The 57,972-nt window shown below is 43.6% G+C and overlaps 3 protein-coding genes across 3 annotated transcripts; all 3 read left to right on the top strand.

The window, feature by feature from the left end:
• The first annotated feature begins 4,741 nt into the window (after positions 1–4,741).
• On the top strand, positions 4,742–19,645 carry LOC134017791 (butyrophilin subfamily 1 member A1-like). The gene is made up of 10 exons (XM_062457821.1): positions 4,742–4,870; positions 5,103–5,465; positions 5,568–5,849; positions 6,080–6,208; positions 6,492–6,515; positions 7,467–7,487; positions 14,123–14,137; positions 14,897–14,917; positions 15,354–15,374; positions 18,880–19,645. Exons 1-10 carry the CDS (start codon positions 4,789–4,791, stop codon positions 19,416–19,418), a joined length of 1,497 nt encoding a protein of 498 aa, XP_062313805.1. The 5' UTR covers positions 4,742–4,788; the 3' UTR covers positions 19,419–19,645.
• Positions 19,646–30,757: 11,112 nt separating this feature from the next.
• LOC134017039 (protein NLRC3-like) lies at positions 30,758–41,218 on the top strand (the record flags this gene model as incomplete). Its single annotated transcript, XM_062456285.1, has 7 exons — positions 30,758–31,013; positions 31,443–31,577; positions 31,897–32,037; positions 32,253–32,295; positions 32,676–32,728; positions 33,798–35,604; positions 41,053–41,218. Coding segments are annotated over exons 1-7 (2,601 nt in total), but the record flags the coding sequence as incomplete, so codon positions are not given.
• A 2,123-nt stretch (positions 41,219–43,341) lies between these two features.
• Positions 43,342–57,484, top strand: LOC134017795 (ribonuclease inhibitor-like). The gene is made up of 4 exons (XM_062457825.1): positions 43,342–43,683; positions 45,973–46,143; positions 49,823–49,993; positions 57,234–57,484. The coding sequence occupies exons 1-4, from the start codon at positions 43,496–43,498 to the stop codon at positions 57,409–57,411; spliced, it is 708 nt and encodes a 235-aa protein (XP_062313809.1). The 5' UTR covers positions 43,342–43,495; the 3' UTR covers positions 57,412–57,484.
• Positions 57,485–57,972: the final 488 nt, after the last annotated feature.

Below are 57,972 nucleotides of genomic sequence, written 5' to 3'. Positions count from 1 at the left end.
TGAGAGAGTGAAGGATTTTAATGGGTTTAATGGTAATATTTGTGTCAGTAGTTTGTGTCATTTTTCATGGTACTGAAGGTAATTTTGAGTACAAATGTACAGTACAGATCCTTGGTCATTCCTGTTAATCATTGTCTACAGTACAGATGTCTACTGGACTGGGTGTTCTTACAGAACATGTGACGACAGAGAGAGCAGTTTCAGAGAAGGCAGTAAAGATGCTTTAGATAAGATTACACTGTTCATTATGTCTCTTGAGTTAAGGAGTTAGACTTGACTCCAGAGTCAGACTTGGTGATGTGTCCTCAGTATGAACACCTCAACCAGCAGCTCTGACAGTCCCTCCCTTCCTGACTTTCTGACTCTTATTTCATCTACTCATCCGTCTCAAACACATCAGCTCTCCCTCCCATCTCTCTGCATACTACACACACCTGCCTCTCTCTCTCCCTCTGTCTGTCTCTCCATCTCTCTGCATACTACACACACTACACACACCTGCCTCTCTCTGTCTCTGTGTCTCTCACTCCAGTGTTGCATGAGAGTTCTGGTAGGGGTTAATGGTGTGTTATATGTAAAAGTGTCTCTTTGTGCAGGGGTCGGTTTCAGGGGGTTTATGTTAATGTGTAAACATCCTAAACCGTACTTTCTCACACGGTTCTTACTGATATTTATCCAAATCAACATCCAGTACAGGGGGAGATTTGAACCTGCTACCTCTTGAGCTGCAGTCAGGTGCTCTAACCACTGAGCTGCAGCCCTCCCTTCTTTCTCTCTAAAGGGGGAAGGAGACTGAGTTGCAGGAGATTGTAGGGCAGGACAGAGATCAAGTGTATCAAACTCTGGGTAAATTCATCCATAAAAGTATGTCAACGGAGAAAACTGGAAAACTCTGTACACAAAGTTGTTCTCAGATTTATGAACACTGCGTTCGCGACACATATCACATGTTTGGCTTCATAGACACCACTTACAGTAACTAGTGATAATCACATCATCATCATATCACACGTTAGTCTTCATAGACACCACTTACAGTAACTAGTGATAATTACATCATCATCATATCACATGTTAGTCTTCATAGACACCACTTAGCATGTGAACACGCGCTCCCATATTTGACCTGACATGGTTGTTGAAACGCCCACATTTTGTCAGGTTTCTCAATAAACTTTTCAATTAACCCATCGTGAACAATGAATGATTCTAAATAAGAAATGGGTAAGGCATGCAAAAAAACAGTGAAAAAGATCAACTTTACTGAATGTGAAATGGAGATCTTAATAAGTGAAATATGAGGAGCATCTTGTTTGGTGGCCTTAGGCTAGCAGTTAGGCTAGCAGTTATTTGAACATTGATCGAGTAAAACGTTTTTGGATTTACAAAAACAAGATTAATCAACCTATTGTGCCCTTATCGTAACGTGTGCAGTCGATTAGCAGTAATTATATTTGGGAAACCGGTTTTCGCTGCAAATATGTCACCCCACACCTCAGGCATCACACCACTGAGGGTGGATGGTCTTATCACCCCACACCTCAGGCCTCACACCACTGAGGGTGGATGGTCTTATCACCCCACACCTCAGGCCTCACACCACTGAGGGTGGATGGTCTTATCACCCCACACCTCAGGCATCACACCACTGAGGGTGGATGGTCTTATCACCCCACACCTCAGGCATCACACCACTGAGGGTGGATGGTCTTATCACCCCACACCTCAGGCATCACACCACTGAGGGTGGATGGTCTTATCACCCCACACCTCAGGCCTCACACCACTGAGGGTGGATGGTCTTATCACCCCACACCTCAGGCATCACACCACTGAGGGTGGATTATCCCCCACCCGTCTGTCAGCTGAAAAGTCCCAGTTGCAGAGAACTTTTACAGTCGATTTTCTAGACTTTTACTTGACTTTTGACAGGACCCAGCTCACTCAATACAGAGATCCAAAAGAATGTCTCTCGGATATCTGTAACAATTTATCTACCAGTCATCATTGTGGGCCAATAATTCGGCACCATCACTGAACTCCCGATGGCCTAAATCTCCCATGTCGATGTGCTCCAAAGCACTGCACACCGAGGGGTTAGGGTTAAGGTTTGGGTTTTTGCAACAGAAAAAGTGTCAGTGTTTTTACAGGGGAAGGCCTCTATCCTAGCCTGACGTTGTCATACTCATAATTCTAGTCAGAATATGAGTCTGATACCGCTCCGTTGGGCTGTGAGTATGGGGCGTGTTTCAACAGAACCCGGAAAAAAATGCCTTTTCACTCAATTGGATAAACCTACAACCAATCAGAGCAACGTAGTATGTTGTTTGTTGAAAACAAATTCAATCCAAGCGCTCTTTGGTGATGTGGTTGATTACGTTACTGTTGATCATCTGTCCATCATCGTATAAAGCCCGCCCTGACAATTTGATTGGTCCGAACAGCTCTTGTTCGGATATAGTTTTTCCCCAAACGAGCGACCCCAGACCCAACTTCCCGACCACATTTTTTTGTGGGCGGGCTAAGTTTGGCTGGCACCCAGGCTACCTCTATCCATCTTGTAAACTATAAATAAATAGATATGTCTCTTTTTTACATATATATATATACAGAGAGAGAGAGAGAGAGAGAGAGGGAGATGGAGAGAGAGAGATGTCTATATGGTTCAGTCAGGATCATCAACAGAGAGAGAGAAAGTATACCATCATGTAGGTCTCCAGCTCTCCTCCACCTGACTACCTCCACCTGTATCTCCCTCCAGCTCTCCTTATGTCTCACCCGACTAATACTGACTGTATCGCCTATGATTTTACAGAACAGAAGCTGACAGACTGATAGACATCAGACATGAGCAGGAATGATGTGTACAGTTGAGGAGTGAGTGTCTGGTTAGGGTTAGAAAGAAGAGATCTAGTTGTGTTGTTCACCTTATAATCTATGAAGCAAACCAAATTAGTGACACTCCAATAAATAATGCTGTTGTTGTGATGAATTAGAGAGTGCGTGTTTAAAAATGAATCTATTTTACCAGTATAATTGATCCCAGGACACATACCGTTTAAACTGAACCCTGACTCCTTTCCAAAATGTAGCCCTGTACCTCTGAAATGTTCTTTTGCCAACGGACAATTCTGTGGTAGCACTTTCTGACCCCTCTTCAAACCCCTCTTCTTCACTTAACTCAGTTGTTGTCTTCTGTACACACACCGTGTCGTCCAGGGTCAAAGTGACCCCCCCCTTGGCCGAAGCCCCGCTCGGTGGGGCATGTGGGGCAGTGGGGCATGTGGGGCAGTGGGGCATGTGGGGCAGTGGGACAGTGGGACATGTGGGGCAGTGGGGCAGGTGGGGCAGTGGGACATGTGGGGCAGTGGGGCAGTGGGACATGTGGGACATGTGGGGCAGTGGGGCAGTGGGGCAGTGGGGCATGTGGGGCAGGTGGGGCATGTGGGGCAGTGGGACATGTGGGGCAGTGGGGCATGTGGGGCAGTGGGGCGTGTGGGGCAGTGGGACATGTTGGGCAGTGGGACATGTGGGGCAGTGGGACATGTGGGGCAGTGGAGCAGTGGGGCAGTGGGACATGTGGGGCAGTGGGACATGTGGGGCAGTGGGACAGTGGGGCATGTGGGACATGTGGGGCAGTGGGGCAGTGGGACATGTGGGGCAGTGGGACATGTGGGGCAGTGGGGCAGTGGGACATGTGGGACATGTGGGGCAGTGGGACATGTGGGGCAGTGGGGCAGTGGGACATGTGGGGCAGTATACTTGCGAACAGGCTCTGCAGACATCCCTCTTACACCCGCAACAAACGGTAAACGTTTTACAGTCCTTCTTCACCTTCCTCTTACTGGCAGAGACCGGTGAGGCCAGTTCTACCGATGTGGCAGCATCTTTGGGTTTTGTATTTGGTAAAGTTGTCACAACATGGCTGTGGGTGACAACGACCCGAATACATTGCAAGGGTTCCTTCTAGTGGTAACTAGTGATATACCCCCCCCCCCTTCACATTCCCTCCCCTACACATCTACGTTGTTGTATTAGGAAAGGTTGCACTGACACGGCAGGGGGGTCACATGACCCTGAGACAGCGCAAAGGTTAAAAGAAAATGCTTCATTTTATTTTTGTATCAGGTAAAGTTGTCGCAACACGATAGGGGGTCACAATCATCCGAAGGCAGCACAAGGGTTAAACAGTAAACTGTTTGTTACTTTAAAACTAACCTTCATCTGGGTCATCACAGGGATATTTGATTTGTCAACTGAGTGCATATGTCAGATTCACTTGTAAGCAGAGAAAAGCTGTTGCTATCAAACGTTGTCTACTTAATCAACTGAATTAGTGTACCGGTGAAGCAATAGATCAAACAGGCCGGTAGATAGGTTTGTCAAGGGATTTACTGCTCCCTTGTAAAAGTATTTTTAGTATTTTTAAAATAGGGTTAGATGAAATACAGTAGTTTATGTTGATACATGTTGTGGCCAGGACCGGTCCTAGGCATAGGCGACATAGGCAGCCGCCGATAATGGCTGCCTCAGTCGGTTCCTTCCGGTCAAAGTAAATTCCTTGTCTGTGCAAACTTTCATGGCGAGTAAAAACCCATTCTGATTCTGATGAAGAGGGGAGCGGCAAATTCCCAAGTGCTCCCAGTTGTAAGTCTATTTTGATACACTTACAATTAAGGTATTTGGTATTTTATTTTTAAATACTTTTTGATGTATCTTTGCCCATCCCTGGACGTATTGACCATGACAGTTTATGAAAAATATATTTGAGCGAGTGCTCCACTCTGGATGTTGTCCTCAGGAATGATGCTGACCCTGCCTGGCTGTGTGTTCTGGAGGATTCTCCTACTGCTCCACACAGCAGACTGCGGTAAACAAATCACTGTCATGGAGTTGTGTGTTTTACCATCTTGCTATCTGTAAAGTTTTGTCTCTTAGGTACACTATAATGGTCATAGTAATAGTTAACAGTAGGACTGATAGTAACAGTTGAAAGTGATGCAGATCAACTAGATTGCAGGCCTCCATCAGACCAGAGCAAGTTGAGGAGAAAGGATGTTTGTCCTCTGAGATTCACTCTTTATCTGTTCTCTTCTCTTCAGTTACTCATAAGGTCATTACTCCAGTTCATCACATCACTGCTGTGGCTGGTGAAAGTCTAGTTCTGCCGTGCTACGTCGACCCCAGCATCAGTGCTGAGGGCTGGACGGTGGAGTGGTTGAAACTCTCAGCAGACAGATACCAACGCAACGTCCATCTTTACAAAGAGGGCAGAGATGACAATGAAAATCAGAATCCCTCCTTCAGGACCAGAACAGCTCTGTTTAAAGAGGAACTGAAGACAGGCAACACCTCCTTGAAGCTGCTCTGGGTTAGAGGCACTGATGAAGGAACTTACAAATGTTTTGTTGGGTCACCTACCTTGGACTGGTATGATGATTCCAACATTGAAGTCCACGTTAAAGGTGAATTTCGTTTTCAAGTCTATTTTTTTTTACTTGCTATTGTGCCTAAACCAAGGCCATCCTTCTAATAACATGATTGAATCTGTATCTGTGTGTTTGTAGCTGTGGGATCCCACCCAGTGGTCTCCATTGAGGGGCACAGAGGGGCAGGGATGGTTCTGGTGTGTGAAACACATGGCTGGTACCCTGAACCAGAGATGGTGTGGTGGGACAGTAAAGGAGTTCCCCTCTCTGCTGATCCTCCAGAGATGACCAGAGACTCTGAGGGACTCTACACACTCAGACTGAGGGTCACTGTTCAGAAGACACATAGAAACCTATTTAACTGTAGAGTTAAACAGAAATACATGAAGAGAGATGAGACGGCAAGGATTCATGTTCCTGGTGAGTTATTCAGCCTCACATCTTCCTCTGAAAAAGGTTTGGGATTTTCTGGGAACGTGGGAATTTCTACTAGTGAATAAGAGAGGAAGGACAACAACATCACACAAACACCACAACAAAAAGGACAATATTATACACAACCAATATATACATAGTGATAGACAGACATTGCAGCACTAGGTATAAACAATTGTAAAATAATAGCACTGCTTTAAACATGCATGTTTCAGGTGAGCTGTTCTATCAAGATCACTCTTGGATATGGTCCTTGGCTGGGGTGTTGGCTGTGGTGTTTGGCGTCTCTGTCGTGGGATTAGCTGTGGCCATCTGTGTCCTGGTGAAGAGACATAGAGATAAAGGTAAATGATGGATGAATACAAGATTGACAGACATGTTCCATTCAATTATTCTTCATAGTCATGTCATTAGTCAAATCTTGTACAAGTCTTACGTGTAGATGATCCATGAGTGGATTCATGTTCTTTATTTGATCTGATCTCTACAGAGTCATGTTCTATATCTGATCTCTACAGAGTCATGTTCTATATGACTCTACAGAGTCATGTTCTATATCTGACTCTACAGAGTCATGTTCTATATGTGATCAGCTATTGTGTTCTCACCTCTGTGTTTCCTTTGCAGGGAAGCGTTTCAAGGCCCAGGAAGGTAATAACCAGCATTAGTCTGCAGAGGGAAGTGACTTCACTGTCAGGACAGGAGCATGTGTTAACATGTTCTTAAAAGGCTCATGTTTTGAGATGGTCAGTGTATGTTCTTACGAGATAATAATGTACATTTAAAACATTTACATTTATTCATTTAGCAGACGCTTTTATCCAAAGCGACTTCCAAGAGAGAGCTTTACAAAGTGCATAGGTCACTGATCATAACAACGAGATAGCCACAAAACATCGCGAGTAGCCAAAACATGAAGCACACATTGTGAACAACCAAAATAAGTGCCAAAGGGAAGAACCATAAGAGCATGTAGTTAAACAGGTTACAATTAAACAACATGAACTGCTATAAGTGCAAGTGTACCTGTGGAAAAAGCAAGCAACAATAATAAAAAACAATATATCACAGCGAGTACAAAAATTTAAGTCAGTTACCACTAACCACAAGAGCAACAAGTCTCTAAGCAAGAATCATTGTGATCCTTGAGGAAGCTAACATCGGGTCAAGCGAACCATTCCTAAGTTCCGTTGTACTCCCGGAACAAGTGCGTCTTGAGCCTTTTCTTGAAGGTGGAGAGACAGTCAGTGTCTCTGATGGAGGTGGGGAGTTGATTCCACCACTGGGGGGAAAGACAGGAGAAGAGCTTGTGTTGGGACCGGGCGGTCTTGAGCGGTGGGACCACCAGACGGTTGTCTGAACACAAGCTAACTCATTGTAAACTCAGATTATACATAAGTTTCTACTGCAGAGTGGTCTTAAGGTAAGATGTAAAGTGGTGTTAAATTACAACTGTTAACAAAAGACTTCTGATGAACAGTCACTAGAGGGGAGAGTAGGTAATGGTAGGGTGCTGGTTCAGCTGGTCGCTATAGATCCAAGTTCAGATTCTGGTGTTCATATGTCTGATTCTCACTGTCTGTCATCTCACTTCATTTACAGGTGATCTTAAGAAAGACAATGGTAAGTGATATCCAGTTTATCACTATGTTATGATGTTGAAGCACCACTGTCATGGTAGAAGAGCAGTGCAGCGTGGTGGAACTGTCAGCAGGATTCCTGCAGAGTGGATTTAACTGCACTGTCAGGACAGGAGCCTGTTCAGGAATGTCTCCTCTTGTTCAGCTGTTATTAGAACACTGATAAAGACCTTGATATCTTGATGTCATACAGAGTTGAAGAGGTTGTCACATGTACATGGCTGTTACAACGCATGAAGAACAGTGATGTACTGCTGTATCTCTTCATATCAGTATCTCTGGTCTGACCCATAGACTTATATATTAATAGACACAGCTAGATTTCTTCCAAGATGGCGTCCCAATTCATTTCTATGAAAAGTGCTCAGTGGCGCAGTGAGGCAAGCGACAGTGCGAAATGGACCGCGCCATCTTTCCAGGCCGACTCATCCGGTCTTGCGCAGAAGCTTGTTCCTAGCTCCGAAACTCGTGCATGCTTGCAACTAGCTGTACACGTCATACTTTGCGACAACCAGTCGCGAGCTTGTCCAAGTCCAATCAAGAAGCAGATACATGTGAACTTTACGAAAATCAATGCTATTAGTACTGTAGTATTCCTTTCACTTGGTTTTTAGAAATATTACTATTTTAGATGGAACATACGTTCCACATACGACTCAGACTCACCAAATAGCCTATATGTTGTTCTTTTTGCTTCGTGTTTTTGGTTTGACTGCTTAAGTATTGTGTCGGATTAAAGAAACTTGAATATCTGGCTCCGTCGTTGTTCTAGCTCGGCAAAGAAAGCTAAATTAAGCCTATACCTATGTTACTATTATAATGATGATGAGTGTTGCTTACTATTAATAGCTTATTGTTAATGCCATCTTTGTGGTTTTAACTGACATAAAGTTCTAACATATAACGACCATAACAATATTGTGGTTATCAGACATGATTTATTCATCTTCGTCTTTGCTCCAGAATAACATGTCAACAATCTATAATGACACCGTAACATGCCACGATATTATAACTAATTATATTAGCCTATAATTACTTTGTCATGCCATGAGCATATAGCCTGGGTGCCAGCCCAACTTAGCCCCGCCCACAACATTTTTTGGTCGGGAAGTTGGGTCTGGGCTAGCTAGGTTGGGGAAAAAGTATGTCCGAACAAGAGCTGTTCGGACCAATCAAATTGTCAGGGCGGGCTTTATACGATGATGGACAGATGATCAACAGTAACGTAATCAACCACGTCAAAGAGCGCTTGGATTGAATTAGTTTTCAACAAACATGGCTGCCGCTGGAGAGCTGAGATGTGATGCTGAGATTCTGCCATCGAGTCTGTTTTAGAAGACATCGACAGCGCATTAATTTTGAAAGAGGAACAGAGAAACGCGATCAAGGCATTTGTCGATGGAAAATATGTTTTTTCCGTCCTTCCTACGTGATTCGGTTGAAGTTAACATACTACGTTGCTCTGATTGGTTGTAGGTCTATCCAATTGAGCGAATAATTTTTTTTCAGGGTTCGGTTGAAACACGCCCCATATTCACAGCCCAACGGAGCGGTATGAGCATATAGCGTTCATTACAAAATGGTTAAATCTGCTTTAAAATAACGGAAATAAACTCTACCAACAACCGTCATGTATCTGTGCAACCATTTGTAAAGCGTGCTACAATAAAAGGCAGGCAACTGTAGATTATCAAGTCCTTGTTATCATTCAGCTCAGGTAAATCAGCGATTTGCTGATGTTCCCTTTTGTGCTTGTCCCCTGTTCTTATCCGCGAGCACGTTTCCAGGCAACTTTTCTTGACGTAAGCAAATAAATGGGGTGCTAGTTTACCCATTTCGGATTCGTTTCAAACTTAGCAAAAATCTTGAAAAATGATTCTATGAAAAAGCTAGTAGTATGAGCCAGGTTCGAGAATCGAACAAAAATATTGGAGGAGATAGTTTTAGATATGTTGACTGGAATTAAAGGGGTGATTGACTGGGTTTTTGGGGTATTTCACACTGTTCCTTAACCCTTGTGCTGCCTTCGGGTCACATGACCCAAAGGTTCATAACGAACCATCGTTGTGTTTACCCAATTTTACCCAATACAAAAACTAATACAAATAATTTTCTTTTAACCTTCGCAATGTGGGGGGTCTGAGACAGCCCAACGGTTAAAAGAAAATGCTTCACTTTGTTTTTGTATGCGGTAAAGTTGTCGCAATACGACGGTGGGTCACAATGACTGATGGGTCAGAATGACCCAAAGATAAGGGTTAAGGTCTCCGAATAGGGTATGTAACATTGGTTGGGCTGAAAATGGCCCGGGTGCTGTTTTATGCCCCCTGATACATCCAGTGAAATTTTCCCGGGAAAAAACGCTAGGTTTTCTCCTTTTATGGTATGCTCATGAATATATAGATGAGCTGCGCGCTGATTGGTTGGTTTACAACGAGTGAAGCTGCGGAGCAAAGACGCAACACGACCAACACTCACTGAAACATGAAGGTGGAGACTTGAAATCAAAACTTACAAATAAATCTATTGTGTCTACACAACACTGTTTTCAACAGATTGACTAGATATCATTTGAAATGATTACGTTAGCAGACATCCCAACCTGCAGACACTCATTTCCGGGAGGAAATGTACCCCCAGACGCAATCAGGACGCGCGATATGCACCTATCTCTACCAGAAATTACAATTAGACAGTCTCTCGCTGCTCGAAATACAAAATCCCCGATTTCCGGGAGATTGTACAGCATTTGCCGGTGTCAGGGAGCCGCTATTGAAATGTGGTAGACTCCCGGACCTTCCGGGAGACTTGGGATGTCTGCGTTAGTTGTTTCCACTTCTGTTGTCGAAGCAAACAGGATCGCCTTAGGTGGGTAACGTTAGCACTACTGCTTAGCAAACAAACTATTGTGATTCAACTCAGCTTCAGTTACTTAGTTAGCTCTAGCTATCTTGCTGAAAAATAGATCTGGACAAACGTGCATCTTGAATTCTAGATTTACATGACAACACAGGTTATTTATTTGAATGAAACAGTCAGGAACATGAAATAACGTTAGCCCCATTGCAAATAAACTGCTAAATCATCACACATTCTACCTATGCTCTTGCGTTAGCAAGCTAAACTAGTTTACATGCCTACAGTCTAGGTGTTTTCGCTATCTAGCTATTCTTGCATTCCTTGCAAATCAGCGTTAATACAAAGTAGATGAGCTAGAGTCTAGCTAACATTGACTAGACGGGCATGGCTGATGTTTGTTGTAGCGTAGAAGATCCCTGTGCAGTTCGACACTCGACACATTTGCGCGAACCATTTCACCAAGGACTGTTTTGAAAACCTGGGACAATGTAAAGCAGGATTTGCTATGAAGTTGTTGCTGAAGAGGTGCGTTCCGACCTTATGTTCATCACAACCGCAAGCAGTATGATTTTGTCGGTAACAGTTATTTGCAATGCTAACGTATCCTGTATCTAGCACCTGCCTTTCTCCAGTTCTTTCAAATAGATAGCTAATCTAGACAGGCGTTAGCAATAGGCTAGACTGCTATTCGGGCTATTTCTGGCTATTTTTTCGGAAGTTTCCCTTCTAATGCCGACTACAGCTAGTCTAGCTAGCCATTTGCTAAGTAAGGTATGTTGATGTGTTTAGAAACGTATTTAGCATTCTACCTATGCTAGATACAGGAGACGTTAGCATTGCTAATAGGCTAACTGTTAGCGACAAAATCATACTTAGTTTGCGTTTGTGATGAGCATACGGTTGGAACAGCACCTCTGTTTGGCAACAGCGGCTTAGCAAATCCTTCTTTAAATTGTCTAAGGTTTTCATTCAAAACTGTCTTTGGTGAAATGGTTCGAGCAAATGAATAAATGAGTGTCGAACTTCACAGGGATCTTCTTATAGAAAAACATCAGCCATGCCCGTCGAGTGTCTGGTTTCTTGGGAAGATTATTAAAAGTAGGGATGGGACGTATGGCACTGACGCATCGATGCCTGTGTCGCAAAACCAATACGCACAGTTTCGAAAAATTGTTTTGGAGCTTGTATCAAATTACGAAACCACGTGATAGATGACGTTCAATGCTTCAAACGTCACGAACTGGTTCGAAGTTTTGCCGCTCTTCTGAACCAGAGCCATAGAAGGAACGAAGCCACCGCTTCTTGTTAAAGACAAATCTCACATTGCCAGAGAAGCAGCACCAGGCATCGCTCGAGTTTATTCCATCAGTCATTATTATTTAGCCAAATCCGTATTGTAATAATTATAAATCCGTGCACTTGAGTGTTGTTATTTTATTGAAATGAAACGTAACATGATAGGACTAGGTAGGTCTATACAGTGCCCAGAAAACAAATGTTGATGATTCGTCAACATTGTCAACAGTAATAATAATTAATAAAAATAAAGTCCCTCCAGTTCACAATAGGCCTACATATCACAAATGTTAAGAATAAGAAAACATCTGTGTAATCTAGTTTAATTTATATAAAAACCGTATCGTATAAAGTCTGTCCACCCGCATCGACGAGTAACGGCTTTTTCGGTGGTGTAGCTGGTTAAAGCGTTGTACGACAACATATTGATAATGAGAGTCTGGATACCCGAGTTCGCTAGCCTGGCTCTGCCCTCCTACGTACTTCCGCTCAAATGTATTTGCTTCTGTACATAGGTCTGGTCATGAGGTACGTAAGTCAGATTCTCCAGGTTGATTTTCTACCTGTCCAATAAGCGAACAGAGGGAGTGGCTGAGAACGATGACGTTGATGTTGTGCGCTAGTTTGTGTTGTAGTTCCGTAATGGCGGCGGAGAAAGATGCGAGCAAAGCCATTCGGCCCGTTGTGGCAACGCTGCCGAATATCCAACAGCTAAAGCCGGAGCAAGAACAAGTTTGGCTGAGTTTTGTTGGTGGCCATGATGTTGTGGCCCTCCTACCCACGGGGTTCGGGAACAGTTTGATTTTCCAGCTACGGCAGCTAGCTCTGTTACAGTAGTGGTGAAAATTGGCTAAGGCGAACGCTAGCGATTGGTTATGGCAGATCAGAGTGGCTCTGGGCAGATCCAATAGTTTTAAACTTTAACAGAGTACCCGCCTACAAGGAAGTCAACGCTTGTCAATGGAGCGAGGCCAGACTCTCTGTACAAATGAAATGTACGAGAGTCTGGTTAGGACCAGGCTACGAGTTTGCGCCCCAGTGCAGGGAATCTCGGATGATATTCTTTAACTTTTACTGTGAGAAAATGACATAATTCTAACGGCCTACAGATGTATCACAACATTTTAATGTGTGAGCACTAATATCAGATAAAAATGAACACATGTAGCCTTAATTAAAATATTAAATAACGTAGGGTAGTCTACCGTTGGAGACAACCACTACGCCTCATTCAGCCAGTTTAAACGGCTGCTATATGACGCTGTTCATTTTCAATGCGCCGATAGTTCGGCTCTTTGGGCCAGCACAATCCGGAAGAAACCACCAAAGCTTCACAAGGCATCGTTCGCCCATCCCTAATTAAAAGTGTCTGCATTCCCTGTACAGCCTGGAACACTGCATTTACCACCGTAGTCTATTTTCAATATGCTAGAAAAACGTTCTTCTTTGTAATTCTGTGGAAGTACACAGAGAAGCGCAGCAAAATTTGGGGCGTGACCAAGGTACAGACCAGAGCCAAAAATGGTGGCGCCACCGGTGGCTTTTTCAAAACCTAACTCTACCGTTTTACAGCTACATTTTTTTAATTGTGAGATTTGCATAGGAAAGAGGTGTCAATGGACTTTGAGGTTCACTGTATGTCCATTTTACCCACTGAACTGTCGTTATTCAACTGTGACAAGGTAAATTAGGTTCTGCAATCAATGACCCCTTTAATAGAATAAAAACGACCGGACAAGTCCGGTAGCAAATCGGAAATCCTGGTCCTAACCAGACCCTCGTACATTTCATTTGTACAGAGGGTCTGGGATCGCTCCATTGACAAGCGTTAACTTCCTTGAAGGCGGGTACTCTGCTGAAGTTTAAAACTATTGGATCTGCCCAGAGCCACTCTGATCTGCCATAACCAATCGCTAGCGTTCGCCTTAGCTAACTCCTTCACCACGGAGCTAACTGCCGTAGCTGGAAAATCAAACTTTTCCTGAACCCCGTCAGGAGAAGGGCCACCACATCATGACCACCAACAAAACTCAGCAAGGATTGTTCTTGCTCCGGCTTTAACTTATGGATATTCGTCAGCGTTGCCACAACCGCAGAATAGCTTCGCTCGCATCTTTCTCCGCCGCCATTACTGAACTACAACTCAAACAAGTGCACAACATCAACGTCATCATTCTCAACCACTCCCTCTGTTCGCTGATTGGACCTACAAAAAATGTGTTTCTGAAAACCGACTGATGCACTGAAATCCCAGACCTAGTACAGAAGCAAAATCCAAATTGAGCGGAAGTACGTAGGAGGGCAGAGCCAGGCTGGCCTGTTACATACTTGAGGAGTGAGTTTCACCACACACCGGCTACAGTAGCGTGCTGGTTCAGCTGGTCGCTATAGATCCAAGTTCTTGTTCAGGTTCTGGTGTTCATATGTCTGATTCTCACTGTCATCTCAATTCATTTACAGGTCGGCTCATAAAGGGTAAGTGATATCCAGTTTATCACTATGTTATGATGTTGAAGCACCACTGTCATGGTAGAAGAGCAGTGCAGCGTGGTGGAACTGTCAGCAGGATTCCTGCAGAGTGGATTTAACTGCACTGTCAGGACAGGAGCCTGTTCAGGAATGTCTCCTCTTGTTCAGCTGTTATTAGAACACTGATAAAGACCTTGATATCTTGATGTCATACAGAGTTGAAGAGGTTGTCACATGTACATGGTTGTTACAAAGCATGAAGAACAGTGATGTACTGCTGTATCTCTCCATATCAGTATCTGTGGTCTGAACACAAAGGGGACAAAAGCCTTATTTACAATGTCCAGTCTTTCCATTCATATCTCTGTGCTGTGCTGCCCCCTAGTGTTCACACTGGTAGTTCTTGACTGAGGACTAGGGTCAGGACTGTTTAGTGTCGTCATCAGAGGGAGAGTAGGTAGTGGCAGGGTGCCCTTGCAGCTGGTCACTATAGATCCAAGTTCTTTATTTAGACATTTAGCAGACGCTCTTATCCAGAGCGACTTACAGTAAGTACAGGGACATTCTCCCCGAGGCAAGTAGGGTGAAGTGCCTTGCCCAAGGACACAACGTCATTTGGCACGGCCGGGAATCGAACTAGCAACCTTCTGAATACTAGCCCGATTCCCTAACCGCTCAGCCACCTGACTGCCCATTTCAAGTTCTTGTTCAGATTCTGGTGTTCATATGTCTGATGTTCTGCCTCTGATCTCACTTCATTTACAGAAATGCTTTATTTTAAGATTGGTAAGTAATATCCTGTTTATCACTACGATGATGTTGAAGCACAACTGTCATGGTAGAACAGCTGTGCAGTGTGGTGGAACTGTCAGAAGGATTCCTGCAGAGTGGATTTATCTGCACTGTCAGGACAGGTGCATGTGTAGAAAGGTTAACATGTTCTTAAAAGGGTCATGTTTTGAGATGGTCAGTGTTTGTTCTCATGAGATAATAATGTACATTTAAAACACCATCTGACTCATTGTAAACTCAGATTATACATCAGTTTCTACTGCAGAGTGTTAAATTACAACTGTTAACAAAAGACTTCTGATGAACAGTCACTAGAGGGGAGAGTAGGTAATGGTAGGGTGCTGGTTCAGCTGGTCGCTATAGATCCAAGTTCAGATTCTGGTGTTCATATGTCTGATTCTCACTGTCTGTCATCTCACTTCATTTACAGGTGATCTTAAGAAAGACAATGGTAAGTGATATCCAGTTTATCACTATGTGATGATGTTGAAGCACCACTGTCATGGTAGAAGAGCAGTGCAGCGTGGTGGAACTGTCAGCAGGATTCCTGCAGAGTGGATTTAACTGCACTGTCAGGACAGGAGCCTGTTCAGGAATGTCTCTTCTTGTTCAGCTGTTATTAGAACACTGATAAAGACCTTGATATCTTGATGTCATACAGAGTTGAAGAGGTTGTCACATGTACATGGCTGTTACAATGCATGAAGAACAGTGATGTACTGCTGTATCTCTTCATATCTGTATTTCTGGTCTGACCCATAGACTTATATAGACAAGAAACGACATTACATTAACTCAAAAACACATTACATTAACTCAAAACGGAAATGGTAGGTACAACACTTTGTCGCTGAATGGATGCAGTAACTAACAAGAAATTGATCGACAGAAGTACAAAATGCATTAGCCTGACAGTTACGTGCACCAGGACATTTTTTTGGCTATCGAAGCATGTAGCAAGTGTTTTTTAGTTAATGTAATGTCGTTTCCCATTTGGGGGAGCGTGTCCTTGTATTGGGGGGAGGTGAGCAAGTCGTCCTATTTGAGGGGAGTTGACTCGTATTTGGGGGGAGTGTTTTCATTTGGGGGATGCACTCATGTTAGTGGGTGTGATTTGCACTTCAGGGCCACCGTAGCTTTACCATTTGAATTGCAGATTGCATTGCCACTTCACACATTGAATTGCATTTCCATTTGAATAAAGAGTCGAAAAAACCTTGTCAATATTAAATGCAATGCAATAAGGGTTAATCAATTTTTTTATTCATAATAATACAAACTGAATTGCGGATTGCATTGTCATTTGCACATTGAATTGCCATTTGAAAAATGCATTACCATTTGAATAAAGAGTCTAAACTTCCATAAGAAAGACATCTTTGCACTCGATCAAATTCCATAACCCTCTTTTCACGACTTTTCCGAAATAATTAATCATCCAGTTATAAAATCACATTAGGAAAACTTCATTTCAAAGAGTTTTGCTCCTATTTTTTTGTTAAATTGGTACTTCGCAGGTCAGCTATTTCTTTCTGTCTTTCAAGGATCGCTCGATCCTCTATTAACTCAGCAGATGTCGCAGAGACTCGTAGGCGAGTGCCTATTTGTTTTCTGTAATTCTTCAAAATCTAAATAAGATTAAGTAGGCTATAGTATACATAAGATTAAGTATATTCATAGCATAGGTATAGCCTACTTTATATTTAGCCTAATTACCTACCAAATGACAATAATTCTATTGTGCATTTTGGTTTCATATTAGGCTATAGCCTAGCGTAGCACGCAGCTTTGCATGTCTTCGTGTTGGCCCTATCAGCGTAAATATTCATCAGGCTTATGAATTGAAACCATTCAGACTCTGCGTTTCTAGTGTGTTTTGCAAACGTGCTGAATAATTTAGCAAAAAGTAGGCTCTGTCCTTTACAATGAACAGATTTTCGTCCGCATTGAAACCGGAAGGTATCCTGAAACAACCGGAAAGTTGTCTTCCCTCCCCCCTTGTCTTTGTCTCTCTCCTACCTTCTCTCTCCCCCCACCCACGAGTAGGCAGGACGAGTTTCTGCGAGACTTGCTGAAAGAAAAGAGAATCGCAACCTTGAAAGACAAATCGCTGATCACGAAGCAGCCATTTAACTGAAATAGCAATGACAAAATTGAAACTTGAAACTTGAAACTAGCTTTTACCAATGTAATTTCAATACTGGATTGATTATTGATTAAATATTTAGGAAAAACCATGAATGGATCGTCCTATGCACCTGACAATAAAAAACTTGAAAACTTGAAACTCCTAGAAGTCGATCTGTGCGAAAACTTCCAGGGGCACTGAAAATAATCTCCTCTCCCACCTTCTCTCTCTCTCCCCCACCTCTCTCTCTTCTAAATGAATAAATTACAAATGAAAATGACTCATTTTAATGTGTTAATTCTAGATGGACTGGCATGATATCAGTACAACAGTGCTAAAGAACAACTGATGAGTGCATGTGTATGAGTGTTTCATGGGGTAGCACAAGTGATGAGTGCATGTGTATGAGTGTTTCATGGGGTAGCACAAGTGATGAGTGCATGTGTATGAGTGTTTCATGGGGTAGCACAAGTGATGACTGCATGTGTATGAGTGTTTCATGGGGTAGCACAAGTGATGAGTGCATGTGTATGAGTGTTTCATGGGGTAGCACAAGTGATGAGTGCATGTGTATGAGTGTTTCATGGGGTAGCACAAGTGATGAGTGCATGTGTATGAGTGTTTCATGGGGTAGCACAAGTGATGAGTGCATGTGTATGAGTGTTTCATGGGGTAGCACAAGTGATGAGTGCATGTGTATGAGTGTTTCATGGGGTAGCACAAGTGATGAGTGCATGTGTATGAGTGTTTCATGGGGTAGCACAAGTGATGAGTGCATGTGTATGAGTGTTTCATGGGGTAGCACAAGTGATGAGTGCATGTGTATGAGTGTTTCATGGGGTAGCACAAGTGATGAGTGCATGTGTATGAGTGTTTCATGGGGTAGCACAAGTGATGAGTGCATGTGTATGAGTGTTTCATGGGGTAGCACAAGTGATGAGTGCATGTGTATGAGTGTTTCATGGGGTAGCACAAGTGATGAGTGCATGTGTATGAGTGTTTCATGGGGTAGCACAAGTGATGAGTGCATGTGTATGAGTGTTTCATGGGGTAGCACAAGTGATGAGTGGATGTGGAGGAGGAAGTTTTTCAGGAGTTTCGCCCTAGACGGCCTCTCATACAGATCCTCCTTTTCTCTAATCTCTTCCTCCCTGCTCCTCCCTCTCCTCCCCTCCCCTCTTCCCCTCCTCCCTCTCCTCTGCTCTCCTCCACCCGACTGCCCCTCTTCTCTTTTCCTCACCACCTTTCACCCCCTCCTTACCTTTGCTCTCCTCTCCCTTTCCCAGTGTCTGCTCTAAGCTCCAGTCGCTGATTATGTGTGTGGAAGTGTGTGTTTTCCCTCTCCTCCCTCCCTTCTCATCTCTTCTCCATTCTCCTCCTTTCTTCTCTTCTCTCCTCCTCCTCCCTCCCCCTCTCCTTTCTAATCTCCTTCCCTTATCTCCTCCCTTTCCCTTGCCTCCTCCATTCCTCTCCTGTACTCCATTCCTCCCCTCCGCTCCTCCCTCCCTTCTCATCTCCCCTCCTTCTTTCGTCTCTCCATCTCTCTTCTCCTCCCCCTCCCCTGCCTCCTCCATCCCCCAACATGTGAAGGGAACAGGAGGAGGATAGAAAGATGGAGTGATGGGGGCATATCAGGGGTAAGGAGATGAGGGATGATGGAGGGAGAACAGAATGAGAGAGAATGAAAGGAAGAGAGGGAGAGTGGAAGAGAGGAATGGAGGGAGGGACAGAGTAGAGAGGTTGGAACAGAGAGAGAGAGAGAGAGGGAGGCATTCTAATGTGAATGATGATGATCAGTAATATATTGTGTCTTGGTCTCCCCCATCAGATGCCTGTAAGCTCACACTGGACCCAAACACAGCACACAGAAACCTCTCTCTGTCTGAGGAGAACAGAAAGGTGACATGGAGGAGAGAGAAGCAGCCGTATCCTGATCACTCAGAGAGATTTGAGGACTGGTCACAGGTGCTGTGTAGAGAGGGTCTGTCTGGGCGCTGTTACTGGGAGGCAGAGTGGAGTGGAGGAGGGGTTTATATAGCAGTGACATATAAAGGAATCAGTAGGAGAGGAGAGGGTTATGACTGTAAGCTTGGATACAATAACAAGTCCTGGAGTCTGTACTGTGATGATGACAGTTACTCTGCCAGGCACAATAAGAAGAGCACTGACATACCTGCCCCCCCCTCCAGCTCCCACAGAGTAGGAGTGCATCTGGACTGGCCGGCCGGCACTCTGTCCTTCTACACAGTCTCCTTTGACACACTGACCCACCTGCACACATTCCACAGCACATTCACTGAGCCCCTCTATCCTGGGTTCTGGGTTTATGACTTTGACTCCTCAGTGTCCCTGTGTCAGATAGAATAGCCCACACACACTCTCACACACTGTGCTCACATAGATGTCATTGAAGATTGAACTGATGGAATTGATATCCCAGCGTGTTTGTAAATATTGGTTTGTGTAGAATGTTTGTTTTGTTTTAATTGTTGACAAACAGCAATCTTATCTTTGATCTCAGTTCCACTGAATGTGACAAACTAAATAGTGTCATACTGAATAAATAAGGAGAAATAAAGATGTTTTATACAGGATGATAGAAGACATGCTGTGTGTTTGTTGGTGACCCAGTGGCCTTAGACACACACACACACACACACACTGGAAACACTACATTTAGAACCAGTAATATGACAGTATTACCCACTTGAATATACACTGTGTGTGTGTCTAGTGTGATCCCCTCTCTCCCTTGACCCCCCCTCCTTATCTACTCTCTCCCCACCTAGTCTGGTGTGTTTGCTACGTCCACCTGTAGGGAGAAAGGGGGCAGCATCAACATCCTGAGATGATTCCCTACTGGTTAGTGGAGTGGAGGGTTGGGGTGGCACAGGGGGACATTTCTGGGCATCAGGGCCAGGAGTAGGGTGGAGGCCAGGGGGAGGGTGGAGGTCAGGGGGAGGGTGGAGGTCAGGGGGAGGGTGGAGGTCAGAAGTAGGGTGGAGGCCAGGGGGAGGGTGGAGGTCAGGGGGAGCGTGGAGGCCAGGGGGAGGGTGGAGGCCAGGGGGAGGGTGGAGGTCAGGGGGAGGGTGGAGGTCAGGGGGAGGGTGGAGGCCAGGGGGAGGGTGGAGGCCAGGGGGAGGGTGGAGGTCAGGGGGAGGGTGGAGGTCAGGGGGAGGGTGGAGGCCAGGGGGAGGGTGGAGGCCAGGGGGAGGGTGGAGGTCAGGGGGAGGGTGGAGGTCAGGAGTAGGGTGGAGGTCAGGAGTAGGGTGGAGGTCAGGGGGAGGGTGGGGGCCAGGGGGAGGGTGGGGGCCAGGGGGAGGGTGGGGGTCAGGGGGAGGGTGGAGGTCAGGAGTAGGGTGGAGGTCAGGAGTAGGGTGGAGGTCAGGGGGAGGGTGGGGGCCAGGGGGAGGGTGGAGGCCAGGGGGAGGGTGGAGGCCAGGGGGAGGGTGGAGGTCAGGGGGAGGGTGGAGGCCAGGGGGAGGGTGGAGGCCAGGGGGAGGGTGGAGGTCAGGGGGAGCGTGGGGGCCAGGGGGAGGGTGGAGGTCAGGGGGAGGGTGGAGGTCAGGGGGAGGGTGGAGGTCAGGAGTAGGGTGGAGGTCAGGAGTAGGGTGGAGGTCAGGAGTAGGGTGGAGGTCAGGGGGAGGGTGGGGGTCAGGGGGAGGGTGGAGGCCAGGGGGAGGGTGGAGGTCAGGGGGAGGGTGGAGGTCAGGGGGAGGGTGGAGGTCAGGGAGAGGGTGGAGGTCAGGGGGAGGGTGGAGGCCAGGGGGAGGGTGGAGGTCAGGGGGAGGGTGGAGGCCAGGGGGAGGGTGGAGGTCAGGGGGAGGGTGGGGGCCAGGGGGAGGGTGGAGGTCAGGGGGAGGGTGGCGGTCAGGAGTATGGTGGAGGTCAGGGGGAGGGTGGAGGTCAGGGGGAGGGTGGGGGCCAGGGGGAGGGTGGAGGTCAGGGGGAGGGTGGAGGTCAGGAGTAGGGTGGAGGTCAGGGGGAGGGTGGAGGTCAGGGGGAGGGTGGGGGCCAGGGGGAGGGTGGAGGTCAGGAGTAGGGTGGAGGTCAGGAGTAGGGTGGAGGTCAGGAGTAGGGTGGAGGCCAGGGGGAGGGTGGAGGTCAGGGGGAGGGTGGAGGCCAGGGGGAGGGTGGAGGTCAGGAGTAGGGTGGAGGTCAGGAGTAGGGTGGAGGTCAGGAGTAGGGTGGGGGCCAGGGGGAGGGTGGGGGCCAGGGGGAGGGTGGGGGCCAGGGGGAGGGTGGAGGTCAGAAGTAGGGTGGAGGTCAGGAGTAGGGTGGGGGCCAGGGGAGGGTGGGGGCCAGGGGGAGGGTGGAGGTCAGGGGGAGGGTGGAGGTCAGGGGGAGGTCAGAGGGAGTGGAGGACTGGGCTCTCAGAGCCGTGGGGAAGGGAAGGGGAGAGCGAGGGACAGAGGGGAACAGGAGTCCAGGGGGGCCTTGTGCTCCTGGACTAGGAGGTAGTTCGGTGACAATCATTGTTTTGCTGAAACCCATCTGTTTGTATCTGTCCATTTGTAGTATGAGAAGGCTCAGAGGACATATTTAGGTGCCTGCATGAGTACCTGTCTTGTCTCCCTGAGAGCCCTGCATGTCACAGGGACGAACCACCGTTGGGGGTGGATGGACGAGGCCTCTCCCTCAGTGGAAGGATGCTCTCCCAAGCCGGAGGCACGGTGAAGAGCCCACCTGGGATCGGAGGTCCTCTCATGGCTTACTTACTGTACAGAGCACACGCATGTGATCCACTGCGGTTTTAGTTTCATTTTGAGAGATTTCTGAGAATGGTTTGAGTTCTAACTTGAATGGTCTTGAATGGATGTATTATGCCACCATATTATTCTCCATTTATTTATTCTCCATTTTTTGGAATAAATTACTGAAAATAAAGACAACCAAATTATAGATGCCAAATTCTGGAAGGTTACATATGTAGCACAGTCCACAGACAAAGCACGGTACCATCACACCTTCTCCTACCCCCGACAAGGAAAGGGTCTTCCCCCTTTGTCCTTCTCCCAGAGGAGAAGCTTCAAAGCTTCTGACCCAGCATGGGGTCAGATACAGAGGCCACACGGCCCACAGTATCAGACAAAGGATTTACAAGGAAGAACTTTCTTATGTGGATTTACAAACATATTCTCAAGGACTACATGGCTCATGGACACTATTTCAATGACAGTAGTTGATGTGTTATAATGTGTGTTTTTCCCATTTACTTAGAACGTTGTTTAATTGAGGTTTGATTATAACTTCCCTTCAAGTATAGTTAAGTCAGCCAATCTTGATATCAAAATGATTGTACCATACTAACAAAACCATTTATGAATGTTGTATTGTTATATTCTGAAGTTTATGCATTCCATGGACAGTTGAAATAACGGAACTCAAAAGGTACAACTACTTCACACCTAGGCAGATCTCAGGACGACGCCCAGGTGGGGGGAAACTGACCAATGAAAGAGGTCACCTTCACGGGGACCCCCCCTTGTTCTTTGGAGTATAAAACCCCCAAACGTATAATCACCCCCGCTTGTTCGTAGGAATTAAACTGAAGTGAACGCGTCATTTCTAAACTATTCCTCTCAACCTGCAAATTCACTGAGCGCCCGGAACTTTGGCCAAAGATTCCGTTGTTCTATTTTCGTTGGACGATAACGAAACCATTGACTCTACCCTTCTTCAAACCGACAAAAGTAACTACGATTTGCAATATTTCTTACCTGTGACATATTGGCATGTTGTGATTGAATTGTTGATGTTTGATTGTATTTTACAAATGAGTTAGCTTAACCCTTGCTAAGTCAGTTGCCCTTGCTCGTCCATTGTTACCACAAAGGCCTACCTGTTCCTCTCTACCCCTCTCTCTCTCTCCCTCCCCCCTTTACACGCGCTCTACACAGCCATTGTGTTGCTCGCCCTCATTTGCATCCAGCCACTGTACTACTCTGACTAACCCATAACTTATCTGGTATTTGTTCATTATAATTACATTCTCCTAAATAAATCATTGTGTATAATATTCGCGTATCACTCACGTTATCTGATCTGCTCTACTTTCATAGAATTCACGACTTAAGATTAGACTGATTATTACGAAGGCTATTATTTAAATATTATTCAATAAGGTTTCCTCTATCCCTTTAACAATAAGAGGTGGTGCCCCCAAGAACTACATACTTTATTATAAATTAAGTATTGCTAATCTTAAACGAGCAAACCCCGCTACATATTGGTGCCCCGTGTGAGGCTTTGAAACAGATACAGTTGCTGCTGAGTAGACTACTCTCACTACGGTTTAACCTATATATAGACAACAACAAGGATTTGGTTTACAATGCTTTGTACAGAAAATACAATACTATTTTATTGCACCTCATAGCACAAAGTAAAAAACACAAATGTCAATGTCAAAATAGCAAACGCCCCTCAGACAGAACTGTATATGCAGCGCTGTATGGTGACAATTGACGTTGTGTCCTTGGGCAAGGCACTTCACCCTACTTGCTTCGGGGGGAATGTCCCTGTACTTACTGTAAGTCGCTCTGGATAAGAGCGTCTGCTAAATGACTAAATGTAAATGTAAAATGTATGGTGAATTAGACCTACAGTTATGACAACTCGCTCAACCATTGCGCATGTATTTTCTTATGTAATTAACTAAATGTCTAGATGTTTGTGGAGGTAATATTATTTAACAAAAAAGCTGTATGATACACTTGGATCAACATGACACAAGCAATTGATAACGTAGGAAACAGCAGACAATTGTAGGCTACATAATCATTCTCATGAATGTACCAGAGCATTGGAAATCTGTTCATTGTGATCGGAGAAATGTAGGTACCAAAGCCACTGAGAAAAATTGTCATCCCCGACATCACAGGCACTGCACTATCTATCTATCATTCCAGACATCTGTGTGTCACTGACATCTTACTCACCTGCTGCATCACAGGCACTGCACTATCTATCTATCATTCCAGACATCTGTGTGTCACTGACATCTTACTCACCTGCTGCATCACAGGCACTGCACTATCTATCTATCATTCCAGAAATCTGTGTGTCACTGACATCTTACTCACCGACTGCATCACAGGCACTGCACTATCTATCTATCATTCCAGAAATCTGTGTGTCACTGACATCTTACTCACCTGCTGCATCACAGGCACTGCACTATCTATCATTCCAGAAATCTGTGTGTCACTGACATCTTACTCACCGACTGCATCACAGGCACTGTGACCTATATATAATTCCAGGAATCTGTGTGTGTCACCGACCTTATCACAGGCACTGTGCCCTATCTATCTACAGTTCCAGGAATTTGTGTGTGTGCCTCACCGACATCTTAATCACCAACTGCATCACGGGCACTGTGCCCTTGTGGACAATAAAGTCAATCAATCTCCTGAAGTAGCCAACAGGGAGCAGAAGGTCGAGGGTGCAGGTATTACAGACTTTGTAACAATAAAACACCTTTGCTCATCCCATGACTCGTTTATCATGTGCAGGGTCAAAAGGTAGAACAGTTTAGGTTTCATTCTGAGAGCCTCTGCATTTCAGAGAAATGGCCTGACAATGATCATAAAGATCATACAAGATATAACGTTAGCTGGCTTGTTTGACCAAGACCAATGATATGTGAGGTTAAATATGAGAGGGAGCAGAGGAGGCGAGGGTGCAGAAATTGCACACTTCGTAACAATAAAACACACTGTGCAGGATCAAAAAGGAGAGGTGACAGTGAGACCCAGTCTCCTGTCCTATTACCAGACAAGCTGAATGCCTTCTACGCTCACTTTGAAAGGGGCACTGACCCCCTTGCAGTAGAGTTACCTGAAGGCCTAGCCAGTGGTGTGCCTACATTAACTGTAGCTTCACAAAGATCAACCCTCGCAAGGCACCTGGCCCAGGTATATTAGGTAGCCCTCAGGGGTTGCGCTGACCAGCTAGCAGGGGTCTTCAGTGACATCTTCAACCTCTCCCTCAGCCTGTCTGTACTCTCCACCTACTTCAAGAGGACCACCATCGTCCCTGTGCCCAAGAACACCAAGGTCACCTGCATGAACGACTATCGCCCGATAGCGCTGACCTCTGTCATCATGAAGTGCTTTGAGCGGCTAGTCAAATCATTCATTTTCTCCCCGCTGCCTCCCACCCTGGACCCTATGCAGTTTGCATAAGTTTTAGGGTCGGTATCACTCAGCTGAACCACACTTGTGGTACGTGTCCTGCAGCAGATTGGTCATTGAGTGCTCTGTTAACTACTTTTTGGTATTGAATAAAGAATTTGTATTAATATGGCATCTTGACTATTTGAGCATACAGTGTCTTCAGAATTTTTCCATTACAACTGCTACCTTAGGAACATTGGCATCGCAAAAGCATATAAATGCCAACATAAGATTCAAGCTTCTGGGTGAAAAACGCATTGACCAAATTTCTCTACCTACTGATTAAAAAATAGTTATTTTCAGTAGGCCTATCTTTTTTTTCCTTTTTTTGAATACGGGGTATTGTGTAAAATATTTGTTTCCCCGCAGTGATTAGACATGTTTTTGATAGCGACTATATGACCAGACTTTGACCTGTTGTATTGTCCGGAACCTGTATATATCTATAATGTTTCAGAGACACTCCTGGAAGCAGCACAAACAGCATCAACAGATTTCTTCTTCAGCACGAAGGACAATGCCTGCTTGACTTGACGTTGTGTTTGTGAATTCAGACCAGGAGAAAGCAGAGGTAAGTCCCTCCAGGGATCATGTTCAGGTCAGGTAGGAAGTGAGGATGATTCTAGTTGAATGCTCAGACCTACAATCCTCCTGAATGGAGGACCAGGGTGGTCAAGAGACACAGCTGAACCGTTGGAACATGTGGTTGGACACTCACATGAATAACTGTATCTAGTAGAGAGTGAAGGATTTTAATGGTTTAATGGTAATATTAGTTTGTCAGTAGTTAGTGTTTCATGGTACTGAAGGTGATTTTGAGTACAAATGTACAGTACAGATCCTTGGTCATTCCTGTTAATCATTGTCTACAGTACAGATGTCTACTGGACTGGGTGTTCTTACAGAACATGTGATGACAGAGAGAGCAGTTTCAAAGAAGGCAGTAAAGATGCTTTGGATAAGATTACACTGTTCATTGTCACTGTCTCTTGAGTTAAGGTTGTTGAAAGTGATAATGTGTTAAATAATAGAATATAATCCAATGTTGATATAGCAGAGTTATACTTGTCTGATGTTTCCCTCTGTCTCTCCATCTCTCTGCATAATACACACACTACACACACCTGCCTCTCTCTCTCCCTCTGTCTCTCTGTCCATTACTCTCTCCATCTCTCTGCATAATGAACACACACCACACACACACACCTGCCTCTCTCTCTCCCTCTGTCTCTCTGTCCATTACTCTCTCCATCTCTCTGCATAATGAACACACCACACACACACACACCTGCCTCTCTCTGTCTCTGTGTCTCTCACTCCAGTGTTGCATGAGAGTTCTGGTAGGGGTTAATAGTGTGTTATATGTAAATGTGTCTCTTTGTGCAGGGTTGGTTTCAGGGGGTTTATGTTAATGTCTAAACATCCTAAACCGTACTTTCTCACACGGTTCTTACTGATATTTATCCAAATCAACATCCAGTACAGGGTGTAGCGGGGTTTGCTCATTTAAAGATAGAAATACTTAATTTATCATAAAGTCTGGGGCACCACCCTAATATTGGTTTAGGACATTAGGGAATCCTATGTTTAATATGTAATAATCAGTCTAATCTTAAGTCGTGAATTCTATGAAAGTAGAGCAGATCAGATAACGTGAGTGATACGTGAATATTATACACAATGATTTATTTAGGAGAATGTAATTATAATGAACAAATACCAGATAAGTTATGGGTTAGTCAGAGTAGTACAGTGGCTGGATGCAAATGAGGGCGAGCAACACAATGGCTGTGTAGAGCGCGTGTAAAGGGGGGAGGGAGAGAGAGAGAGGGGTAGAGAGGGACAGGTAGGCCTTTGTGGTAACAATGGACGAGCAAGGGCAACTGACTTAGCAAGGGTTAAGCTAACTCATTTGTAAAATACAATCAAACATCAACATGGACAAGCGTAGAGTGCCGTATTTCATACAAGAAGAGCAAACATTAATTTAGAACAAATACGAAGACTTTAAGAGCATAACTAGAGTAAAGCCAAGTAAGACAGCATTCATCTAGTCTGGATCAAAGCCCACCCTATATCAGACTCTAATGACACCAAGTAAGACATTATTCATCTAGTCTGGATCAAAGCCCACACTATATCAGACTCTAATGACACCAAGTAAGACAGCATTCATCTAGTCTGGATCAAAGCCCACCCTATATCAGACTCTAATGACACCAAGTAAGACAGCATTCATCTAGTCTGGATCAAAGCCCACCTTATATCAGAATAAGGCATGTTTATGAGTGCTGATGGACCTTCACTCCTCTTCCACTTGTGTTTGGTGCTACTGCTTGCTGTGTATCTGCCAGCATGTTCTTTGTCTCTCTGTCAGGATGTTCTGTAGCAGCACAGTGTACTTCACCTGTTTCTCTACTAGACTACCAGGAATACAATACGCATCACGATATTTTGAACAACATTTTAAATAAAACTGAAATTCAACTAACAGATTTATTTCCAAAACATTTTCAATCATTTTCTTTGTTGTACATGTAAGGGATAATGTATAGAGCGCCGGTCATTATCGGGAAAATAAGCCCCGACAGGGCGAACAGCACCCCAACGCGAAGCGGTGGAACACCTGGTTGACCTACGTCTGGTGTGTAGGTCCTCCCTCCACCCTGGGGGGGTTATGGGGGAACTGATCACTTCCTGCCCTCCTCTCCAAGGCTGTATTCATACCAGGTGTGTCTCTGACTGCTCTATTGCAGCTCCCCCAGCTCTCTAATCACATGACCAACAGGCTGCTGGAGAGCCTTCATTTGTGTCCAGCTGGTCTAATGCTAGGGCCCCTGAAGAGGTGACTAATACCAGAAGAAACACTTTGAGGATCTAAACACTTGTAAAGTCTTGACATTGTTTCAATGAGACAAGTGTCCTGTAGCACCACTAGGGGGCAGCACTAGGACATGGCTGCATTGTGAACCACTGATTAGTGCTTCCACACACAGTAATGGAAAACACTCTCTATCCCTCCCTCCGGCTCCTTTCTCTCTCTCTCTCTCTCTCTCTCTCTCTCTCTCTCTCTCTCTCTCTCTCTCTCTCTCTCTCTTTCACTTTTTATCAAAACATTTTAACATATTGGCAAGTTAAGATATTATAGGTCAAACATTGCACATTGCAATTGAACATTACACAAGCATGCTGTACAGTATACATACAGCAAACCTACAAACATACACATATAATATTATTATTATATAAACCTATATACATACACACACACCACACAGTGGTGTACTACATTCACCTCCACTCACACTTACAAACATATATTTACACATACAGTACACTGATACAAACACGTTCACACATATACACAGTGTACATTCTCTATCTTTTTCTCTATCTGTTTCTCCTTCCCGTCAAGATTAAGATTTTTTTGAAAAAGATCTAAAGTGCGAGTCACAACACGCCTTAACCAGGATCAAATCCTCCCCCTTTGTCTCCTTTACCTCCTCTCTACTCCTCCCCCTCTCTCCTCCTCACCCCCTGTCTCCTTTACCCCCTCTCTCCTCCTCTACTCCTCCCCCTCTCTCCTCCTCACCCCGTCTCCTTTACCTCCTCTCTCCTCCTCACCCCCTGTGTCCTTTACCTCCTCTCTCCTCCTCTACTCCTCCCCCTCTCTCCTCCTCACCCCCTGTCTCCTTTACCCCCTCTCTCCTCCTCTACTCCTCCCCCTCTCTCCTCCTCACCCCCTGTCTCCTTTACCTCCTCTCTCCTCCTCTACTCCTCCCCCTCTCTCCTCCTCACCCCCTGTCTCCTTTACCCCCTCTCTCCTCCTCTACTCCTCCCCCTCTCTCCTCCTCACCCCCTCTCTCCTTTACCTCCTCTCTCCTCCTCTACACCTCCCCCTCTCTCCTCCTCACCCCCTCTCTCCTTTACCTCCTCTCTCCTCCTCTACTCCTCCTCCTCTCTCCTCCTCTACTCCTCCCCCTCTCTCCTTTACCTCTTCTCTCCTCCTCTACACCTCCCCCTCTCCTTCAAACCTCTGCCTTTCTCCCATCCTGTTTGGGCATGCATGCACCCTTACATAAGAAAGTTCCAGTACTGAGACTCCAAACAGGATCAACCAAGAGTGAGGGGTATATATATTTGGACTTGAATAATATGTACAGAATGTTCCATGAACAGTACCAATACCAACAGCAGTAAGAGTAGTCTTTAACGTTGGGATCAGATGAGTACAAGGCAGCACTACAGGTGATCAGACTGTCAGCATTACAGCAGACACACACAGAACGAGATGGATCACAGAGAGGAGGCTGAGGGTGAAACCAGAGTTTTATAAAGGTCAGTAGAAGGTGTTTATTCATATGTTGGAGAGTGAAGGATTTACTGTCAGTCCAGAATAGGTTATGAGTAAGTAAATTAGCATCTCTATTCCTGGTCTGATGTGTTATCCTTTCAAATACTGACGTGTTTGTTTATCAGCATAGATCCTAGGCTGCACAGTATACCATTATTTCATGTCCATTAAACATGTCTGGTGTGTCTGTAAATGTGATCAGAGGCTACTGTGAGGATGTACTGTGTTATCAGTAAACAGTGGCCAGGGAAGGAGACAGACTATGACATTTAACAAGAAAACTGTACATGTGTAATCAAGGGTCTATTTAGACTACTTTGGTCCTTTATAGACTGGGGAGCTAGTGCTAACAGCTTTTGATTGTCGGTCAGAGAGATGGCTAGCCCATGACAACCCATGATGACAAACTTTCATTGTCAATTGTCAGGCATTCATGACGCACCGCAGAGTCCAAGACAAATTTCCCTGATTGGGAAAATAAAGTTCATCGTATCGTATTCAATACACCATCTAGTGTACACCTGTTCCATGTGTTCCTCTGTGCATTGGTGATAGTGTCATTTGCACTGTGCAAGAGTATCCTGAGCATGAGAAAGACCCTGATCAGAGACAGGGCAGAGAGAGGAGGGTTCTGGCAGGGCAGGTGATCAGAGACAGGGCAGAGAGAGGAGTGTTCTGGCAGGGCAGGTGATCAGAGACAGGGCAGAGAGAGGAGGGTTCTGGCAGGGCAGGTGATCAGAGACAGGGCAGAGAGAGGAGGGTTCTGGCCGGGCAGGTGATCAGAGACAGGGCAGAGAGAGGAGGGTTCTGGCAGGGCAGGTGATCAGAGACAGGGCAGAGAGAGGAGGGTTCTGGCAGGGCAGGTGATCAGAGACAGGGCAGAGAGAGGAGGGTTCTGGCAGGGCAGGTGATCAGAGACAGGGCAGAGAGAGGAGGGTTCTGGCAGGGCAGGTGATCAGAGACAGGGCAGAGAGAGTGTTGTGAAGTGTGAAAAATGTTGTGAAGTGTGAAAAAAAAAGATTCTGAAAGAGAACAACAATACTTGTGTGATGGCAATGGCTTTTAACATACTAATTTAGAAACATCTTGTGTCACTTAAAGTCTAGTTTTTAAGAAATGTTTGAACTTTATATACTAAGCAACACACAATCCACTTTCTCCAGTGATCCACAATGGCCACAATTAATAAAACGCACCTGTTGAAAACTCTGGAGCAGCTTGGGGAAAAGGAGCTGAAGACGTTTAAATGGTACCTGCAGGATAAAGTTCTGGATGGGTTTGAGAGCCCAAAGAGCAGGTTGGAGGGACCTGCCAGAACAGACACAGTGGATAGGATGGAGGAGACATACACACTGGAAGGAGCTCTGAAGATCACTGTGGAGATCCTGAGAAAGATGGATCAGAATAATCTTGCTGAGCGGCTGATGGGTAAGTGTTCTATGGGTATTAGTATTATTATTTTATCCCAAATTGTAAACAAAAACAACAATGCAGTGATAATGCTGCAATGTCATAAGCTGGTATACATTATATTAAGACATATGTTGTATTCACTGTCAGAGATGCAGTGTAGAGATGTTGCCCTCCTTTCTGTGTCGGCAGTGTTAGTCTGCATGTGTATCTATCACTTAGGACTGCAGACACTGTAAGGACGACTGACACCCTTCTCTTAACTAAACAAGGTGACATTATATTAGTGGTAGTCCAGCACGCTAACACCAACCCCAGTCCACACAGGACAGGAAACCCAGCACAGACACAGGACAGGATCCTTACATGTCACCCACAGCTCCACAGAGTGGAACACCTGAGAGGATGAGACAGCCCTGACTCTTCCTGTCTTCTCTCTCCTCACAGGTGTCAGTGGTGCTGAGGAGGCTGGTGGGAACAGTTTAACTTCCTGTCTTCCTCAGGAAGTCCAGGGTTCCTCCAACACGACTGAGACTGGAGGCCATGCTGCTGCTCCTGGTGGAAACCCCTCAGAGCCTCATGGTACTTAAGAAATGATCATGATGAAATAGACTGTCATGGTACATAATAAATTATCATGATGAAATAGACTGTCATGGTACATAAGAAATGATCATGATCAAATAGACTGTCATGGTACATAAGAAATGATCATGATCAAATAGACTGTCATGGTAAAAGATGAAGCATAGGCAGTATATGTATGCTATAGAGAGCTTAGAGTAATATTGTTGGAAATATTCATATCACAAGTAATGTGTGTGTGTGTGTGTGTGTGTGTGTGTGTGTGTGTGTGTGTGTGTGTGTGTGTGTGTGTGTGTGTGTGTGTGTGTGTGTGAAGCAGCTACTCATCTGTCCTCCAATAAAGCTCAGGATGGCAGCATCGTCGTGGCTCCAGTGTTAAACGCAGATGTTGGAGGCAATGTAACCTACAATATAACCACCATTAATAACATGAACACTGTGGACCATCAGAAAAAAGGTGAAAACTTAATCATTTGGCTTCTGTTCTCACAAGTATCAATTACAAAGTAAGAAAATACAAATAAAACAATGTCTAGGCTACAATATATGATATACTGTACTGTGCCATTGAGCATCAGCAAGGAGCCTCCTTCTGTTCTGAACTCCTGCTGCTGATACATGGTGGCGTCTCCGCCCATTCAGACAAGTTACACACCAACCTTTCTGTTTCAGAGGAAGCATCCCTGATCCCACAGCAAAGCACCTCCTCACCAACGTAAGACAGTAAACATGTATTTTAATGTGGTATCATAAGACGGGGAGTCAGGTGGCTGAGCGGTTAGGGAGTCGGGCTCGTAATCTGAAGGTTACCAGTTCGATTGCCAAATGACGGTGTGTCCTTGGGCAAGGCACTTCACCCTACTTGCCTCGGGGGGAATGTCCCTGTACTTACAAGGACAGGAGTCGCTCTGGATAAGAGTGTCTGCTAAATGAGTAAATGTAAATTAGACATTACAATAATGAAGTATACAATCATTTTGACAGTGGAAAATACTTTGTATGCTTACAGTAAGTGAGGCATAACCTCAAAGCAGCAAACCTGTCATTTCTGTTCAAATCAAAAACAATATTGACATGATTATTTCATTTCTTCAGACAACTCTATGAAGACAAAGAGCGAGAGACAAACAGGAGTGGTGAAGAAAATGGTGAGCCTGTATTTTGAACTTGCTTTCTTTTATTGTTTTTTGAGCCTGCCTTTCCAAAGCCATCAGCCAACGGGCTTGATAGAGTAACAGCTCAGCCCCTCATGCTCAACAGTACAAACCCTCTTTAGTCTCCCTGTTCATTACAGCCCTACATTAACATTAGGCTCAGGACTAAACCATATGATGTACTGTTGGTGTATGTCTAGTCTATATTATACCGCAGATACAACACTGTTCATTACAGCCCTACATTAACATTAGGCTCAGGACTAAACCATATGATGTACTGTTGGTGTATGTCTAGTCTATATTATACAGAAGATACAACACTGTTCATTACAGCCCTACATTAACATTAGGCTCAGGACTAAACCATATGATGTACTGTTGGTGTATGTCTAGTCTATATTATACCGCAGATACAACACTGTTCATTACAGTCCTACATTAACATTAGGCTCAGGACTAAACCATATGATGTACTGTTGGTGTATGTCTAGTCTATATTTTACAGCAGGTACAACACTGTTCATTACAGTCCTACATTAACATTAGGCTCAGGACTAAACCATATGATGTATTGTATATTTTACAGCAGGTACAACACTGTTCATTACAGTCCTACATTAACCTTAGGCTCAGGACTAAACCATATGATGTATTGTTAGTGTATGTCTTTATAGTCTATATTATACAGCAGGTACAACACTGCTCATATACTGTATGTCAGGAAAAAAGGTACCTCGGGAAAATAACGTCCATTTCATCTCATCAGTAATAATAATTTTGTCAACCAACACAAGTCGAAATGGGAGAGTCAAACCTGCATAGCTACAGGCAAACAATCAACACACACAACAAACTGTAGACCTGACTTTGACACAATGCAGCACTTGACTCTTCCTGTCTCTAAATAATTCTGTATTCAAAAGCAACATCCACTTCATATGTTGAGTTATGAAGATATTAGCAGTAGTATTATTGTACAGCTTTAAGAGAGAGTGTTGTCAGTTAGAAGGCTTGCATTGTATAGGTATGTTAATAAATATAAAATGTTTGTTTTATCCAGGTGTTCTTGAATTAATCGATCATTTCAAACTGAAACTGAAAGAGAAGTTTCAAGAAGTTTTTGAGGGCATAGCTAAAAAAGGAAACGCAACTCTTCTCAATGAGATCTACACAGATCTCTACATTACAGAGGGTGAGAGTGGAGAGGTCAATAAAGAACATGAGGTGAGACAGATTGAGACAGCATCCAGGAAATCAGCAAAAACAGAAACTGCCATCACATGCAACAACATCTTTAAACCCTCAGCTGGACGAAACACACGTATCAGAATTGTTCTGACAAAAGGAGTTGCTGGCATCGGAAAAACTGTCTCTGTGCAGAAGTTCATCACAGATTGGGCTGAGGGACTAGCCAATCAGGAAATCCAGTTCATCTTTCCTCTCCCGTTTCGAGAGCTGAATTTGTTGGATGGAGAAGAGTTCAGTCTGATGAAACTTGTCCATCACTTCTTCTCGGAAACCAGACAATCAGGAATCTCCAACTACGACAAGTACAAAGTTCTGTTTGTCTTTGACGGTCTGGATGAGTGCCGACTGCCCTTAGCCTTCAAAAAGAACAAGAGCTGGTGTGATGTCACAGAGTCCACCTCAGTGGATGTGCTGCTGACCAACCTGATCAGAGGAAAGCTTCTTCCCTCTGCTCTCATCTGGATCACCACTCGACCAGCAGCAGCCAATCAGATCCCTTCTGAGTGTGTTGACCTGGTTACAGAGGTACGAGGGTTCAATGACCCACAGAAGGATGAGTACATCATGAAGAGATGCAGTGATGAGATCCTGGCCAGGAGAATCATCTCACACATCAAGACATCAAGGACTCTCTACATCATGTGCCACATACCAGTCTTCTCTTGGATTACTGTTACAGTCCTTGAACACATGCTGAGAACAGAGAAGAAAGAGAAGTTGCCCAAGACCCTGACTGAGATGTACACACAGTTTCTGGTGTTGCAGACCATACAAAAGAAAGTGAAGTATCATGGGAAAACTGAGACAGATTCATACTGGGATGAAGACAGCATTCAGAGTATTCAGTCACTGGGAAAACTGGCCTTCCACCAGCTGATCAAAGGCAACCTGATTTTCTATGAGAAAGACCTGACAGAGTGTGGAATTGATGTCTGTGATGCCTCAGTGTACTCAGGAGTGTTCACACAGATCTTCAGAGAGGATCGTAAAGCCTTTCAGAAGAAGGTGTTCTGCTTTGTCCATCTGAGCTTTCAGGAGTTTCTGGCTGCTGTGTTTGTGTTTCTCTCATTCATCAACAACAATGAGAATCTGATGTCAAAGAATCCATTAGCTTCCAGTTTCAACAAACTGTTGGCTTGTTTCACAGTGAAACCAGAAGTCCGATTCTACAAGAGTGCTGTGGACAAGGCCTTGCAGAGTAAGAATGGACAACTGGACCTTTTCCTCCGCTTCCTCCTGGGCCTCTCAATGGAGTCCAACCAGACTGACTTACAAGGCCTACTGACTCAGACAAGAAGCAACACACAGAGCCATGAGGAAACAGTCAAGTACATCAAGGAGAAGATCAGAAAGAATCCATCTCCAGAGAGATGCATGAATCTGTTCCACTGTCTGAATGAACTGAATGACCATTCTCTGGTGGAGGAGATCCAACACTACCTGAGCTCAGGAAGTCTCTCCAGTGAGAAGAAGCTCTCATCTACACAGTGGTCAGCTCTGGTCTTTGTGTTGCTGACTTCAGAAGAGGAGATGGACGTGTTTGACCTGAAGAAATACTCCAGATCAGAGGAAGGTCTTCTGAGGCTGCTGCCAGTGGTCAAAAACTCCAAAGCTGCTCAGTATGTATTAGGAATTTGATTTTTTAAATGATAATATTACAACAGCACATATTGTGATAGTGTTTGATTACCGTATGTTCCCATAATACAAAACGTAACTGATGATGTCTCATGTTCTCCTTATGTTATTAGGCTGAATGACTGTAACCTCTCAGAACGGTGCTGTGAAGCGCTGGCCTCAGCTCTCCCCTCCTCAGATCTGACAGAGCTGGACTTGAGTAACAACAACCTGGGGGATTCAGGCATGAAGCTGCTCTCTGCTGGACTGGGGAATCCACTCTGCAAGCTGGACACACTGAGGTCTGTATTTATGTTCTACATGAGACATCAGTAAAGTTATAATCACATAATGTATTTGTATGGTTGATTTAGACAAGAGTTTCACTCATGGCTTCATCAAAGAGAGAACTGGAGGGAATATCATCTGCAGCACCTTTATAGACTCTGTCATCTAAATCAGTAGCACACATAATATCACTATCCCATTGTGGACGTGTGTGTCTTTGTGGTTGTTATGTTAATTTGTTTTTACATTTTACAAATGTTGGGGTCACTAGGAAAAGTAAGACATTTGAAGTTGGGTAAAAAAAAAAACTATTTGGGGGTTTTCTCTGCTGTTAAATATAATAGCAGTCATGTTTGACCCTTATGACAACACAAGGTGTAGAGTCTTTTACCAACTCCTACATTAGGCCAATGAGGTGGGACCAGGGAAGCACTTGCTTCGACGCGAGTTCTGCATGCCAATAATCAATGTCCACAATATGTCTGCATTTCTGTGCTGACGGCCTGCTCACGGTAGCACCAGCAATACAGTCCATTTCATTTAATTTTTGGATTAGTTCCATTCATTTTCTTTTGCACACAAATCAAACAATGACACACAAACCTGACACGGTGAAAAGCTGTATGCTTTTCCACCTAGCCACACACCTGTGTATCCCTGGCTGTTAATTACCTATATGCCTTCCCAAAGACAATGCTCCACCCAGTGCTCAAACATAAAACTGCCCATTTATTAGCATCACCAATGTGGTATATAAATAAAACAAAACAAAGTTGTATAATGGCTCCAACACAAGGGTTAAGATATACTATTCCTCATATTATTGTACAGTAGTGGTAATAATACTAAGCTCAACTATAATAAGTCAACAGCTTAACATATGGTTCCCAGTAATATAAAATAATACTAAAAGGGGTGAACATTTTCAACATTTCATTTTCAATCAGATAAATCCATAATCATACCCATCGTCATCGTTTCAACAGTATGGTGTCAATTTCCACGTCAGTCCCTATGGTTGGCGCCGGTTTTATGTAGGCCTAGTCCCAGCCTCATCAGTGAGCGTCTCTTTGCGTAATTACACAAGGTGTGTTTTCTTTTGGACGTTATTGTAAACTATTTGTGGTTCAGGTCTGCATACCTGTTCAACATGACACAACAACAGTTATAATCACACCACACACTGAATCACACACTGGTCGTAAGTTTGTGGTCTATTAAAGGTATAAGGGGGCCGGACAAAGAATATTCAGGGCAGGCTAGGTTTTTCATCCACAAGGCAGAGTCATTCAGGTACAGGGCAGCAGGCAGACTCGAAGTCAGGGCAGGCAGGATGTAAGGACCAGGGGAACTAAGAGGCAGAAAAGACTAAAGGAGGTAGAGAAATGCTGGTACTGTAGGCTTGACAAACAAGAACTGACCCCAAACAGAAAACACAGAGATAAATGAGGGTAGGAAGAAAGATGGGAGACACCTGGAGGGGGTGGAGACAAACATGAGATGGGTGAAACAGATCAGGGTGGGACAGGAATCTCTTTAAGACATACTACTTCATTATGTTATTGTAGATTGACATGGCATTGTGTTTTGTATCTGTCTGCTAGTGTACTGTTGTCCCTGTGCTTGACACCACTATCCCTGCATCAAGGGTTGTGTGTCAGAAATAGCCAGAAATGTATGCTGTGTGGTATACTGACAGACCTGCTACTGGATGTAATATGTAATACTTTCTTGGTGTATTGTACTACTATGACGATTTTGTGAGGAACTGAAGGGTAAAATTTAAGAGGCCACTGCAAATGTTACCCTTCTGTTCCTCCCTCAAAATGGTCCTTCTCCACTTTTTAAAAAGGAAAGAAAAAGATGCACTGCATGTACAATTTCTGACACTATAGTTTGGTACGATTCCATTTGAGATAAAAGTAAAGTCAGCCAACCTGAACAGACAGTCCTCCAACTGATATTCTTTATTTCTACCTCCAGAGGGTAGTAGTGTTTGTAATCTTTCTTATAATCATAATAGAAATACCTCAGGATGACCACATGATGTCTCAGTATACGACAAGAGATAGAATATTCCACAGGTACAATCCAGCCCAGTGACATCCGCTTCTCAGACAGGTTAATATTTCACATTGGTTACTGACTACCATGTCATTGTGTTCAAATCAATGTTATTTGTATAGCCCTTTCTACAAGCAATGTCACAGAGGGCCCATAGAACTGCACCTAAACCAACCTAATCCCTCAAGGAAGACAAGGAAAAACTCAGGAAAACTCATAGTTAAAACATTTAAGAAAGCCTGGGAGGAGCAATTCAGTGAGAGTTCCACTTCTCCAGAGGTGGTCGGTGACTAAGAGAGGTGCAGACCATAAGCAAAGCATAATCATGCATCAAGAGTAGAGATGGAAATAAAATGTGCAAATGGATGTTGAACACAGATAATCACAGTTCCAACTCAGTGCTCTTGATGTAACCCTAAACACCTAGACAGTGCCAGCCTCCCTGATTGAAACATGAAGTCTGTTCCAGAGGAGAGAAGCTCTATATGAGAACACCTTGTCCCCCCTGTTGGTTTCAGCTTGCAACAGTAACTCACCACAACACCCATAGGAAATGATCAGACTGATTTTCTTTATTTCTACCTCTAGAAGATAGTAGTGTTAGTAATCCATATCATGATTACCTTCTACAGGCTGTCAGGCTGTCACATCACAGAGGAAGGATGTGCTTCTCTGAGCTCAGCTGTGAAGTCAACCTCCTTCCTGAGACAACTGGATCTAAATAACAATGATCTGAAGGATGCCGGCATGAAGATGCTCTCTGCTGGACTGGGGAATCCACTCTGCAAGCTGGAGACACTGAGGTCTGTATTCATGTTCAACATGACACAACCAGGGGACAGTGTTGTAGTCAAGATCACCTAAACCGAGACCAAGGTGTATCGAGACCGAGACAAGACCAAGACTTTGAGGGGTCGAGACCGGCTCAAGACTAAGACCAAGACTGGGCTATACTGAGTCAAGTCCAAGACCAAGTCAGGGCGATACCGGGTCAAGACCAGACCACTCAAAACACACAAGCAGTAGGGTTTGACTCGGTAAAAAGTTAAATTTGATCTGTAACTGTGTATTTGAACTAAAAATTAGCACTCTCAAAGTAGTGCAGTGTGCTTATGGCCAGGCAATGCATTATATTTAATGCATTCGTTTTTTTCTTTTCTTAGAGGCGGATTAGTACTCTGCTTTCACATCTCTCTCTCACCCAAGTGAAGGAGCGCGGTACCACAGCGTTTAACTTAGTTTTATTAAGTCGGGAGAGGTATGCAGCTGAAATGAGTTAACGTTGAGGTAACATAACTTTATATTCATCATTAGCTACATAGCTTTAGGTGGCCTGGCTCGTTATCACAAACAAAATCTGCCAAGCAACTTAAACAAAATTTTAAATGCCGGTAAAGGTTTTATGTAGGCCTAGTCCCAGCCTCATCAGTGAGCGTCTCTTTGCGTAATTACACAAGGTGTGTTTTCTTTTGGACGTTATTGTAAACTATTTGTGGTTCAGGTCTGCATACCTGTTCAACATGACACAACAACAGTTATAATCACACCACACACTGAATCACACACTGGTCGTAAGTTTGTGGTCTATTAAAGGTACAAGGGGGACGGACAAAGAATATTCAGGGCAGGCTAGGTTTTTCATCCACAAGGCAGAGTCATTCAGGTACAGGGCAGCAGGCAGACTCGAAGTCAGGGCAGGCAGGATGTAAGGACCAGGGGAACTAAGAGGCAGAAAAGACTAAAGGAGGTAGAGAAAAACATGCTGGTACTGTAGGCTTGACAAACAAGAACTGACCCCAAACAGAAAACACAGGGATAAATGAGGGAAGGAAGGAAGATGGGAGACACCTGGAGGGGGTGGAGACAAACATGAGATGGGTGAAACAGATCAGGGTGGGACAGGAATCTCTTTAAGACATACTACTTCATTATATTATTGTAGATTGACATGGCATTGTGTTTTGTATCTGTCTGCTAGTGTACTGTTGTCCCTGTGCTTGACACCACTATCCCTGCATCAAGGGTTGTGTGTCAGAAATAGCCAGAAACGTATGCTGTGTGGTATACTGACAGACCTGCTATTGGATGTAATATGTAATACTTTCTTGGTGTATTGTACTACTATGACGATTTTGTGAGAACAGAAGGGTAAGATTTAAGAGGCCACTGCAAATGTTACCCTTCTGTTCCTCCCTCAAAATGGTCCTTCTCCACTTTTTTAAAAAGGAAACGGCATGTACAATTTCTGACACTATAGTTTGGTACGATTCCATTTGAGATAAAAGTAAAGTCAGCCAACCTGGACAGACAGTCCTCTGACTGATAAAACCATCTTGGTGTTTGAGAGGAAAATGACAGACTGATATTATTTATTTCTACCTCCAGAGGGTAATAGTGTTTATAATTCTTCTTATAATCATAATAGAAATACCTCAGGATGACCACATGATGTCTCAGTATATGACAAGAGATAGAATATTCCACAGGTACAATCCAGCCCAGTGACATCAGCTTCTCAGACAGGTTAATATTTCACATTGGTTACTGACTACCGTGTCATTGTGTTCAAATCAATGTTATTTGTATAGCCCTTTCTACAAGCAATGTCACAGAGGGCCCATAGAACTGCACCTAAACCAACCTAAACCCTCAAGGAAGACAAGGAAAAACTCAGGAAAACTCATAGTTAAAACATTTAAGAAAGCCTGGGAGGAGCAATTCAGTGAGAGTTCCACTTCTCCAGAGGTGGTCGGTGACTAAGAGAGGTGCAGACCATAAGCAAAGCATAATCATGCATCAAGAGCAGAGATGGAAATAAAATGTGCAAATGGATGTTGAACACAGATAATCACAGTTCCAACTCAGTGCTCTTGATGTAACCCTAAACACCTAGACAGTGCCAGCCTCCCTGATTGAAACATGAAGTCTGTTCCAGAGGAGAGAAGCTCTATATGAGAACACCTTGTCCCCCCTGTTGGTTTCAGCTTGCAACAGTAACTCACCACAACACCCATAGGAAATGATCAGACTGATTTTCTTTATTTCTACCTCTAGAAGATAGTAATGTTAGTAATCCATATCATGATTACCTTCTACAGGCTGTCAGGCTGTCACATCACAGAGGAAGGATGTGCTTCTCTGAGCTCAGCTCTGAAGTCAACCTCCTTCCTGAGACAACTGGATCTAAATAACAATGATCTGAAGGATGCCGGCATGAAGCTGCTCTCTGCTGGACTGGGGAATCCACTCTGCAAGCTGGAGACACTGAGGTCTGTATTCATGTTCAACATGACACAACCAGGAGACAGTGTTGTAGTCAAGATCACCTAAACCGAGAACAAGGTGTATCGAGACCGAGACAAGACCAAGACTTTGAGGGGTCGGGAAAGGGTCAAGACTAAGACCAAGACTGGGCTATACTGAGTCAAGTCCAAGACCAAGTCAGGGCGATACCGGGTCAAGACCAGACCACTCAAAACACACAAGCAGTAGGGTTTGACTCGGTAAAAAGTTAAATTTGATCTGTAACTGTGTATTTGAACTAAAAATTAGCACTCTCAAAGTAGTGCAGTGTGCTTATGGTAATGCAGCCCATTTAATACATTAGTTTTTTTCTTTTCTTAGAGGCGCATTAGTACTCGGTCTCTGCTTTCATATCTGTCTCTCTCACCCAAGTGAAGGAGCGCGGTACCGCAGTGTTTAACTTAGCTTTATTAAGTCGGGAGAGATATGCAGCTGACATGAGTTAACGTTGAGGTAACATAACTTTATATTCATCATTAGCTACATAGCTTTAGGTGGCCTGGCTCGTTATCACAAACAAAATCTGCCAAGCAACTTAAACGAAATTTTAAATGCCGGTAAAGGTTTTATGTAGGCCTAGTCCCAGCCTCATCAGTGAGCGTCTCTTTGCATAATTATAACACAAGGTGTGTTTTCTTTTGGACGTTATTGTAAACTATTTGTGGTTCAGGTCTGCATATCTGTTCAACATGACACAACCACAGTTATAATCACACCACACACTGGTTGTGAGTTTGTGGTCTATTAAAGGTACAAGGGGGCCGGACAAAGAATATTCAGGGCAGGCTAGGTTTGTCATCCACAAGGCAGAGTCATTCAGGTACAGGGCAGCAGGCAGACTCGAAGTCAGGGCAGGCAGGATGTAAGGACCAGGGGAACTAAGAGGCAGAAAAGACTAAAGGAGGTAGAGAAAAACATGCTGGTACTGTAGGCTTGACAAACAAGAACTGACCCCAAACAGAAAACACAGGGATAAATGAGGGAAGGAAGGAAGATGGGAGACACCTGGAGGGGGTGGAGACAAACATGAGATGGGTGAAACAGATCAGGGTGGGACAGGAATCTCTTTAAGACATACTACTTCATTATATTATTGTAGATTGACATGGCATTGTGTTTTGTATCTGTCTGCTAGTGTACTGTTGTCCCTGTGCTTGACACCACTATCCCTGCATCAAGGGTTGTGTGTCAGAAATAGCCAGAAACGTATGCTGTGTGGTATACTGACAGACCTGCTATTGGATGTAATATGTAATACTTTCTTGGTGTATTGTACTACTATGACGATTTTGTGAGAACAGAAGGGTAAGATTTAAGAGGCCACTGCAAATGTTACCCTTCTGTTCCTCCCTCAAAATGGTCCTTCTCCACTTTTTTAAAAAGGAAACGGCATGTACAATTTCTGACACTATAGTTTGGTACGATTCCATTTGAGATAAAAGTAAAGTCAGCCAACCTGGACAGACAGTCCTCTGACTGATAAAACCATCTTGGTGTTTGAGAGGAAAATGACAGACTGATATTATTTATTTCTACCTCCAGAGGGTAATAGTGTTTATAATTCTTCTTATAATCATAATAGAAATACCTCAGGATGACCACATGATGTCTCAGTATATGACAAGAGATAGAATATTCCACAGGTACAATCCAGCCCAGTGACATCAGCTTCTCAGACAGGTTAATATTTCACATTGGTTACTGACTACCGTGTCATTGTGTTCAAATCAATGTTATTTGTATAGCCCTTTCTACAAGCAATGTCACAGAGGGCCCATAGAACTGCACCTAAACCAACCTAAACCCTCAAGGAAGACAAGGAAAAACTCATGAAAACTCATAGTTAAAACATTTAAGAAAGCCTGGGAGGAGCAATTCAGTGAGAGTTCCACTTCTCCAGAGGTGGTCGGTGACTAAGAGAGGTGCAGACCATAAGCAAAGCATAATCATGCATCAAGAGTAGAGATGGAAATAAAATGTGCAAATGGATGTTGAACACAGATAATCACAGTTCCAACTCAGTGCTCTTGATGTAACCCTAAACACCTAGACAGTGCCAGCCTCCCTGATTGAAACATGAAGTCTGTTCCAGAGGAGAGAAGCTCTATATGAGAACACCTTGTCCCCCCTGTTGGTTTCAGCTTGCAACAGTAACTCACCACAACACCCATAGGAAATGATCAGACTGATTTTCTTTATTTCTACCTCTAGAAGATAGTAGTGTTAGTAATCCATATCATGATTACCTTCTACAGGCTGTCAGGCTGTCACATCACAGAGGAAGGATGTGCTTCTCTGAGCTCAGCTCTGAAGTCAACCTCCTTCCTGAGACAACTGGATCTAAATAACAATGATCTGAAGGATGCCGGCATGAAGCTGCTCTCTGCTGGACTGGGGAATCCACTCTGCAAGCTGGAGACACTGAGGTCTGTATTCATGTTCAACATGACACAACCAGGAGACAGTGTTGTAGTCAAGATCACCTAAACCGAGACCAAGGTGTATCGAGACCGAGACAAGACCAAGACTTTGAGGGGTCGGGAAAGGGTCAAGACTAAGACCAAGACTGGGCTATACTGAGTCAAGTCCAAGACCAAGTCAGGGCGATACCGGGTCAAGACCAGACCACTCAAAACACACAAGCAGTAGGGTTTGACTCGGTAAAAAGTTAAATTTGATCTGTAACTGTGTATTTGAACTAAAAATTAGCACTCTCAAAGTAGTGCAGTGTGCTTATGGTAATGCAGCCCATTTAATACATTAGTTTTTTTCTTTTCTTAGAGGCGCATTAGTACTCGGTCTCTGCTTTCATATCTGTCTCTCTCACCCAAGTGAAGGAGCGCGGTACCGCAGTGTTTAACTTAGCTTTATTAAGTCGGGAGAGATATGCAGCTGACATGAGTTAACGTTGAGGTAACATAACTTTATATTCATCATTAGCTACATAGCTTTAGGTGGCCTGGCTCGTTATCACAAACAAAATCTGCCAAGCAACTTAAACGAAATTTTAAATGCCGGTAAAGGTTTTATGTAGGCCTAGTCCCAGCCTCATCAGTGAGCGTCTCTTTGCATAATTATAACACAAGGTGTGTTTTCTTTTGGACGTTATTGTAAACTATTTGTGGTTCAGGTCTGCATATCTGTTCAACATGACACAACCACAGTTATAATCACACCACACACTGGTTGTGAGTTTGTGGTCTATTAAAGGTACAAGGGGGCCGGACAAAGAATATTCAGGGCAGGCTAGGTTTGTCATCCACAAGGCAGAGTCATTCAGGTACAGGGCAGCAGGCAGACTCGAAGTCAGGGCAGGCAGGATGTAAGGACCAGGGGAACTAAGAGGCAGAAAAGACTAAAGGAGGTAGAGAAAAACATGCTGGTACTGTAGGCTTGACAAACAAGAACTGACCCCAAACAGAAAACACAGGGATAAATGAGGGAAGGAAGGAAGATGGGAGACACCTGGAGGGGGTGGAGACAAACATGAGATGGGTGAAACAGATCAGGGTGGGACAGGAATCTCTTTAAGACATACTACTTCATTATATTATTGTAGATTGACATGGCATTGTGTTTTGTATCTGTCTGCTAGTGTACTGTTGTCCCTGTGCTTGACACCACTATCCCTGCATCAAGGGTTGTGTGTCAGAAATAGCCAGAAACGTATGCTGTGTGGTATACTGACAGACCTGCTATTGGATGTAATATGTAATACTTTCTTGGTGTATTGTACTACTATGACGATTTTGTGAGAACAGAAGGGTAAGATTTAAGAGGCCACTGCAAATGTTACCCTTCTGTTCCTCCCTCAAAATGGTCCTTCTCCACTTTTTTAAAAAGGAAACGGCATGTACAATTTCTGACACTATAGTTTGGTACGATTCCATTTGAGATAAAAGTAAAGTCAGCCAACCTGGACAGACAGTCCTCTGACTGATAAAACCATCTTGGTGTTTGAGAGGAAAATGACAGACTGATATTATTTATTTCTACCTCCAGAGGGTAATAGTGTTTATAATTCTTCTTATAATCATAATAGAAATACCTCAGGATGACCACATGATGTCTCAGTATATGACAAGAGATAGAATATTCCACAGGTACAATCCAGCCCAGTGACATCAGCTTCTCAGACAGGTTAATATTTCACATTGGTTACTGACTACCGTGTCATTGTGTTCAAATCAATGTTATTTGTATAGCCCTTTCTACAAGCAATGTCACAGAGGGCCCATAGAACTGCACCTAAACCAACCTAAACCCTCAAGGAAGACAAGGAAAAACTCATGAAAACTCATAGTTAAAACATTTAAGAAAGCCTGGGAGGAGCAATTCAGTGAGAGTTCCACTTCTCCAGAGGTGGTCGGTGACTAAGAGAGGTGCAGACCATAAGCAAAGCATAATCATGCATCAAGAGTAGAGATGGAAATAAAATGTGCAAATGGATGTTGAACACAGATAATCACAGTTCCAACTCAGTGCTCTTGATGTAACCCTAAACACCTAGACAGTGCCAGCCTCCCTGATTGAAACATGAAGTCTGTTCCAGAGGAGAGAAGCTCTATATGAGAACACCTTGTCCCCCCTGTTGGTTTCAGCTTGCAACAGTAACTCACCACAACACCCATAGGAAATGATCAGACTGATTTTCTTTATTTCTACCTCTAGAAGATAGTAGTGTTAGTAATCCATATCATGATTACCTTCTACAGGCTGTCAGGCTGTCACATCACAGAGGAAGGATGTGCTTCTCTGAGCTCAGCTCTGAAGTCAACCTCCTTCCTGAGACAACTGGATCTAAATAACAATGATCTGAAGGATGCCGGCATGAAGCTGCTCTCTGCTGGACTGGGGAATCCACTCTGCAAGCTGGAGACACTGAGGTCTGTATTCATGTTCAACATGACACAACCAGGAGACAGTGTTGTAGTCAAGATCACCTAAACCGAGACCAAGGTGTATCGAGACCGAGACAAGACCAAGACTTTGAGGGGTCGGGAAAGGGTCAAGACTAAGACCAAGACTGGGCTATACTGAGTCAAGTCCAAGACCAAGTCAGGGCGATACCGGGTCAAGACCAGACCACTCAAAACACACAAGCAGTAGGGTTTGACTCGGTAAAAAGTTAAATTTGATCTGTAACTGTGTATTTGAACTAAAAATTAGCACTCTCAAAGTAGTGCAGTGTGCTTATGGTAATGCAGCCCATTTAATACATTAGTTTTTTTCTTTTCTTAGAGGCGCATTAGTACTCGGTCTCTGCTTTCATATCTGTCTCTCTCACCCAAGTGAAGGAGCGCGGTACCGCAGTGTTTAACTTAGCTTTATTAAGTCGGGAGAGATATGCAGCTGACATGAGTTAACGTTGAGGTAACATAACTTTATATTCATCATTAGCTACATAGCTTTAGGTGGCCTGGCTCGTTATCACAAACAAAATCTGCCAAGCAACTTAAACGAAATTTTAAATGCCGGTAAAGGTTTTATGTAGGCCTAGTCCCAGCCTCATCAGTGAGCGTCTCTTTGCATAATTATAACACAAGGTGTGTTTTCTTTTGGACGTTATTGTAAACTATTTGTGGTTCAGGTCTGCATATCTGTTCAACATGACACAACCACAGTTATAATCACACCACACACTGGTTGTGAGTTTGTGGTCTATTAAAGGTACAAGGGGGCCGGACAAAGAATATTCAGGGCAGGCTAGGTTTGTCATCCTCAAGGCAGAGTCATTCAGGTACAGGGCAGCAGGCAGACTCGAAGTCAGGGCAGGCAGGATGTAAGGACCAGGGGAACTAAGAGGCAGAAAAGACTAAAGGAGGTAGAGAAAAACATGCTGGTACTGTAGGCTTGACAAACAAGAAGAACTGACCCCAAACAGAAAACACAGGATAAATGAGGGTAGGAAGGAAGATGGGAGACACCTGGAGGGGGTGGAGACAAACATGAGATGGGTGAAACAGATCAGGGTGGGACAGGAATCTCTTTAAGACATACTACTTCATTATGTTATTGTAGATTGACATGGCATTGTGTTTTGTATCTGTCTGCTAGTGTACTGTTGTCCCTGTGCTTGACACCGCTATCCCTGCATCAAGGGTTGTGTGTCAGAAATAGCCAGAAATGTATGCTGTGTGGTATACTGACAGACCTGCTACTGGATGTAATATGTAATACTTTCTTGGTGTTTTGTACTACTATGACGATTTTGTGAGGAACTGAAGGGTAACATTTAAGAGGCCACTGCAAATGTTACCCTTCTGTTCCTCCCTCAAAATGGTCCTTCTCCACTTTTTAAAAAGGAAAGAAAAAGATGCACTGCATGTACAATTTCTGACACTATAGTTTGGTACGATTCCGTTTGAGATAAAAGTAAAGTCAGCCAACCTGAACAGACAGTCCTCCAACTGATATTCTTTATTTCTACCTCCAGAGGGTAGTAGTGTTTGTAATCTTTCTTATAATCATAAGGACCAGGGGAACTAAGAGGCAGAAAAGACTAAAGGAGGTAGAGAAAAACATGCTGGTACTGTAGGCTTGACAAACAAGAAGAACTGACCCCAAACAGAAAACACAGGGATAAATGAGGGTAGGAAGGAAGATGGGAGACACCTGGAGGGGGTGGAGACAAACATGAGATGGGTGAAACAGATCAGGGTGGGACAGGAATCTCTTTAAGACATACTACTTCATTATGTTATTGTAGATTGACATGGCATTGTGTTTTGTATCTGTCTGCTAGTGTACTGTTGTCCCTGTGCTTGACACCACTATCCCTGCATCAAGGGTTGTGTGTCAGAAATAGCCAGAAATGTATGCTGTGTGGTATACTGACAGACCTGCTACTGGATGTAATATGTAATACTTTCTTGGTGTATTGTACTACTATGACGATTTTGTGAGGAACTGAAGGGTAAGATTTAAGAGGCCACTGCAAATGTTACCCTTCTGTTCCTCCCTCAAAATGGTCCTTCTCCACTTTTTAAAAAGGAAAGAAAAAGATGCACTGCATGTACAATTTCTGACACTATAGTTTGGTACGATTCCGTTTGAGATAAAAGTAAAGTCAGCCAACCTGAACAGACAGTCCTCCAACTGATATTCTTTATTTCTACCTCCAGAGGGTAGTAGTGTTTGTAATCTTTCTTATAATCATATGGACCAGGGGAACTAAGAGGCAGAAAAGACTAAAGGAGGTAGAGAAAAACATGCTGGTACTGTAGGCTTGACAAACAAGAAGAACTGACCCCAAACAGAAAACACAGGGATAAATGAGGGTAGGAAGGAAGATGGGAGACACCTGGAGGGGGTGGAGACAAACATGAGATGGGTGAAACAGATCAGGGTGGGACAGGAATCTCTTTAAGACATACTACTTCATTATGTTATTGTAGATTGACATGGCATTGTGTTTTTTATCTGTCTGCTAGTGTACTGTTGTCCCTGTGCTTGACACCACTATCCCTGCATCAAGGGTTGTGTGTCAGAAATAGCCAGAAACGTATGCTGTGTGGTATACTGACAGACCTGCTATTGGATGTAATATGTAATACTTTCTTGGTGTATTGTACTACTATGACGATTTTGTGAGAACAGAAGGGTAAGATTTAAGAGGCCACTGCAAATGTTACCCTTCTGTTCCTCCCTCAAAATGGTCCTTCTCCACTTTTTTAAAAAGGAAAAAAAAAGGTGCACTGCATGTACAATTTCTGACACTATAGTTTGGTACGATTCCATTTGAGATAAAAGTAAAGTCAGCCAACCTGGACAGACAGTCCTCTGACTGATCAAACCATCTTGGTGTTTGAGAGGAAAATGACAGACTGATATTATTTATTTCTACCTCCAGAGGGTAATAGTGTTTATAATTCTTCTTATAATCATAATAGAAATACCTCAGGATGACCACATGATGTCTCAGTATACGACAAGAGATAGAATATTCCACAGGTACAATCCAGCCCAGTGACATCAGCTTCTCAGACAGGTTAATATTTCACATTGGTTACTGACTACCGTGTCATTGTGTTCAAATCAATGTTATTTGTATAGCCCTTTCTACAAGCTATGTCACAGAGGGCCCATAGAACTGCACCTAAACCAACCTAATTGCTCAAGGAAGACAAGGAAAAACTCAGGAAAACTCATAGTTAAAACATTTAAGAAAGCCTGGGAGGAGCAATTCAGTGAGGGTTCCACTTCTCCAGAGGTGGTCGGTGACTAAGAGAGGTGCAGACCATAAGCAAAGCATAATCATGCATCAAGAGTAGAGATGGAAATAAAATGTGCAAATGGATGTTGAACACAGATAATCAGAGTTCCAACTCAGTGCTCTTGATGTAACCCTAAACACCTAGACAGTGCCAGTCTCCCTGATTGAAACATGAAGTCTGTTCCAGAGGAGAGAAGCTCTATATGAGAACACCTTGTCCCCCCTGTTGGTTTCAGCTTGCAACAGTAACTCACCACAACACCCATAGGAAATGATCAGACTGATTTTCTTTATTTCTACCTCTAGAAGATAGTAGTGTTAGTAATCCATATCATGATTACCTTCTACAGGCTGTCAGGCTGTCACATCACAGAGGAAGGATGTGCTTCTCTGAGCTCAGTTCTGAATTCAACCTCCTTCCTGAGGCAACTGGAGCTAAGTAACAATGATCTGAAGGATGCCGGCATGAAGCTGCTCTCTGCTGGACTGGGGAATCCGCTCTGCAAGCTGGACACACTGAGGTCTGTATTTATGTTCTACATGAGACATCAGTAAAGTTATAATCACATAATGTATTTGTATGGTTGATTTAGACAAGAGTTTCACTCATGGCTTCATCAAAGAGAGAACTGGAGGGAATATCTTCTGCAGCACCTTTATAGACTCTGTCATCTAAATCAGTAGCACACATAATATCACTATCCCATTGTGGACGTGTGTGTCTTTGTGGTTGTTATGTTAATTTGTTTTTATATTTTACAAATGTTGGGGTCACTAGGAAAAGTAAGACATTTGAAGTTGGGTAAAAAAAAAAACTATTTGGGGGTTTTCTCTGCTGTTAAATATAATAGCAGTCATGTTTGACCCTTATGACAACACAAGGTGTAGAGTCTTTTACCAACTCCTACATTAGGCCAATGAGGTGGGACCAGGGAAGCACTTGCTTCGACGCGAGTTCTGCATGCCAATAATCAATGTCCACAATATGTCTGCATTTCTGTGCTGACGGCCTGCTCACGGTAGCACCAGCAATACAGTCCATTTCATTTAATTTTTGGATTAGTTCCATTCATTTTCTTTTGCACACAAATCAAACAATGACACACAAACCTGACACGGTGAAAAGCTGTATGCTTTTCCACCTAGCCACACACCTGTGTATCCCTGGCTGTTAATTACCTATATGCCTTCCCAAAGACAATGCTCCACCCAGTGCTCAAACATAAAACTGCCCATTTATTAGCATCACCAATGTGGTATATAAATAAAACAAAACAAAGTTGTATAATGGCTCCAACACAAGGGTTAAGATATACTATTCCTCATATTATTGTACAGTAGTGGTAATAATACTAAGCTCAACTATAATAAGTCAACAGCTTAACATATGGTTCCCAGTAATATAAAATAATACTAAAAGGGGTGAACATTGTCAAAATTTCATTTTCAATCAGATAAATCCATAATCATACCCATCGTCATCGTTTCAACAGTATGGTGTCAATTTCCACGTCAGTCCCTATGGTTGGCGCCTCTTCCACTGCATGAAGGGTTTCGGATTAGGAATAGCAAGAAGTGTGCTTGGTGTATAATACTACTCTGTAACTGGCTATTTTTACTTCAGAGGATGGTCCATGTACATGTATTCTTTCAGCAGACACTTTTATCCAAAGGGACTTCCAAGAGAGAGCTTTACAAAAAGTGCATAGGTCAATGATCATAAACAACGAGATAGCCCCAAACATTGCGGGTAGCCAAAACATGAAGCATACATTGTGAAAAAGCAAATAAGTGCCAAAGGGAAGAAACATAAGAGCATGTACAATTAATCAACATGATCCTCTAAAGTGCTAGAGTGTATCTGGTGGAGAGCAAGCAACAATAATATAATTCACAGCGAGTACAAATAGTTAAATCAGTTACAACTAACCAACAGGAGTGACCAACAAGTCCCTCAATAATTGTCATTGTGTTCCTGGAGGAAATAAGCTAACATCTGATCCAACAAATCTTTAAGTGCTGGTGTACTCCCGGAACAAGTGCGTCTTGAGCCTTTTCTTGAAGGTGGGGAGACAGTCGGTGTCTCTGATGGAGGTGAGGAGGTGATTCCCCCATTGGCAGGCCAGACAGGAGAAGAGCTTGGGTTGGGAGCGGGTGCTCTTGAGAGGTGGGGCCACCAGACGGTTGTCAGAAGAAGACCGTAGGTGGCGGGTAGGGGTGTAAGGCTGGAGGAGAGACTGGATGTAGGCAGGCGCAGTCCCGTTCACCGCTCGGAAGGTCAGTAACAGGGTCTTGAATCTGATGCGGGCCGTGATGGGTAGCCAGTGGAGGGAGATGAAGAGCGGGGTGACATGGGAGCGTCTGGGTAGGTTGATGGTAGCATTCCATCTGAGATGCAGGGATAGTATACTGGCCCACGATTTCTGTCGGTATTGCACCTTGCGTATGCGTACATTTAAGGGCCAGGGAGACGTGCACAAAGTAGGCACCAAACGAACGCAGGATACGTGCTGCAGCCATTCAGCATGTGTACACGTACATAGCGGAAAGTATATTTCGGCCTTAAGTGTCAGGTGCAACGCTGCTCTTTAGGAAGTTGAACACTCTTGTATTGGTCATTTGCACAGATCACTAAAGATAATATTGGCCATTATATTCCTTGAGGTTGGTTTTGCTACATGTAACATAGCATTAAAGCAAAAAGAGAACAGAATGCAGACAAGAATGTAACAACTTTAAACTACACTGCTCAAAATAATTAAAGGAACAGTTTTTTATCAGGGTATGGCATGAATTAACTTCTCTGATAATGATCTGGTCAGTTAAGTAGTAGAGGGGTACTTTCCGCTGCATTGGTGTTGATGTAATTAACAACAGGTACACTAGAGGGGCAACAATGAGCCGACCCCAAAACAGGACCCCATCAGACGCCGCCAGGTTGCTCCTCAGACTTTACAGGAGCTCACTGATGCCCTTCGACAGATCTGGGAGGACATCCCACAAGACACCATCCGTCGTCTCATTAGGAGCATGCCGCGACGTTGTCAAGCATGCATACAAGCACGTGGGGGCCACACAAGATATTGAGATCTGATGTGTTTTCAAAAGTGTTCCATAATTTTTTTGAGCAGTGTAGAAATATATTGAAGGATTCAAAATCTATGTGTCTATTCCAATATGTAATGATGGTATTCAATGACACAAATCTGTGTTCTAGAAAGAGTGGTCTGGAGTCGCAGAGGTCCGATAATATCAGCTTTAATGCAGCAGTTGGAAATCAACAAGTACAGAGCTCTGGGGTTGTCTACGTTTCCCTACCGCAACAGAGTTTGGGCTGGTTCACGAAGTCCAACTGGCTATCTGTCCCTCCCCAGCATATATTTATACAGTGCAATTGAAACACAAGTATTACGCTCCTGTTTCGCCCGCGAGACAAAAATGCTGCCTCCCCCTCCCTCAGTTACGACGCACTAAATTCTAACAAATATATTTTTTAGACGCTACACATGTTATACATCGTTGGAAAGCTACGATTCTTGTGCTTTCATTGAAATAAACCAATTCAAGATCAAGTCGCAATAGCAAGCAAAGTCAACGTCTTTTTCCGGTGAACATTCCTTCAACAATGCCAAAGAAAAAAGTTGTACTCACCCTAAGTTGTTCAAATAGGTCCAGGTGTGCAAATCATGCCATCAAAACTTGATCTGCGTAAGTCCCAAGGGTTCAAAGTATCTAACCATGTAAAGTAATTCGTCCAAATACAATGTTTTACGTTCATGAATAGCCATTATCCTTTGTTTCATTATGCAAGTTAGCCGACGGAAGAAACAACTTGTTCACATAAAAGTGTTATTTTCTCCGGTTAGCAACTGAGTATTTACAAAATGAAGGTATCAAAATGTCCGTTGAACCCTCCCCTTTTGATTGACACCTTGTTCGACCCAATAGGAGCTTCCATGCCCCGTTGACAGCCCTCTAAAGCCAACTAGGTCTGTGCGTCCTGCCCCCCCCCCCCGCCCCCCCCCCCCCCACACACACACACACTCGTTATAAACAAATTTCTCGAACTGGCTTCGACTGGCTCTGAAATGAGCTCGTTAGCCTTGTAGCTGACAGCTAGCTGAAAATGCCAATACCTCATTTGTATGCGTCTGTGGAGCCTTCAAAATAACAGTCGATTGCGCAATATGGTTGACAGAATCAGTGTTCTTTGTGCGCCAATCCTTGGAATCAGATAAAGCACTCCAATGTGTTCATGCTTCAGTTTTTGTGTTTCAGTATTACTAATTAGGGATTTAGCTATTATATATGATAGTTCTAAGTACCACCTTTCATTAGAGATAACAATTATGAAAAATAATACCTTTTTATTTGACCTTGACCTTGGTTACAAAGGGTCATTTGGGAGTCTCCAAAAGACCCTTTTAGAAAATTCCTGGATGTATTCTTATAAAAACATGTGTCAAATATGAATATATTGTGGTATTATGTTTGACTTTTGATTTGAATTGGGTAAGGCTTCAACCTGTGGTCCAATTTAGTCTTCCAGATAATACCTACCACCTCTAGGCCTCTTCAGGCCTCTGTTTTCAAAACAAAATCTAGGCGGAAATAGAAATTTTCACTTTCCTTGTGTTCAAGCTTCTATTACTCAACACTAGAATGACTGACAGGGGTCCTGACAACAGGGGACATAACTTCAGAGTGTCAGCTTTCAAAAGAGATCATTTACATGCATGTACTCCAAATGGTTCAAGAACAGCTTCCAATTTACTTTGGGTATGCTGTTTAGGCATTTTCAGGCAAATTTAACAGGAACATGAAAAGGTTAAAAAAGGGTTGAGCTTGTTCTCTCGTGCATCAGGGAGTTGTTCTTGCCTACGCGTCCCACCTGCTCGGGTGCCGTCTCCACCCGGTTTCAAGGTTGTTTCTGAAAATGAAGAGATAGAGACACAAAGAACAGCCTGCTTCCCACACCCAGTGTGAGACCCAATGTTTAAGCCTGAGCACACTTCTAAGTTCATAACTTTAATAAGCGCAATATATTCTTTAATATATATATATATATATATATATATTTAGCAAGATATAAAATGTTGAAATACAGAAATAAATAGGCATGATGGTGTTGACGATTAACCGTTTGTTCCAACACCGTTATCCACGAACAGCATCCGAATATAGCAGTTCCTCTTCTCTCAGGACGGAAGGCAGAGCCAACAGGCAGTTATGTTGCTCTTTTGGAGCAGAATATGGTTATCTAATGACCTAACAGAATTAAATAAATACTGATAAGCATTCTGATATTTTAAAATATATACATTTATTGGGTAGCTAACTTTTTTTTGCATACATTTGGTTAATTTCACTTCCATTTAATTCCCCTTTCATTTTTCAGAAGAACTTGCTGTTATTTCACTATGATAATATTGTCCAATAGCATGACGTGTTTGCATGCTCTGTCACGTGATCTCTCTGGATCAGTTAGCCGTGTTTCTAAAAAGAACGACATTAACTAATGACGTCGGAACCAGCGATGTATATCTGCTCAGAAAATTCAAAGATAAGAAAAATGTAGCTAACATCTGAAAGTTTAAGTCAACAAAACATGACTTTCCAGTCCAGAACAAAAGTATTTCAGTTTTTTTTTACTGTAATTTAGAAGAAGTTTACCTCAGGATTACCACAGGATATTTGCGGTGTATAAACCAGGACATTTTGTAGCTACTGTAGCTAATAAAGAGCGACTGAGGTGGGATATTCTTGAGTTGGAATCCAACTCAGTGGAACAAGTTCGCCAGGTAGGCTGATATTTCACCGTTTTATATGTAAAATGACATTTTAGGTGACTGAGGCAGGGTAGGGTGAACGGGAGGTAGTTACAAATATCTAGGAAGAGGCAGCAGGAGAGGGCTTTGCCGTTTAGGTGTTTATTATTCATAAGACCTCATTGGCGTAATGCAGGAACGTTTGTATGCCGACTGCACGACTTTCAAACAGACGACATTGTTGTAAGATTTTAGCATTCAGTCGAACACACTCTCCCTGCGCGTTGAACTTCAGGGTTTCCAATCTGTCAGACCAGCGCAGGTGACGACAATGTCCCTTGATTGGGGATAGCGGCCAGGTTTTGTGGAATACAAAAAACCTTTTTCAGTTTGAAGCTCAAGTTCCAATAAAAGGGCGAGTTCTCGCTTAATGTTTCTAGTTTTCCAATACGTCTATATCGTTGCCATTATACACAGGTAGTTTAGGAGTGATCTTATGCTGACACAATGTATCAGATTTTCCAGTCCTTATTTGCCGTTTAGTTCTTATTTATTATGCATAGTTGTAAAATGTAGATTGACATACCAGGTTTCCCAATGTCATTGGTGGTCTGTGCACTGTGGTCTGTTCTCTGGTCTGGTGAGAACTGTGTCCCTTTCCTCTACCAGTGCCCCTTCCTGTCACCTGTGTCCCTAAATATAGAACCCTGTGCCTCCAATGACTGCCACCCAGTGTCCAAAATATTCTGACAGTTCTATCTAACCAAAATAATATGACATGTCAATAAGAAACACAAATGGCTCCTACAGTTAGGAAAGTGGAAGATAGATGCTGTCTATTCTGCCGGAAAGCTAAAGGAGAACTACAGCTTAACTACAGTTTAAACAAGAACTCACACAGGGAGACTTATTAGTTGATTTGGTCACTACCTCCGTATACAGAGGAATGGCCATTTTTATTTATTTTTGTGTACGTCTATTAATTGTAAAGTGGTATGTTCACGTCAACCAAGAGGCCAGTCGTGATGTGTCGTTTGTGAACGATTCCTTCATTTTGAACGAATCTTTAGAATGACTGGGGAGTAACGAGTCGTCTCAGTGAGTAATTCGTTCATATTCTCGTGGCAGCGCATAGGGACTGTTGCATTGGCTCAGTAGAGGAAACAGAAAGGATTCGTTCACCTCATTCACGTTCACGTGACTGCTAGGTTTAGCATAGAAGACGTGAATGATTCGAGTGATAATTACAGGTTTTGTTATTTTTGCTTTACGTACAGTTCAGTGCAGTAATTGTTTGCTGTGATAATTAAATACCAGTGTGATAATAAGTGACCATTTCAAATCATGCAAACTGTCATGATGTATTGTATTTAATGGGGGAGTTTTTGTGGAAATATTATCTGGCACACAAATGTGCAATTCCTTTCCCTATAGCCTACTCTAATTTATCTTGGCTGGTTTAGATGCACTAATATTTCTTCCTTTGGAATATGATAACTGTTTAAAATAGTGGAAATATTGAACAAGCAAACTTGCTTGTTCTTTATCCTCGATTCTCTATTATCATCCCAACATTCCCAATACAAAAACCATGTTGTACAAATATATAGAATTGTCTGTCACATGGCTCTTCTTTCATTGGCTCCCTTGCATAGATCCTGCACGCGTGCGTGCACACTAGGCCCTGCTTAGGCTAACTTACGTGAAATGCTCAGATAAGAAAAGGATCTTCCTGTTTACCTAAGCCTTTACCTTGCCTATAGTTCACCTGGGGGGTTGGCCTCTCTACACAAATGGAATGCTGAACACAGTATCATTCTTATACAGGATAAAGAGTTACATCTTCAACTTTTCTGATATTGGATTACGTGGGTCACTCTGTCTAATGAGGGGAGGTGCAGCTATGACAGTACCTGCCAAATGAACCCCTCTGTGCTGACTCACTCTGGAGGCCCAGATGGATTCTGTCACAATATTGATCCTCTTTCTACAGGATGTCAGGCTGTCTGGTCACAGAGGAAGGCTGTGCTTCTCTGGCCTCAGCTCTGAGGTCCAACCCCTTCCACCTGAGGGAACTGGACCTGAGCTACAATCATCCAGGAGAAAAAGGATTGAAGCTGCTCTCTGCTGGACTGGAGGATCCACACTGCAGACTGGAGAAACTCAAGTAAGGAGATGTTTGTTTTTTATATACCTCTTTAGGTAATGTCGCTTAACACTGAATATATCTAATTACGTTAATAGGCCTTGCATTTCTTGATGTTACAATTAAAACTGCATGTTTACTCTACAATCTACAATATGGTTGTAGCCACAATCATAATTGTATTTCCAGAAAGCGGGTTTAGTGAAAACTGAGTTTTTAAACCCTGAGATGAGGGAAACTCTGGGTTTTTAGCTCCAGAAAGAGAGGTCACTAAAACCAGATGTTGTAAAATGTAGCTCAGCTCAAACCTAGGTCCTAGTGTCGGTTTGAAGTGAATGTAGCTAGGGACTTCAACAAGAAAAGAAAATGGAATCAATTTGAGCGCAAAATAGTTTTTGAGCTTCATATAATATAAACATTATGTTGGACTCATATTGTTATATTTGCCGAATGTTTTTAACTACAAATATTATTATATTTACTCAGTTTTGGACTCCTTTGTGCAGAGAATGATGATACTAAGGCCCAATCCCAATGTCCCCCCTAAACCCTAAGCCCTGAACCCTCACACACTTACTTGACATCA

Source organism: Osmerus eperlanus, chromosome 3 (assembly GCF_963692335.1).
Source record: "Osmerus eperlanus chromosome 3, fOsmEpe2.1, whole genome shotgun sequence".
In the NCBI taxonomy this organism is placed as follows: domain Eukaryota; kingdom Metazoa; phylum Chordata; class Actinopteri; order Osmeriformes; family Osmeridae; genus Osmerus; species Osmerus eperlanus.
Note: the sequence above shows the minus strand (reverse complement) of the source record. Positions and strands in the feature narration are given on the sequence as shown.

Coding starts and splice junctions, on each gene's coding strand:
- LOC134017795 (XM_062457825.1), top strand. CDS start 43,496: ATGATTACCTTCTACAGGCTGTCAGGCTGTCACATCACAGAGGAAGGA. Junction 43,684..45,972: donor TGCAAGCTGGAGACACTGAG/GTCTGTATTCAT, acceptor TACCTTCTACAG/GCTGTCAGGCTGTCACATCA. Junction 49,994..57,233: donor TGCAAGCTGGACACACTGAG/GTCTGTATTTAT, acceptor CTCTTTCTACAG/GATGTCAGGCTGTCTGGTCA.
- LOC134017791 (XM_062457821.1), top strand. CDS start 4,789: ATGTTGTCCTCAGGAATGATGCTGACCCTGCCTGGCTGTGTGTTCTGG. Junction 4,871..5,102: donor GCTCCACACAGCAGACTGCG/GTAAACAAATCA, acceptor TCTTCTCTTCAG/TTACTCATAAGGTCATTACT. Junction 5,850..6,079: donor GGCAAGGATTCATGTTCCTG/GTGAGTTATTCA, acceptor TGCATGTTTCAG/GTGAGCTGTTCTATCAAGAT.